Genomic DNA, 60,948 nt, shown 5'->3' with positions numbered 1-60,948 from the left:
TGGGGATTTTCTTTCTTTTTTGGGTCACCCTGCCTCGGTGGGAGACGGCCGACTTATTGAAAAAAAAAAAAAAAAACATGCAAACTCACCTGCTATATCCACTATTCACAAGCTGCAAATTTCCAATAGAGGAGTCTCTTCTGAGTACTTTACAGTAATGCTCCAAAGACACTGGAACTGCTAGCAACAGTATTGGTCTAAGTTAGAAGAGAAATTATTTTCCATCAAACTGCCATTGAGCTCATGGCCATCTTCCTATCACAATCAGTTGTAGGAAACTGCTCTATTTATGAATTGGCTAAATACAACTTGCACACACATACTGTATGGAAAATACCCAGCACCTATATACAAAGACTACCAATCACTGTATAACCCTTGTGGTTTAGCGCTTCTTTTTTATTATAATAAAGACTACCAAGTGGATTTAAGAACATAACATAAGAAAGAAGGAACACTGCAACAGGCCTACTGACCCCTGCAGAGCAGGTCCATGTCCCCCCCCCCCCCGATTAGCCCAATGACCCACCCCCATGATTATAATAATGCACCAACTATGACTATAGACTTCACTAACCCCTACCTGTACAGCTTAAATCACCTCTGTGCAAATATAAACACAAGCAGTAAAATGTGATCCTTTATTGACGTTGTTTCACCCACGCAGTGGGCTTTATCAAGTCACAAACAGATCTGTTTTTGACTTGATAAAGCCCACTGCGTGGGCAAAATGTTGTCAATAAAGGATTACATTTTATTGCTTAAATGTTTATATTTACATTGTGTCGGTATTTTATACCATTGTTCTCCAAATCACCTCTGTGCTGTATGGTCCATATGGGTCAGGTGCCTCTTTAAATATAATACTAATAATCCCATAACTCTTACGCTCCCCCTTCATGCTTCTACCTTATTATGAACAAAGATGGTAGTCAGGCCTGTAGCACCTGATCGTAACTAAGCAAACAAAGCAATCCGCAGGGCAAGGCAAACACAGCAGGGGTAGATTTCTTTACCCATGGGGGTCGTCCCTCAGTTACTAAAAACAACAGACATAGCCCCACTCCACAAAGGGGGCAGTAAAGCAACAGCAAAGAACTACAGACCAATAGCACTAACATCCCATATCATAAAAATCTTTGAAAGGGTCCTAAGAAGCAAGATCACCACCCATCTAGAAACCCATCAGTTACACAACCCAGGGCAACATGGGTTTAGAACAGGTCGCTCCTGTCTGTCTCAACTACTGGATCACTACGACAAGGTCCTAAATGCACTAGAAGACAAAAAGAATGCAGATGTAATATATACAGACTTTGCAAAAGCCTTCGACAAGTGTGACCATGGCGTAATAGCGCACAAAATGCGCGCTAAAGGAATAACAGGAAAAGTCGGTCGATGGATCTATAATTTCCTCACTAACAGAACACAGAGAGTAGTCGTCAACAGAGTAAAGTCCGAGGCAGCTACGGTGAAAAGCTCTGTTCCACAAGGCACAGTACTAGCTCCCATCTTGTTCCTCATCCTCATATCCGACATAGACAAGGATGTCAGCCACAGCACCGTGTCTTCCTTTGCAGATGACACCCGAATCTGCATGACAGTGTCTTCCATTGCAGACACTGCAAGGCTCCAGGCGGACATCAACCAAATCTTTCAGTGGGCTGCAGAAAACAATATGAAGTTCAACGATGAGAAATTTCAATTACTCAGATATGGTAAACATGAGGAAATTAAATCTTCATCAGAGTACAAAACAAATTCTGGCCACAAAATAGAGCGAAACACCAACGTCAAAGACCTGGGAGTGATTATGTCGGAGGATCTCACCTTCAAGGACCATAACATTGTATCAATCGCATCTGCTAGAAAAATGACAGGATGGATAATGAGAACCTTCAAAACTAGGGAGGCCAAGCCCATGATGACACTCTTCAGGTCACTTGTTCTATCTAGGCTGTAATATTGCTGCACTCTAACAGCACCTTTCAAGGCAGGTGAAATTGCCGACCTAGAAAATGTACAGAGAACTTTCACGGCGCCCATAACGGAGATAAAACACCTCAATTACTGGGAGCGCTTGAGGTTTCTAAACCTGTATTCCCTGGAACGCAGGAGGGAGAGATACATGATTATATACACCTGGAAAATCCTAGAGGGACTAGTACCGAACTTGCACACGAAAATCACTCACTATGAAAGCAAAAGACTTGGCAGACGATGCAGCATCCCCCCCAATGAAAAGCAGGGGTGTCACTAGCACGTTAAGAGACCATACAGTAAGTGTCAGGGGCCCGAGACTGTTCAACTGCCTCCCAGCACACATAAGGGGGATTACCAACAGACCCCTGGCAGTCTTCAAGCTGGCTCTGGACAAGCACCTAAAGTCAGTTCCTGATCAGCCGGGCTGTGGCTCGTACGTTGGTTTGCGTGCAGCCAGCAGCAACAGCCTGGTTGATCAGGTGCTGATCCACCAGGAGGCCTGGTCACAGACCGGGCCGCGGGGGCATTGACCCCCGAAACTCTCTCCAGGTAAACTCCAGGTATGTACAATGTTAATGATTAGAGAGGAAGTCAGAGCTACTCAAAGCATGAGTGGTCATGACCAGTGTCTGCAGAATTCTACTACGTGGCTAGGTTGGCTGAAGTGACATCACTTTGGCTGAAGTAGCTGACACCCACGTGATTGGCAACAGAACTGCTGCACTCTGAATTATTAGATCACTGGCCGAGAAGGCATGCCAAATGGTTGTGTGACGAACGTCGAATTTAACATGGAATGCACCACGTACCTTCTAAGATTAACACCCCTTTTGTCATTAGTGCTCAGTGATGAGCACAGGTTTAATGCTTTCTATGAATATCCCCTCAAGACAGGGGGGCTTCCTCAGTGGGGGTCTTGATCTAAGGAATTGGACCTGTGTTCCAATTCCTTGAATAGAGTCTAAATGCCTTAATTTTCCCAGGTGTTGTATGATCCCTATTGGCTTAGTGTTACCCCATGAATGTTGCACTTGAACAAAGCACAAGCAAAGGAATATCATTTTGTTAGTTAAGTTGCTCGAGGGCTACGGTTGCTTCCTGATATCCTTTAACAGGGGCACCTTGATCCAAGAAACTGAAACTACCTTGATAACATTAATTACAATAATTGATAATTAACAGCTATCGTTTAAGATCTCTCAGACATATTACAATGGAGCTTCCATCCCCTTCCTCGGATCAACCCTGGTTACCTCTCATATTCCAGGCACTACATCACCCTTCTTTGTTTATTACTTTCCAATTAAAATTAACCTTGAGGGATAGGATACTTTAATTAATGTTAGCGAATTGCTGTTGATGTAAGGAATATAGGAGCAAAGCCTCCGATTCCTCTTTTTAAACTTGATTTTCCCCCAAGTGCAGACAGGATATGTACTGAAAGGTATATTTCTCACAGCATATTTGCCGAGAGTTTACTTTAATCCCTTTAATAGGGATTAAAGTAGTATTTTTCTCTGGTGGTGAAAAGGTTACGTGCATCCTTAGTGACCCTAATGTAGCCACTAAGGTTTAAGTCCCATTAAACAGTAAATTCCCCAGGTGCAGTATGACCCCTCTATGGTTTAGCGCTCACCTCCAAATATAACAATAATTCCACACGAACATAATACATAATCCCATCCCTGGCAACACCCCCCCCCCCCCCACTCTTCATAGATCTAAACTTACTCTCTGTTCAGTACATCCACACTTACTACTGTGCAATCTACATCTACAGGACCTTAAATTCCAATATTAACCTTGACCTAAAACGCTTTCTTGATAGTTGTGACAGAACCCACAGGCACAACACCAGACACAAACATCTCTATGACATTCCCCGTGTCCGACTAAACCTTTACAAAAATTCAATGTATATCAAAGGCCCTAAAATCTGGAACACCCTACCTGAAAATTCCAAAACTGCAGACACATTCATCACCTTCAAAACTACCATCAGAAAACATCTTATCTCCCTGATACACCCTGTCAACTAATAATACGAATACCACCTGGTGGTTCACACTTACACTCACTCACCCATTTGACCATAAACAGAAATATCAATCTCAATCTCAAAATAATGAATCTTAACTAGTCATAAGTTGGCCTGTGATACTCCAATACTGAAACTATGTATAGTGCCAAAACAAAAGCATTCACATTGCTAAACTCACAACTAGTATTTAGTCACCTAGCCATAATACCAACTTACCTCATAATTTTGTAACATTTTAAACTTAAGATTTAATATAAGTCTGCCCAAAATGCCTAGCCATGCTAGGCGTTCTAGTGGTACACTCTGTAATTATTATTTTACTACATGTAAACCACACAATAACGAAATTCTGTAAACTCAGCATTGTAATCCTTATAGAGAATAAACTTTGAAATGAATTGAATTGAATAATAATAAGCAGACGCATCAGTCGAAAGGAGGGGCCTCACCAATCAGTTCAGCTTGCATGAGGGAAGGTGGAGGCTGTGACTGGTAGTGGTGGATGAGTGCGTCTACAGTGGTGGTGTGTGTTTGGCTGTTGATCCACTTGGTATTGACATACAGTCCCTCGCCACATGTGTGGACTGATGAGCCACTCGGGAGGGTGAAGATGTTGCTGGTGTGTTGGTTATCCCAGTACGCCGCAAGAACAAACCCTCGAGCTTCCAGTTTCACCAGCAATGCTGCACGGTGCTAGAAAAAAAAAGTTAAAATGTTTATATATATGGGATTAGCGCTTCCCATTCCCCATGAATATAATGATACCGATATACACATGGTATAGACATACACACATGGAAACAAACGAAGATAAGTGTTTATATATTTTATATATTTGGGTATATATGCAAAACAACCACGGGGGAGTAGAATGATAGCTCTAGGCCTTTCGTGTTGCAGCCAACACATCATCAGGAGCTTGCAAAATTGCAGAAAAGCGGAGGATATTCAAGCAAGTACGTTCCCATAGAACGTCTTCACATGGGGTGAAGACGTCCTATGGGAACGTTCTTGCTTGGACATCCTCGTCTTTTTCTCGGTAGTAGTACCAGTTCCTAGTAACCAGTTACCAGTAACCAGTGTACCAGTAGATGACTCACTACCAACCGTCTCTGCGTGAATCACTGACTGTATTCATATTGCTGCTGACCATAGCAGGATTTCAAACACCCCCTCGCCCATAAGCACTCATGGGTCAGTCTAGTCAGGGAGCCAGAGAGAGGCAGGTCGGCTGTTGGTGCTTCACACACATTCCGTTATATTATACGTACTACCAGCCTACGTGAGTATTTTTACCCTATCCACGTTTTCGAAACCCACATGACAAATGGTGGCAGCCCTCATCCACTTCACTGGATCAATCTGTTCCACCAGTTGAGAAGAAAGACTTAGCTCCCACTGACTTCCCAGATGAAGTCAAGCGTTTGTTGACTCTGTTGAACAAACGTCATAAAGCCATTGCCTTACCAGGTGAGAAGATGGGTATTACGACCTTATTGTCCCATCGTATTCCACTTGAACCTGGTACTAGACCCATCTATATACCTGCGTACAGAATGCCTCATTCACAAGCTGCTGTCCCAGAAGAATTGATCAATCAAATCCTTGATGATGGAGTTATTGCACCTAGCAATTCACCTTGGAATGCACCCTTGATCCTAGTACCTAAGAAGGATGGTACTTGGCGCCCAGTGATTGACTTTAGGAAGTTAAATGCAAAAACTATTCCAGATCGCTTCCCACTTCCTGTACTGGGTGATCTTTTACGTAACATCGGAGATAACAAAGTCTTTTCAACCCTGGATTTGTTACAAGGGTTTTGGCAAGTCCCTCTTCACGAGGACAGCCAAGAGCTAACTGCATTCTCCACTCCTACAGGTCATTATCACTTCCTCCGTATGGTGTTTGGATTACGATCCTCCCCTATCACGTTCTCAAGGCTCATGACTAATATCTTTAGAGGTCTCATAGGTAATGCACTTATGGTGTACTTAGATGACGTAATCGTCATGTCTAAAGACGTGGATACACACTTGAAAAGACTTGATGTAGTACTTGGTAAGCTTGAAGAAGCCAATTTAAAGATCAAACTGTCTAAATGTCAATTTTTCAGATCAGAAATCAAGTTTCTTGGTCACGTAGTCACTCCTAGAAGGGTTACGACTGACCAAAGTAAAGTAACTGCAGTACTAAATTTTCCAACTCCCAAAACTGCTGATGCCGTAAGATCCTTTGTGGGCTTAGCAGGTTTTTATAGATCTTTTATTGCCAATTTTTCTTCCATAGCTGCTCCTCTGAGTTGCTTAAGAAAGATGCTCCTTTTGTTTGGACCTTCCGTCAAGAAAGAGCATTCCAAACTCTAAAAGAAAAGCTAACATCTGCTCCAATTTTGAAATTTCCAGATTTTTCTAAGCCCTTCTATCTGACAACTGATGCTAGTTCAACTGGCATAGGCACCGTACTAGCTCAGAAGACCGATGGCAAGTACAACGCAGTTGCATTTGCTAGCCGAGTCCTTACAAAGGCTGAACGTAATTATACAGTAACTGAGCAAGAAGCTTTAGCAATAGTATGGTCTTTAAAGCACTTCCGAGACATTATTTATCAGTACTCTGTTCATGTCTTGACAGACCATGCTCCACTGATACCTTTATTCCAGAACAAACAACCTACTGGAAGGTTAGCCAGATGGACCTTGACTATCCAAGAGTTCAATCCCACCTTTGAACACTTACCTGGCAAGTCAAATGTAGTCGCCGATGCCTTATCACGACATGTTAGTATAGTAACTGCAGACCCTCCATTTAGTGCTGAGGATGTAAAGAATGCTCAACGAACAGATCCCATGTGGTCTGGTGTGATTCGATTCCTGCTCCAGGAAGATCTTATTCTGACTGTGAAGCCACCAGCACCCATCAGTGACTTTGTCATGAACCAAGAATTACTGTATCGAACAGCCGAGTTGGGTACTCCTAGCAGAAGAGTTTACCAGTTAGTAATTCCACAGTCACTAGTGAATGTAGCCTTACAGCTAGTTCACGATGTACCAGGTGTTGCGCACCCTGGTATGGATCGTTCAGTAAAACAAGCCAGATTGAAATACTTTTGGCCTCGTATGGCAACTGATATTTCTGAGTATGTTAAGAAATGTAGTGTCTGCATGCAACATAAAGGTAATGCTAATGGTCCTAATCCAATCCAAGTGTATCCAACCACTAGCGAACCTTGGGAAAGAGTTGCGCTAGACTTGTTAACTAATTTCCAATGTTCCCTCCAGGGCAACAAACATCTGTGTGTTATGGTAGACCATTTCACCAGATATTGTGAGTTAGTTCCTATTGCAGATAAGACTGCCGAGACAGTAGCTAAAGCGTTTAAAGAACGCATTATCTGCAGGCATACCACCCCTAAGTCCCTAGTAACAGATAATGGAGGTGAATTCTGTAATAAGATTCTTGAAAATTTGTGTACCTTGTACAAGATCTCTAAATCCACCATTGTTCCTCATTATCCTGCCAGCAATGGGTTAGCGGAAAGAACCAATAAAAAAGTACTTGATGTCTTGAGAGCCACTATCAATCCCAACAGTGAAACTTGGGATGAAGTTATACCTGATGTGCAGTGTGCTATAAATTCTGCTTACAATGTTTCTATAGGTGACACTCCACATTATGCATTGTATGGTGTAGATAAACATTTGCCTTATGAGTTGTTATATTCTAATCCGAAACCAAATTACAACCCTGATGATTTCATAGCAACTCGTACCAGCTTAGCTCAAAGTGTTTTTAGAAGAATCCGTGAAACACTTCATAAATCAACAGCAGAATTTACAAGAGTCGCAAACACTCGAGCAAAGCCATCCAAAATCAAAGTAGGTTCGAGAGTTATGCTGACTAACTTTAACAAAACGTCTGCAATGCCTAAGCTTGATCAAAAGTTTGTTGGTCCTTATCGAGTAGTTGGACATATCACTGGTAATAAGTATAAGGTTAGAGAAATTAGTACTGGTCAGTATAAAGAATCGCATTTAGATCATATGAAGTTAGTATGTGATGACAATGATGTTCCAACCCAGACTAATGTGACAGACTCTGAAAATCCTCCTGATCCTGTACTCTCTTCCTCTGATACTCAGTCAGACGATCAACCTGAATGTCGTTATTCCCTACGTACACGACAGGTATTGAGAAATCCTCAAGTATCATTTGTAACTACCAATTCAGATTTGCCTCAAATACAGCATGAGTTAGCCAGTGCAACAGAGTTTGATCCTCCCAGAGATGACACCCATTCTGCATATGTCAATCTCACCCTAGCAGAGTTGGGGTTAAATGTAACCTGTATAGATGAATAATTACAGTATCAACTTATCAGTATTCAAGAATTTTTTTTTGTGTTCACGTTCTCTCCGAATTCTGAGAGTTAACAGTCTAGATTTGAGTACACCGAATCTGCCTTTCTGTTAAACACTTCTTTCTTTGTATATATTCCTTCCTCAGAATCTGTAGATCACATGAATACAGATCGATCGATCAAATTTTTTTTTATCACTTCTATTGTGTAATCTCAACGTTGAGTTTCATTCGATGAGTTGTGCTATATTATACCTTGTATTGCATTACAGTTTCAGTTACGTAAGCTTCCATTCCAATATTCTACTTATGTATGTTATAATGTTCAATTGTTGTGTACTTTGACATTGTATAGAATCAGCCCAAGCCGTATACCTGCCATCTCTAGTTTGTATTAGTTGTATGTCGGGACGACATACGTTAGCGTCGCCGAGCTCTCAGTAGTAGTACCAGTTCCTAGCAACCAGTTACCAGTAACCAGTGTACCAGTAGATGACTCACTACCAACCGTCTCTGTGTGAATCACTGACTGTATTCATATTGCTGCTGACCATAGCAGGATTTCAAACACCCCCTCACCCATAAGCACTCATGGGTCAGTCTAGTCAGGGAGCCAGAGAGAGACAGGTCGGCTGTTGGCGCTTCACACACATTCCGTTATATTACACGTACTACCAGCCTACGTGAGTATTTTTACCCTATCCACGTTTTCGAAACCCACATGACATTTTCTGCAATTTTGCAAGCTCCTGATGATGTGTTGATTGCAACACGAAAGGCCTAGAGCTATCAGTCCACACTCCCCCGTAGTTGTTTTGCATCCTGTATCGCTTGGTTTGCGATATTTGCATAATTATATGTATATATATATATATATATATATATATATATATATATATATACATATATATATATATATATATATATATATATATATATATATATATATATATATATATATATATATATATGTATATATATATATATATATATATATATATATATATATATATATATATATATATATATATATATATATATATATATATATATATATATATATTACCTGGAGTTTACCTGGAGAGAGTTCCGGGGGTCAACGCCCCCGCGGCCCGGTCTGTGACCAGGCCTCCTGGTGGATCAGAGCCTGATCAACCAGGCTGTTGCTGCTGGCTGCACGCAAACCAACGTACGAGCCACAGCCCGGCTGGTCAGGAACCGACTTTAGGTGCTTGTCCAGTGCCACCTTGAAGACTGCAAGGGGTCTGTTGGTAATCCCCCTTATGTATGCTGGGAGGCAGTTGAACAGTCTCGGGCCCCTGACACTTATTGTATGGTCTCTTAACGTGCTAGTGACACCCCTGCTTTTCATTGGGGGGATGTTGCATCGTCTGCCAAGTCTTTTGCTTTGTAGTGAGTGATTTTCGTGTGCAAGTTCGGTACTAGTCCCTCTAGGATTTTCCAGGTGTATATAATCATGTATCTCTCCCGCCTGTGTTCCAGGGAATACAGGTTCAGGAACCTCAAGCGCTCCCAGTAATTGAGGTGATTTATCTCCGTTATGCGCGCCGTGAAGGTTCTCTGTACATTTTCTAGGTCAGCAATTTCACCTGCCTTGAAAGGTGCTGTTAGTGTGCAGCAATATTCCAGCCTAGATAGAACAGGTGACCTGAAGAGTGTCATCATGGGCTTGGCCTCCCTAGTTTTGAAGGTTCTCATTATCCATCCTGTCATTTTTCTAGCAGATGCGATTGATACAATGTTATGGTCCTTGAAGGTGAGATCCTCCGACATGATCACTCCCAGGTCTTTGACGTTGGTGTTTCGCTCTATTTTGTGGCCAGAATTTGTTTTGTACTCTGATGAAGATTTAATTTCCTCGTGTTTACCATATCTGAGTAATTGAAATTTCTCATCGTTGAACTTCATATTGTTTTCTGCAGCCCACTGAAAGATTCGGTTGATGTCTGCCTGGAGCCTTGCAGTGTCTGAAATGGAAGACACTGTCATGCAGATTCGGGTGTCATCTGCAAAGGAAGACACGGTGCTGTGGCTGACATCCTTGTCTATGTCGGATATGAGGATGAGGAACAAGATGGAAGCGAGTACTGTGCCTTGTGGAACAGAGCTTTTCACCGTAGCTGCCTCGGACTTTGTTGACGACTACTCTCTGTGTTCTGTTAGTGAGGAAATTATAGATCCATCGACCGACTTTTCCTGTTATTCCTTTAGCACGCATTTTGTGCGCTATTACGCCATGGTCACACTTGTCGAAGGCTTTTGCAAAGTCTGTATATATTACATCTGCATTCTTTTTATCTTCTAGTGCATTTAGGACCTTGTCGTAGTGATCCAATAGTTGAGACAGACAGGAGCGACCTGTTCTAAACCCATGTTGCCCTGGGTTGTGTAACTGATGGGTTTCTAGATGGGTGGTGATCTTGTTTCTTAGGACCCTTTCAAAGATTTTTATGATATGGGATGTTAGTGCTATCGGTCTGTAGTTCTTTGCTGTTGCTTTACTGCCCCCTTTGTGGAGTGGAGGTATGTCTGTTGTTTTTAGTAACTGTGGGACGACCCCCGTGTCCATGCTCCCTCTCCATAGGATGGAAAAGGCTCGTGATAGGGGCTTCTTGCAGTTCTTGATGAACACGGAGTTCCATGAGTCTGGCCCTGGGGCAGAGTGCATGGGCATGTCATTTATCGCCTGTTCGAAGTCATTTGGTGTCAGGATAACATCGGATAGGCTTGTGTTAACCAAATTTTGTGGCTCTCTCATAAAAAATTCATTTTGATCTTCGACTCTCAGTCTGGTTAGCGGCTTGCTAAAAACTGAGTCATATTGGGACTTGAGTAGCTCACTCATTTCCTTGCTGTCATCTGTGTAGGACCCATCTTGTTTAAGTAGGGGCCCAATACTGGATGTTGTTCTCGACTTTGATTTGGCATAGAAGAAGAAATACTTTGGGTTTCTTTCGATTTCATTTATGGCTTTTAGTTCTTCCCGCGATTCCTGACTCCTATAAGATTCCTTTAGCTTGAGTTCGATGCTTGCTATTTCTCTGACCAGTGTCTCCCTACGCATTTCAGATATATTGACCTCTTTTAGCCGCTCTGTTATTCTTTTCCGTCGCCTGTAAAGGGAGCGCCTGTCTCTTTCTATTTTACATCTACTCCTCCTTTTTCTTAGAGGAATAAGCCTTGTGCATACATCGAGTGCCACCAAGTTAATCTGTTCTAGGCATACGTTGGGGTCTGTGTTGCTTAGTATATCTTCCCAGCTTATATCGGTTAGGACTTGGTTTACTTGGTCCCACTTTATGTTTTTGTTATTGAAGTTGAATTTGGTGAATGCTTCCTCGTGACTAGTCTCATTATGTCGGTCTGGAGCTCCACGCATACATGTCTGAACCTCAATTATGTTGTGATCTGAGTATATTGTTTTTGATATGGTGACATTTCTTATCAGATCATCATTGTTAGTGAAGATGAGGTCTAGTGTATTCTCCAGTCTAGTAGGCTCTATTATTTGCTGGTTTAAATTGAATTTTGTGCAGAGATTTAAAAGCTCGTGTGAGTGTGAGTTTTCATCAGAGCTGCCTCCTGGTGTTATTACTGCAACAATATTATTTGCTATATTCCTCCATTTTAGGTGCCTTAAGTTGAAATCCCCCAGGAGCAAGATGTTGGGTGCAGGAGCTGGAAGATTTTCCAGACAGTGGTCAATTTTTAACAGCTGTTCCTGGAATTGCTGGGATGTTGCATCCGGAGACTTGTATATATATATATATATATATATATATATATATATATATATATATATATATATATATATATATATATATATATATATATATATATATATATATATATATATAATATACTCCTTTTATCTTCTTTAATATTGTCTTTATCTGAGTTCATTTGTGCCATTGACCATTGCTTGCTACACTTCTGTTTGAATACATACTGGTAGATTTACTTGTATGCATCGTGGAATGATACCACATGCATTTATTCTAAATTACAAGAGCGATGCTTCTATGAGTAAAGTAAGCTGTGCAAATTTATCCACTTCCTAACCTGCAGTAGATGTAGCGCCCGAGTGTGATCTAGATGTATAATTTCATCCAGGTGAAGCTCTATCACAATCTGTCCCACGTAGTCCAAGAGTGGAGATGTAACCAGTTCCTCCAGCACCTTCCACTCACCGCCCTCTATATCTATCTGAAACATATACAAACTGTGAAAAATTTTGATAGTTTTCCCGTGATTTGTGTGCTAATTGATAGGATAGTAATGTTTACGTAATAATGCAGATGTGTAGTGTTGATGCGACTTTTAAAAGGTGATAAGCCACAAGGGAACCAGCATTCCCTATATTTTCCTTATTTATGAAATAATAATAATAATAATAATAATAATAATAATAATAATAATAATAATAATAATAATAATAATAATAATCTTTATGTCTACAAGTACATGTTCAACGTATACAGGCCTAGCTGACATCAGTGACATACAAGGATCCAAATCTATGTCTAGAAGCATATTCCTTTAAGGAAAAGAAGGAGAAGATGTAAACTAAACAGAGAAAGGCGCTCCCTATACAGGCGAAGGTAAGGAATAACAAAGCGGCTAGAAGAGACCAATTTATCTGTAATACGTAGGGAGACACTGGTCAGAGAAATAGCAAACATCTAAAGTTAAAGGAATCTCACAGGAGCCAAGATAAGCGGGAAGAACTAAAAGCCATAAATGAAATTGAAAGAAACCCAAAATATTTCCTTTCTTATGCCAAATCAAAATCGAGAACAACATCCAGTATTGGACCCCTACTTAAACGAGATGGGTCCTACACAGATGATAGCAAGGAAATGAGTGAGCTACTCAAGTCCAAGTATGACTCAGTTTTTAGCAAACAGCTAACCAGACTCAGTCGATGACCTAAATTATTTTTTTTTTTTGTGAGAGAGACAGAATTTGGTAGATTCAAACCTATCTGATATCCTGACGCCAAATGACTTCGAAAAGGCGATAAATTACATGCCCATGCACTCTGCCCCAGGCCCAGACTCATGGAACTCCGTGTTCATCAAGAACTGCAAAAAGCCCCTATCAACTGCTTTTAACATCGTATGGAGAGGGAGCATAGAAACAAGGGTTGTCCCACAGCTGCTAAAAACAACAGACATAGCCCCACTCCACAAAGGAGGCAGTAAAGCAATAGCAAAGAACTACAGACCGATAGCGCTAACGTCCTATATCATAAAAAATCTTTGAAAGGGTTCTAAGAAGAAAGATCGCCACCCATCTAGATACCCATCAGTTACACAACCCAGGGCAACATGGGTTTAGAGCAGGTCGCTCCTGCCTGTCCCAACTACTGGACCACTATGACAAGGTCCTGGATGCTCTAGAAGACAAACAAAATGCAGATGTAATATACACAGACTTTGCAAAAGCCTTTGACAAGTGTGCCCATGGTGTAATAGCACACAAAATGCGTGATAAAGGAATAACAGGAAAAGTTGGTAGATGGATCTATAATTTCCTAACAAATAGAACACAACGAGTAGTAGTAAACAGTAAATTTAGTCTGAGGCGGCTACAGTGATAAGCTCTGTTCCACAAGGCACAGTACTCGCCCCCATCCTGTTCTTCATCCTCATATCTGACACAGACAGGGATGTAAGCCACAGCACCATGTCTTCCTTTGCATCACAGTGTCCTCCATTGAAGACACCGCAAGACTCCAAGGGGACATCAACCAAATCTTTAAATGGGCCGCAGAAAACAGTATGAAGTTCAATGACGAGAAATTTCAATTACTCCGATATGGAAAACGTGAGAAAATTAAAACTATATCGGATTATAAAACAAATTCCAACCACACAATAGAGCAAAAAACTAATGTAAAAGACTTGGGAGTGATCATGTCGAAGGATCTCACCTTCAAAGATCATAACTGTATCAACCCCATCTACCTGGAGTTTACCTGGAGAGAGTTCCGGGGGTCAACGCCCCCGCGGCCCGGTCTGTGACCAGGCCTCCTGGTGGATCAGAGCCTGATCAACCAGGCTGTTGCTGCTGGCTGCACGCAAACCAACGTACGAGCCACAGCCCGGCTGGTCAGGAACCGACTTCAGGTGCTTGTCCAGTGCCAGCTTGAAGACTGCCAGGGGTCTGTTGGTAATCCCCCTTATGTATGCTGGGAGGCAGTTGAACAGTCTCGGGCCCCTGACACTTATTGTATGGTCTCTTAACGTGATAGTGACACCCCTGCTTTTCATTGGGGGGATGGTGCATCGTCTGCCAAGTCTTTTGCTTTCGTAGTGAGTGATTTTCGTGTGCAAGTTCGGTACTAGTCCCTCTAGGATTTTCCAGGTGTATATAATCATGTATCTCTTCCGCCTGCATTCCAGGGAATACAGGTTTAGGAACCTCAAGCGCTCCCAGTAATTGAGGTGTTTTATCTCTGTTATGCGCGCCGTGAAGGTTCTCTGTACATTTTCTAGGTCAGCAATTTCACCTGCCTTGAAAGGTGCTGTTAGTGTGCAGCAATATTCCAGCCTAGATAGAACAAGTGACCTGAAGAGTGTCATCATGGGCTTGGCCTCCCTAGTTTTGAAGGTTCTCATTATCCATCCTGTCATTTTTCTAGCAGATGCGATTGATACAATGTTATGGTCCTTGAAGGTGAGATCCTCCGACATGATCACTCCCAGGTCTTTGACGTTGGTGTTTCACTCTATTTTGTGGCCAGAATTTGTTTTGTACTCTGATGAAGATTTAATTTCCTCATGTTTACCATATCTGAGTAATTGAAATTTCTCATCGTTGAACTTCATATTGTTTTCTGCAGCCCACTGAAAGATTTGGTTGATGTCCACCTGGAGCCTTGCAGTGTCTGCAATGGAAGACACTGTCATGCAGATTCGGGTGTCATCTGCAAAGGAAGACACGGTGCTGTGGCTGACATCCTTGTCTATGTCGGATATGAGGATGAGGAACAAGATGGGAGCGAGTACTGTGCCTTGTGGAACAGAGCTTTTCACCGTAGCTGCCTCAGACTTTACTCTGTTGACGACTACTCTCTGTGTTCTGTTAGTGAGGAAATTATAGATCCATCGACCGACTTTTCCTGTTATTCCTTTAGCACGCATTTTGTGCGCTATTACGCCATGGTCACACTTGTCGAAGGCTTTTGCAAAGTCTGTATATATTACATCTGCATTCTTTTTGTCTTCTAATGCATTTAGGACCTTGTCGTAGTGATCCAATAGTTGAGACAGACAGGAGCGACCTGTTCTAAACCCATGTTGCCCTGGGTTGTGTAACTGATGGGTTTCTAGATGGGTGGTGATCTTGCTTCTTAGGACCCTTTCAAAGATTTTTATGATATGGGATGTTAGTGCTATTGGTCTGTAGTTCTTTGCTGTTGCTTTACTGCCCCCTTTGTGGAGTGGGGCTATGTCTGTTGTTTTTAGTAACTGTGGGACGACCCCCGTGTCCATGCTCCCTCTCCATAGGATGGAAAAGGCTCGTGATAGGGGCTTCTTGCAGTTCTTGATGAACACGGAGTTCCATGAGTCTGGCCCTGGGGCAGAGTGCATGGGCATGTCATTTATCGCCTGTTCGAAGTCATTTGGCGTCAGGATAACATCGGATAGGCTTGTGTTAATCAAATTTTGTGGCTCTCTCATAAAAAATTCATTTTGATCTTCGACTCTCAGTCTGGTTAGCAGCTTGCTAAAAACTGAGTCATATTGGGACTTGAGTAGCTCACTCATTTCCTTGCTGTCATCTGTGTAGGACCCATCTTGTTTAAGTAGGGGCCCAATACTGGACGTTGTTCTCGACTTTGATTTGGCATAGGAGAAGAAATACTTTGGGTTTCTTTCGATTTCATTTATGGCTTTTAGTTCTTCCCGCGATTCCTGACTCCTATAAGATTCCTTTAGCTTAAGTTCGATGCTTGCTATTTCTCTGACCAGTGTCTCCCTACGCATTTCAGATATATTGACCTCTTTTAGCTGCTCTGTTATTCTTTTCCGTCGCCTGTAAAGGGAGCGCCTGTCTCTTTCTATTTTACATCTACTCCTCCTTTTTCTTAGAGGAATAAGCCTTGTGCATGCATCGAGTGCCACCAAGTTGATCTGTTCTAGGCATAAGTTGGGGTCTGTGTTGCTTAGTATATCTTCTCAGCTTATGTCGGTTAGGACTTGGTTTACTTGGTCCCACTTTATGTTTTTGTTATTGAAGTTGAATTTGGTGAATGCTCCCTCGTGACTAGTCTCACTATGTCGGTCTGGGGCTCCACGCATACATGTCTGAACCTCAATTATGTTGTGATCTGAGTATATTGTTTTTGATATGGTGACATTTCTTATCAGATCATCATTGTTAGTGAAGATGAGGTCTAGTGTATTCTCCAGTCTAGTAGGCTCTATTATTTGCTGGTTTAAATTGAATTTTGTGCAGAGATTTAAAAGCTCGTGTGAGTGTAAGTTTTCATCAGAGCTGCCTCCTGGTGTTATTACTGCAACAATATTATTTGCTATATTCCTCCATTTTAGGTGCCTTAAGTTGAAATCCCCCAGGAGCAAGATGTTGGGTGCAGGAGCTGGAAGATTTTCCAGACAGTGGTCAATTTTTAACAGCTGTTCCTGGAATTGCTGGGATGTTGCATCCGGAGGCTTGTAGACTACCACAATGACTAGGTTTTGGTTCTCAACCTTTACTGCTAAAACTTCCACTACATCATGTGAGGCATTAAGCAGTTCTGTGCAAGCAAGTGACTCTGCAATGTACAGGCCAACCCCCCCCCCTTTTGCCTCTTCACTCTGTCACATCTGTATAGGTTGTAACCTGGGATCCATATTTCGTTGTCCAAGTGATCCTTTATGTGGGTCTCAGTGAAAGCCGTGAACATTGCCTTTGCCTCTGCAAGCAGTCCACGGATGAAAGGTATTTTGTTGTTTGTTGCTGGCTTTAGACCCTGTATATTTGCAAAGAAGAATGTCATCGGACTGGTGGTATTGTTGGTACTGGGGGGGGATTTTTTTCCGGCATTAGTATCTGTATCTGTTGGTCTGGAGTGAAGGCCATCGACTGTGGTTCCACTCCAGGAATGACTGGATTTGGTGTACGATTTCTGCCATTTCCTGCCAGTTTTTTTTCCTTCCTGGCACTAAAAAACCTCTCCCTGTTGAGTGGCTGTGGCTACCCAGGTTTTCCCATGGCCTGGATGTTTTGTATCTTTTTGTCCCCTTTAGATGGTGTGCCTGGCAATTTAAGTTATAGCACAGTCTTTCCTGTACTGAAGAGGTACACAGTTCAGGGTGAAAAAGCTTACAGGAAGGGAGTTTGCATTTTCCTGTTGTCATATGGGCATGGCATTTTCTAGGGTGGTCATAGTTGCACGTCCCGTCTGTTTTTCCAGATTTCCCATGCCTGCAGATACCAAGTGCATAGTATGTGCACAAGCTTGGTTTCCGTTTGCCTTGGGTTTCTGTGACTGTATTCCCTGTTGGTGCATGTTTCCCTGTCTTACTCCTATCCTCCCTAGCACCAACAATGGAGCTCCCACCAGTTGTTTTTGGTAATATATCCTCACTATTGCTAGTGGAGTCCTCTTGTTTGCTATTTCCTGCGGTATTTCTAGTTTGCAATATTGGTTTTATCTTATCTTTGACTACACTTGTTTCCCTACTATGGCTCCTGTCCCCTATGAGGTCATTTATATGTATTCCTTCCTGCGTATAATTCCCGACTACCTGGACAAAATCTCCAGCTTCACCATTACTGTCTCCCAGGACAGCACTATCAGCCCCACATTTACTGACTACCAGGACTTCACCTCCAGCCTTACAGTTTCTGACTACATGGCCAGTATCAAGGGCAGTACCATTCAGCCCAGACTTTTTATGTTCCCATCTGTTGTAGAAAGCTTCCAGGTTGTCTATGAAAGCAGCTTTGATGTTGTCCTCTTTTAATACCCTTGTGATTCTAGTCCACAGATTTATCTCATTTGGGCATACCCAAAAACACTTTCCTGTTTTAATACTGCTTGTAGCTAGTTCTTGGATATCTGCACAAGGGGCGTGACACCAATTTCCACAAAAATGACAATTTATCCATGTGGAAGCCCGTTTGTTTGATTGACCGCAGACTACACAGAGCTTCATAATGATTTGAATGGTTGATTTACTGTAATTCTACTAGCAACCTCTTGAATATTCTATTAATAACCTCCTTAAATGAAGCTCTAGCTATTTGTATTTCTATTTCTAACTGTACTTGTATATTGGACAGCTTACCGTGCACGTTCCTGATTTATATTTATTGTTTGTGTTTGATAAGGGTGCCTACAACCCCATCCGTTTACAGTCTGCTTTATTGTCCAACGAATCTGTTTGAAACCAGTCAAGGGTTCGGACGACAAGACGGATAATGAGAACCTTCAGAACTAGGGATGCCAAGCCCATGATGACACTCTTCAGGTCGCTTGAATATTGCTGCACACTAACAGCACCTTTCAAGGCAGGTTAAATTGTTGACCTAGAAAATGTACAGAGAACCTTCACGGCACACATAACGGAGATAAAACACTTAAATTACTGGGAACGCTTGAAGTTCCTGAACCTGTACTCCCTAGAACGCAGGCGGGGTATACATGATTATATACACTTGGAAAATCCTAAAGGGATTAGTACCAAACCTGCAGGTGAAAATCACTCCCTATGAAAGCAAAAGACTCGGCAGATGATGCAACATCCCGGCAATGAAAAACAGGGGTGCCACTAGCACGATAAGAGACAACACAGTAAGTGTCAGGGGCCCAAGATTGTTCAACTGCCTTCCAACATACATAAGGAGAATTACCAATAGACCCCTTGCTGTCTTCAAAAAGGCGCTGGACAGGCACCTAAAGTCAGTACCTGACCAGCCGGGCTGTGGTTCATACTGTGGTTCGGCCCGGTCTGAGACCAGGCCTCGTGATGGATCAGGGCCTGATCAATTAGGCTGTTACTGCTGGCCGCACGTATGCTTCCCACTTTTAAAATAATGTCATTTTTATAGCATGAACCTGCATTTATGCAAATTACCTGCAAATAAAACCATGGTCTGCAGTGCCAGGGGTATTCCATTTAGTCTGTTAACCATATTACATATTCCTACACTAATTTTATACTGAAGCTAAATATTGTGATTTTTGAGATTCTTACCTTCAGGATATGGAGGTCCTGGCCCAGATGTCCCAACTGCAACATATGTCCTCCAACCGTATTCATGCTGAGTGTTACATTGAGCTTGCGGAAGAGGAGGTGGGCGGGGCGGCTGTACACTCCCATCCTGTGGAAGGTGAGACGAGGCCAGGCAGAGTGACCGAACCAGGAGATGTCGAACATGTGCACCCAGCAACCCAACACTCCAGCTGCCCTGCACACCCACCAAACTTACTACACTATTATTATTATTATTATTATTATTATTATTATTATTATTATTATTATTATTATTATTATTATTATTATTATTATTATGGATAATGAGAACCTTCAAAACTAGGGAGGCCAAGCCCATGATGACACTCTTCAGGTCACTTGTTCTATCTAGGCTGGAATATTGCTGCACACTAACAGCACCTTTCAAGGCAGGTGAAATTGCTGACCTAGAAAATGTACAGAGAACCTTCACGGCGCGCATAACGGAGATAAAACACCTCAATTACTGGGAGCGCTTGAGGTTCCTAAACCTGTATTACCTGGAACGCATGCGGGAGAGATACATGATTATATACACCTGGAAAATCCTAGAGGGACTAGTACCGAACTTGCACACGAAAATCACTCACTACGAAAGCAAAAGACTTGGCAGACGATGCAACATCCCCCCAATGAAAAGCAGGGGTGTCACTAGCACGTTAAGAAACCATACAATAAGTGTCAGGGGCCCGAGACTGTTCAACTGCCTCCCAGCATACATACCTGGAGTTTACCTGGAGAGAGTTCCGGGGGTCAACGCCCCCGCGGCCCGGTCTGTGACCAGGCCTGGTGGATCAGAGCCTGATCAACCAGGCTGTTACTGCTGGCTGCACGCAAACCAACGTACGAGCCACAGCCCGGCTGATCAGGAACCGACTTTAGGTGCTTGTCCAGTGCCAGCTTGAAGACTGCCAGGGGTCTGTTGGTAATCCCCCTTATGTATGCTGGGAGGCAGTTGAACAGTCTTGGGCCCCTGACACTTATTGTATGGTCTCTTAACGTGCTAGTGACACCCCTGCTTTACATTGGGGGATGTTGCATCGTCTGCCAAGTCTTTTGCTTTCGTAGTGAGTGATTTTCGTGTGCAAGTTCGGTACTAGTCCCTCTAGGATTTTCCAGGTGTATATAATCATGTATCTCTCCTGCCTGCGTTCCAGGGAATACAGGTTCAGGAACTTCAAGCGCTCCCAGTAATTGAGGTGTTTTATCTCCGTTATGCGTGCCGTGAAGGTTCTCTGTACATTTTCTAGCTCAGCAATTTCACCTGCCTTGAAAGGTGCTGTTAGTGTGCAGCAATATTCCAGCCTAGATAGAACAAGTGACCTGAAGAGTGTCATCATGGGCTTGGCATCCCTCGTTTTGAAGGTTCTCATTATCCATCCTGTCATTTTTCTAGCAGATGCGATTGATACAATGTTATGGTCCTTGAAGGTGAGATCCTCCGACATGATCACTCCCAGGTCTTTGACGTTGGTGTTTCGCTCTATTTTGTGGCCAGAATTTGTTTTGTACTCTGATGAAGATTTAATTTCCTCGTGTTTACCATATCTGAGTAATTGAAATTTCTCATCGTTGAACTTCATATTGTTTTCTGCAGCCCACTGAAAGATTTGGTTGATGTCCGCCTGGAGCCTTGCAGTGTCTGCAATGGAAGACACTGTCATGCAGATTCGGGTGTCATCTGCAAAGGAAGACACGGTGCTGTGGCTGACATCCTTGTCTATGTCAGATATGAGGATGAGGAACAAGATGGGAGCGAGTACTGTGCCTTGTGGTTAGTTAGTTTAATATGTTTATTATGCACCCCATACCCATCCTGTGGGCGGTAGTCAAAAGATTACAGAGGTACATAATTGGTCCAGGGACTGGACTCCAAAGTTTTGATAGCTGAGCAAGTTACAGAGGCAATGAACTCACAATTTACAAAGGTAATGAACTCACAATTTACAAAGGTAATGAACTCACAATTTACAAAGGTAATGAACTCCAGGTAAGTCTGGTCACAATCATGACAAGTTACAAAGGTATTTACAGATTACAGAGGTACGTAATGGGTCCAGGGACTGGGCCCCCAAAGTTTTGATAGCTGAACTAGGTACAAAGGCAATGAGCTCACAAGTTACAAAGGTAATGAATTCTGTAGAATGGTTACTTACGTTTATACTTTGGCTACAATCATGAACAAATTATAGAGTAATGAGCAATTCACACTTCCACACCAACAGAGCTTTTCACATAAGGGGGATTACCAACAGACCCCTGGCAGTCTTCAAGCTGGCACTGGACAAGCACCTAAAGTCGGTTCCTGACCAGCCGGGCAGTGGCTCGTACGTTGGTTTGCGTGCAGCCAGCAGTAACAGCCTGGTTGATCAGGCTCTGATCCACCAGGAGGCCTGGTCACAGACCGGGCCGCGGGGGCGTTGACCCCCGGAACTCTCTCCAGGTAAACTCCAGGTATTATTATTATTATTATTATTATTATTATTATTATTATTATTATTATTATTATTATTATTATTATTATTGAGCTTTATTGTTAGTGCACTCAGCTCACACTCTGAGGTCCGGGAGTCAATCCCCGGTACGGGTAGAAATATTAGGACATGTTTCCTTAAGACACCTGCTGTCCATGTTCACTTATCAGTAAAATAGGTACCTGGGTGTTATTCGACTGGTGTTGGTCGTATCCTGGGGACAAAATTTACCTAATTTGCCATAAATTCTCTGATAGGCCTGAATACCTTGTACATGTAAAAATAAAGATTATTATTATTATTATTATTATTAGTAGTAGTAGTAGTAGTAGTAGTAGTAGTAGTAGTAGTAGTAGTATTAGTATTAGTAGTAGTAGTAATAATAGTATTAGGGGCCCAAGACTGTTTAACTGCCTCTTACCATACTTTTTTGGGTTATCCTAGGTTCTCTACACATATGCTGCTATGTATGATAATTCTATGTAACTGTATTTGTGTATACCTGAATAAACTTACTTACTTACTTACTTACCAATAGACCCCTGGCTGTCTTCAAGAAGGCACTGGACAGGCACCTAAAGTCAGTGCCTGACTAGCCTGGCTGTGGCTTGTACGTCGGTTTACGTGTGGTCAGTAATAACAGCCTGGTTGATGAGACCGTGATCCACCACAAGGCCTGGTCTCAGACCGAGCCGCGGGGGCGTTGACCCCCAAAACCCTCTCCAGGTATTTGAAAAGCTAAACACACGTCTCAACACAGTTTAATGTAAAGTGCTTAGATTGCCCAGTCCATGACCAGGCTTCCCAATGTGGATCAGAGCCTGATCAACCAGGCTGTTACTGCTGGCCACACGCAAGCCGATATACGAACCACAGCCTAGCTGATCTGAAACCGACTTTAGGTCCCTTTTGAGGGGAGGACGGCCCTTTGGCGTGAGGGACCCTTCTGTGTAGAGGACCCTTTTGTGTGGGGGACCTTTTGTACAGGAGCCACCCGTTAATCCACTAACTGTGAGGCAAGACATAAGTATGGGCCAGTCTCTTATAACCCCTGCTGTTCCTGTGACCTAGCAGTTCATAATACCTGGCAATTAAGCGACTGTTGTGGATCGCATACCAGGAGAACCCAAAGGTTGACCTCAACGAAAATAAACCACAGAGCTTTCCAAAACAGTCATGTAATGAATCTTAGATACAAAATAAAAACCTAACGAAAATTTGTTATCAAGAAAGTCCCTGAATCCCTCCTATTAATATATTAATCACTTGATGACGGTTTCAAACTAGACAGAAAAGTCTGTGCTTTTCTTGCTTTCTACTGTGATTCATTCTAACAAAGCATGAAGATGATTAGTTTGATAAGGGAATTTAATGCCTACCTGTCGAAGGAGATGTCGTAGTGCACACCGTAGCTGTATACAAGACAAGTGGAGTGAACGCCAGGCAGGAGATCCAGACACACCAGCTTGTGACCATCTTCAGTGCCGTTACACCACTGCAGCAGTCACACCATGCACGAGAAAGGTCCAGGATGAGTGACATTATGACCAGAATGCAAAGGTCAGGTATGACCTGGGCGTGGGAGAGGTGCACTATGTTGAAAAGAGAGACAGACAGATTGATAAGCTTTTTAGAATTCAATATTTCTTCCGGATAACCTTGTAGCATAGAGTTTTTGTTGTTTTTAAGGGCTATGCTTCCTGCAGTATGGTATCTAGGTTAGTTCTCCAATTTGTTTTAAAGCCCGTTTAAGGCTTCATATAACGTGTTTACCACCAATCGAGGATATTTTAATAACTAAAATGAGGACTGACTAAACTCTCAATGTATAGATATCGGGATACATGCACCTCTCAGTATATGTATCCTTGTGAGTGTCTAAACGTTCACTTAGAAACTGATTTAGATTTTGCCACCGAAGTGGCTAGTTTATTGTGCACCCCATTGGAAAGGAACAAGTAGCACGTATAATACAGACGCGAGAGTCTGAGTCAACGCCAGAGTCGTTAAGGACTGGAACTGTAGGATGTCCTATCCCTTTTTGAGCTAGATCCCTGCTAAGTCCGATACGAGCAGAGTAAAAAGTGTTCAACTGCATCATCCGTAAGGCAAAGAGGGCAGCTGGGACTATCCACCAGGTGTAACAGAAATAAATGTGTCGCCAGGCTGTTATGTTCAATACATACACGCACCTTGACAACATCCAGGAGACGAGCTCAGGAACAGGATACATTAGAAATCGCAAAAAGAGACCCAGTTTGAATTTGTGAGGACTGAAGCCGAGTCTGGCAGCCAGACCTGATGACAGGACCACCCTAATACTGGAGCCAATGTTTGCAGTCCTATCAATGATTTCATTCCCTCGGTTACCAACATGAGAAGGTAGTCATTATAGAATATCGAGCCAGCCCAGTGTCAAAATGAAAAGTAATAAGAGTTGGAGCATATCTTCCACCAGGGCACAATGGAATTCAAGACTTTTAGTAAACAGAAGAGCAAAGGAGGAGTGAGTCTGAAAATAACAAAATGTAGCAACGCAAAGTATACTTACACAATTAAGAGTGACATGCATGACAAATAAGTTAGACTGCAAGGATAGCACATGTTTAACCTCCAGAACTGGCACAGAAAAAAAATACTAGTAAAAGTATATAATAGAGGCAGTAGATTGGGGCGACTCATTTCGTGATCCATCTGTAAGTTTATTTAGGCACATATACACATAAGTACAATTATCATACATAGTGTATATTGCCCAGATTGCGAAAAAAAGGATATATAGTTTTGCTGTCTAAAATATTAAAAAATAATAGGAACAGTAATTGGGGACAATGAAACCTTAATAAGAAATGAAATGGTTAGTGGAATGGAATCAGAAATATATACCCAGTTAAAAAATAGATAGCACAGTTGCAGCAAATAAAACGTGTGCCTAGGCAAAAAAAAAAAAGGCATGCAGCAGAACCTCTACATCTCGACCACTGCAACCACAATTAGGTGAATTATCGCTGAAGAGTGCTGCATGTCTGTCAGTGCGCCCTGCATGGGGTGGGTAGTATGAAGTGTTTGTAATTCATCCGTAGTCGGGCATAGCAGTGGTTCAAGTTCCAGGGTAACGACTGGGGAGGAAGGAAATGCTCATGGTGCTTTAGGTAGAACCGAGCTTTGAATAGGCTCAAGTCGATTTAAAATTACCTGGAGTTTACCTGGAGAGAGTTCCGGGGGTCAACGCCCCGCGGCCCGGTCTGTGACCAGGCCTCCTGGTGGATCAGAGCCTGATCAACCAGGCTGTTACTGCTGGCTGCACGCAAACCAGCGTACGAGCCACAGCCCGGCTGGTCAGGAACCGACTTTAGGTGCTTGTCCAGTGCCAGCTTGAAGACTGCCAGGGGTCTGTTGGTAATCCACCTTATGTATGCTGGGAGGCAGTTGAACAGTCTCGGGCCCCTGACACTTATTGTATGATCTCTTAACGTGCTAGTGACACCCCTGCTTTTCATTGGGGGGATGGTGCATCGTCTGCCAAGTCTTTTGCTTTCGTAGTGAGTGATTTTCGTGTGCAAGTTCGGTACTAGTCCCTCTAGGATTTTCCAGGTGTATATAATCATGTATCTCTCCCGCCTGCGTTCCAGGGAATACAGGTTTAGGAACCTCAAGCGCTCCCAGTAATTGAGGTGTTTTATCTCCGTTATGGGCGCCGTGAAGGTTCTCTGTACATTTTCTAGGTCAGCACTTTCACCTGCCTTGAAAGGTGCTGTTAGTGTGCAGCAATATTCCAGCCTAGATAGAACAAGTGACCTGAAGAGTGTCATCATGGGCTTGGCATCCCTCGTTTTGAAGGTTCTCATTATCCATCCTGTCATTTTTCTAGCAGATGCGATTGATACAATGTTATGGTCCTTGAAGGTGAGATCCTCCGACATGATCACTCCCAGGTCTTTGACGTTGGTGTTTCGCTCTATTTTGTGGCCAGAATTTGTTTTGTACTCTGATGAAGATTTAATTTCCTCGTGTTTACCATATCTGAGTAATTGAAATTTCTCATCGTTGAACTTCATATTGTTTTCTGCAGCCCACTGAAAGATTTGGTTGATGTCCACCTGGAGCCTTGCAGTGTCTGCAATGGAAGACACTGTCATGCAGATTCGGGTGTCATCTGCAAAGGAGGGCATCGTAAATGCTACACTTCCATATTCACGTTTGCTCCGTAGGTAGCAATCCACACTTTTTTTTTTTTATTCGCCGGTATTCTCCCGGCCCGGGTCTTTTCCAAGTAGTGGTGACCCGGCCTTGGCTCCCTATCTGGGGAGTGTCTCGAGGCCTAAGTCTCCCATGGGAGGAGGTACAAGTATCCCCTCATCTTTGGGACTAACTGTCCCCAGGCCTAGCCACATTCCCCGCCCTCACGGGGCTCGTAGGGAGAAGCTAGGCCTCTGGTCTGCCATCTGCCCCACCCCAAAGGGGCTCGTGGGGATGGCAGTCTTATGAGCTGCAGATGGTAGCAAGCTCAGGCCTTCTCTCTCCCCAATCCACACTCTCCTCATCTCACTCTTAAACTGTCCGAACGTAGATCTACGTTCACGCACGTAGCCCTCCGATCATAGCTGTATATTTTTATTTCACACGCTGTCAACTGTTTAAAAAATATAGATCTGTTTGGATGGATAATGAGAACCTTCAAAACTAGGGATGCCAAGCCCATGATGACACTCTTCAGGTCGCTTGTTTTATCTAGGCTGGAATATTGTTGCACACTAACAGCACCTTTCAAGGCAGGTGAAATTGCTGACCTAGAAAATGTAGAGAACCTTCACGGTGCGCATAACGGAAATAAAACACCTCAATTACAGGGAGCGCTTGAAGTTCCTGAACCTGTACTCCCTGGAATGCAGGCGGGAGAGATACATGATTATATACACCTGGAAAATCCTAGAGGGACTAGTACCGAACTTGCACACGAAAATCACTCACAACGAAAACAAAAGACTCGACAGACGATGCAACATCCCCCCAATGAAAAGCAGGGGTGTCACTAGCACCTTAAGAGACAATACAATAAGTGTCAGGGGCCCGAGATTGTTCAACTGCCTCCCAGCATACATAAAGGGGATTACCAATAGACCCCTGGCTGTCTCCAAGCTGGCACTGGACAAACACCTAAAGTCGGTACCTGACCAGCCGGGCTGTGGCTCGTACGTTGGATTGCGTGCAGCCAGCAGTAACAGCCTGGTTGATCAGGCTCTGATCCACCAGGAGGCCTGGTCACAGACCGGGCCGCGGGGGAGTTGACCCCCGGAACTCTCTTCAGGTAAACTCCAGGCTACGCGTGTGAACGTAGATCTACGTTTGGACAGTTTATGAGACTTAAAGAGAAATGAATTTGATTCAACCCGCCAACGAAATCTAAAAGCGGCGACCAGGAGCTGTAGAGAGTTTTCCTATCATGGTGAAAGATAAACGTGGCAGTATGCTGCTGGGAGGGAGGCAGCCTTGTCGAAGACAGTTTTGGTGAGTGAAGGAATGCACAGAGGCACCCTGTGTAAATATAATAGTTGGAGAGTGGATGTGAAAATTGTTTTAAATTAATATGATATGATGGAGCATGGTGTGATAATACCATTTCGGTGTACATGATTTATTTATCTTAAATAATATCATAAAACAGTAAGCAAACATAGATGTATCTCATAAATGTTAACCTGTGACCCAATCAAACTTTATTTTTTAAATACATTACCTAACAGAATACTCCATTCTACTGAATGCTCAGCAACACAGTAAATGACCATATGACCTGTCTTTGTAATACTCATTTGTGCTAAATTGTTATCTGTTTACAATAATGTTTTTACCACTGAATATATCACTGCTTAGTTAATCTTAAGTTAATTTTAAGCCTGCCCATAATGCTCTGCATACAAGGGGCTTTGGCATGTTGCACTGTAATAACTTTGTACTTCACTGTATGATGTTCAAATTAATAAATAAATACGTATACACACACTCACACACACACACACACACACACACATACACACACACACACACACACACACACACACACACACACACACACACACACACACACACACATATATATATATATATATATATATATATATATATATATATATATGTATATATATATATATATATATATATATGTATATATATATATATATATATATATATATATATATATATATATATATATATATATATATATATATATATGTATATATATATATATATATATATATATATATATATATATATATATATATATATATATATATATAATTTACATTACCTGTCCGCCAAGCCTGAGAAGTTTCTTGCACACAGTTCGGGTCATTTTGAAATATGCGAAAAAGTCTTCAGGTGAGGTGACGTTTGGCCACGACTGAGGTTTTGCGAGAGCTTCAGGTGAAGTTTTTGACATCACCTGTACGTAGGTACTGGCGTAGACCACTTTTTTAGGCAGGCCTACATACTTCAAAGCATCATCTTCGGCTGTGTCTGAGAATTCATTGTATAAAACGTTCAGTGTCACGTTGGCCCTCGTGTCATTATTGAAGCTGGGTTCATTGTTTGTTTTACTGATCCGGAATATTTCGTGAGGCCAAAATGTGACCTTGTATATACTTCTAGTTACGCAGTATATAGCTCCAACAATGACTAACAAGGCAGTCACCCTGCCATTTCGTGTATATGTTACTTGAGGCGGCTCAGTACCAAACATTTTCTTCACATATATTGCCTGGTGGAATGATTTTATTCTTTTTATTTTTCGTACTGCATAACTTTTTATTTATGTTGATTTAACTGTAAATTTTACACTCTTGATATCGTCTGTTTTACTCTATTATGACTCACGAAATCTTATGACACGATTTCGTGACTGATCGCGGGTTCTAACCCCACCCGTGGTATGGTTTTTTACTCTATTATCTTCGAAAAATTAAATATACTTTAACCTGGAGATATATAATATAAAATTTATGTTCACTTTTCAAAATAAAAATATTTTATTTGCTATTATTTTGCTACGCTTTCCAAGTTTTCCGCTATAAATGCATTTTCTGTCAGCAACGATTAAATCCACCTACACATCACTTACAAAACGGGAATTTTACTTTGATGTTAATAAAAAAAAACACGTTTTAAGTTTTTTCTACACCTTTCGTATGCTGAAAACAGTATAAAATACCGACAAGCTGATGAGTAAGACATGTGTGCAACAGTTCGGTATCTTAATTGTTGAAACGTTTCGCCTACCCGGTAGTCTTCTTCAGTCAGATGTAGAAAAGAATGTATAGTTGGTAGCAGGAGTAGTGGCTCCGTGGAGCTGAACTCATCTCCAGGCTGAGGGACTCACCACCTCAAACTATTACATCATCTTTACCTCGCCAGTACTGCTGTTTACATTCTCCTCTATATCTGACTGAAGAAGCCTACTGGGTAGGCGAAACGTTTCAACAATAAAGATACCCAACACCTGTGTCTTACCCTTCTTTAATTTGCCTACTAAAAGTAAGTCATTTCCTTCAACATATTCCTTATGTTTCACTTCTAACAACATTAATTACAACTGATTTTGGTTGCTGAGCCTAGTTAACTACTTCTGTTTTTGTTTCGGTATAAAGATAATATAAATCCGGCGAGCAACAACACTAGGGACTCCTCACTGTCGCCAACTCACAAGGAAAATCCACTGGTAAATATATCTAATTATCTCTGGAGGGGCGAGGTACTCTCATTCTTCCTTCATATTGTTTCTTCCCGTGTTGCTCGTTTTCCTCCTTAGATTACTTATTTTCGTATTTATTTCCCCCTCCCCCCATATATTGCTCATTTTCCTCTGTTGCTCACTTTTCCCTTTATATTGTTCATTCCTTATTTTCCTCGCTATACTGCTCATCCTCGCTATATTACTCTGTTTCCTCTTTATATGCTCATACTTCCTTCTCGTATTGCTTGTTTTACTCATATTGCTTATTTTCCACCAATATGACCTGCTTTCTACCCTGGACCACTGATAATGGTCCATGGTGAACCGAAACGCCGCCTAACGTTTCTTCTCCCCAGTGTGGGTTATTAAAGGAATTGATCCAGCAGCTTTAAGAGGGAGCTGGAGAGGTACCTTATGTCACTACCTGACAGCCGGGTTGCGGTTCGTACGTCGGTTTGCGTGCGGCCGGGAGTAACAGCCTAGTTGATCAGGCCCTGATCCAACGCGAGACTTGGTCATGGACCGGGCCACAGGGGGCGCTGACCCCCGGAACACCCTCCAGGTAATAGATATTCAAGTGATGACACTTACAAGAGTTTTATAAATATCAATAACATCAATTCGAATCTTAATAAAAATTAACAACTCTTTATTAATGTTAATTATATAAATAAAAACTAGCAGGATAATAAAACATTTAAACTGTATTTCCTCGGTCTATAGAATTAAGGTTAAATTAACTATGTAATTTTTTTTCCAGTTCGTTGGCTCGTTGTGACAAGAAAAACAGAATAATGGAGTAACAGTCTACCATTAAATAAAATCAGCTCATCAGACGCGAGTACAGAACTAACCAAAGTCGAATAAGAATTTATAATCAAAAAAGCCTTTGTTGGGACTGTTAACCCCCAGAGAGTTACATTATATTAGAGATATTAAGCTGAGGAAGGTCAGTGTTTCAGGCCAAAATATACAGACAATAAGAACTCTTGTGTTTTACTTGGCTTTAGTGGTAAATAAATCGACAGGTTCAACCCTCTACCACTTAGGCTACGGGACTTTTGACAGGGAAGGATCAAAAACAGTACTTCTGTACATGTTTGAGTCAGAGGCAACGATTGTAACCCAGCTGAACACCTTCCTCACACTCCAGCAGCATTAGCAGTAATATATATATATATATATATATATATATATATATATATATATATATATATATATATATATATATATATATATATATATATCGTGCCCAATAGGTAAAACTGATCAATTAGCAAGAACTCATGTAAAATTAAGGCCTTTCTAAAATTTTCTCTTATACGTTTAAATATATATACTTTTTCCATTTACGTTAATGCAAAAAATAATAATTTTGTACCAAAAGAACCTTAGAAAACTTATCTAACCTTATTATAACAAACTCAATTTAATTTAGCCTAATACAATTAAATGTTTTAGACAAGTTTACAATAATTTAATAATAAACAAACAATGAAATATTGTTTTTCGTTAGGTTCAGGATGATTTTTGCGAAATTATTGTATACACAAATTTTCGCTTGCCTTATTCGGCAAGAAGAGCATTAATATTTAAGGCAAAATCGCAAGTTTTACCTGTTCGGCACGACACACACACACACACGACACTGGAGGACAGGACGGTCAGGGGAGACATGATAACGACATATAAAATACTGCGCGGAATAGACAAGGTGGACAAAGACGGGATGTTCCAGAGATGGGACACAGACGCGACAAGACAAATAGAGAAGCAGCCCAGCCACCGTGGAGAGAAGACGTCGTCGTTCCTGCTCTTCAGCTGAGCAACTCTGAACACTGTTGCTCGAGATTTTTCTTGGGTTATCCTGAGTAGTTCTTCACCAGAGCTGAGAGGAAACTTGCTTGCAGTCACTTCGAGCCCCATCCCATCAAGAGGGTAAGGCGGTGAATTGCTTGCTTGTTCACCCCTCTCATCCCCATCCCCCCCTCACCCAAACATCAACACTGGCCCACACACTAACACACTACATACATTGCTATCCTTCTGACTTTCCTATCTTCTTCTTTTTCGGCAACTTCGCTTTGGCGAGTTAACACAAGGCATTTTGACTATCCGGTAGCCCGTGTGGTTTTTTAAAATCCGGCCGATCTTTGCCTTGGGCCCTTTCCCCTCACCACTCGAGGGTAGGCTATCTTAGGGGCTGACCTTCATAAGTCAGCTGAAATAGGATGTTAGATTAACATTAAGGAAAGATCCCTTTTTGTTAAGAAACTCCTCTGCCAGATGTTCCTTCCTAGACATCATGGCGAGGATACGAGTAAGATTACGTATTGATGGAAATCAAATATCGATGAAAGAAATTCTAGCATGTATTTGCTCGAACTCAACTGTTGCTCCAGTGGATGTTTTTCAAACCCACGCTGGAGCAGTACTTCTCCTCTCTTCGGAAGAAGAGTTACTTCAACTGCTGAAGCATGATGTCCTTGAGAAACTGAAGACTTCTGGTGTTACCCCAGTTGCACCTGAGAGCTATCAAGCTCAGAGGACTGTGTTTGTTGCAAGAATTAACAGTTTCATGAGACACAGCACAGTGAATGAAATTGTTGAGGACTTTAATACAGAGAATTCTGAATTTAGGGCTGTCGAAGCACATAAATTCTCAAAACCTAACAACAACAAGGTAACCTTAAAGTTAATACTTGAGACACCTGATGAGGCCAAACTAGTGTGTCAAAATGGCTTCAAATGTTTTGGCACCAGATGTACACCTGACCAAATCTCTCTTGAACGATTTGTCAGTGTGACACAATGTTTTAAATGTTATGCCTTTGGTCATAACACCAACAAATGCAGTACTCAAGGGCAGATTTGTAGCATTTGCTCTGGCCAACATTCTTATCGAGATTGTAATAATAAAAATACACCCAAATGTGTCCTCTGCAACGGCAAACATCATGCTGTTTCTGCTATTTGTCCTGAAAGGAAAAAGGAAATGCAGCAAATTATTGAAGCCAAGAAATTGTCCACTTCTAAGAAGACCACTCCCCAGGCACCGCCAACGATGTCCCAAACTTCCTTCCCAGCTCTGCCTGGATCAAGTGGGACTCCTCAGGTCTCTACCAATGGTTCCAATGTTTGGAATTCTGCCCCTCTTGGAGCGCCCCAATCTAACCCTCACCTACAACATACACAAACGCAACAACAAGGTTCAGTCTCATCTCCTATGTCTCAGGTATCCACAGCCGGGGATATGACGAGAGCACAACTAATGTATATGATGGACAAAGACATAGCAGGTGGTGACATTCAACTCTGCTCTCAGGTTTTAAATGATCTGTTAATGGCTAATGGGATCACTCCCATCACTATCCAGGAAAATGTGAAGGCTATTATGACCCAGCCTTCTCATAACAAGAAGTAAGTACCCTACTCGACATCTAAAAATAAGCCTAAGTCATCCCTGGCCCAGGGATCGCCCACCTCACATACCCAGGTTGTCAACTCCCCTCAACCCGATAAGTCAAGGCATTTTCTAGGGGATGATAATTCATTGGAAAAACTACCTTCCACTGCCCAAATTTATGATGCAATCAGGTCCTGCATAATCGAAAAATTTAAACTTTCTAAATGCAACGTCAATTTAAAAACCCAAAAATAAAACCCAATATAAACCTACAGGAAATTTGAGACAATTTAAAAAAATTTTCAAGCGGAATTGAAGGCATCTTCAAACGCCCACAACCACCAGTACTTTTCACTTTCAAGGTTGGCAAAATTAATTCCCGTTAGTCATCACAAACGGGGCTTATGGGAAAATTTTGGCTTAACTAACCCCTTTAAACGTGCCGGGAAAGAAATTTAAAGGTTTGATAACCGACAACTTTTTTTGGGGGGAAAAAAAAAAGGCTCCAAATTCCCCCAAATTCATCCCTTTTAAAGAGGGTGTTGAAAAATTTAAAATTGACGATCCCCGGACCTCCTGGGTTTCCTGGAGAAAGTTTCGGGGGTCCCAAAGCCCCCCGGGGGATCGTGACCCGGCCTCCTGGGGGAAACAGCCCCCTACCCGGTGTTGCTCTTGGGTGCACCCAAACCCCCAAGGGGAGCCACAGCCCGGCTGATCGGAACTGACTTTAGGTGCTTGTCAGGGGCCAGCTTGAAGACTGCCAGGGGGCTGTTTGGGAAACCCCCTTATGTGCTGGGGGGCAGTTAGACAGTCTGGGCCCCCGGCACTTATTGTATGGTCTCTTAACGTGCTGTGGCACCCCTGCTTTTCATTGGGGGGGTGGTGCATCATCTTAAGTCTTTTTCTTTCTAATGAGTGATTTTTATTTGCAAAATTGGTACTGCCCTAAGTTTTCCAGGTGTATATAATCATGTTCTCTCCCCCCCCGTTCCAGGAATACAGGTTTTTTGAAAACCCCAAACCTCCCCCGTAATTGGGGTGTTTTATCTCCGTTATCCCCGCTGTGAAATTTTGTACATTTTCCCGGGGCGGGAATTTCCCCGCCTTGAAAGGTGCCGTTTGAGGTGCAGCAATTTTCCAACCCAGATAGAACAAGTGACCAAAGGGGAAATGTCCTGGGCCCGCCTCCCCCAGTTTAAAAAGGGTTCTCATTATCCATTCCCCTTTATTTTCTAGCAGATGCAGTTGATTTTGTTATGGTCCTTGAAAGGGGAGATCCTCCCCACATAAATCCCCGGGCTTTGGCGTTGGTGTTTCCCCCTCTATTTTTTGGCCAAATTTGTTTGTAATCTGATGAAGATTTAATTTTTCCCCATCTTTCCATATCCAAAATTAATTTAAATTTCTCATCGTTAAACTTCATTTGTTTTTTGCAGCCCACTGAAAGATTTGGTTGATGTCCGCCGGGCCGCAGTGTCTGCAATGGAAGACACTGTCATCCCCCAAATTCCAATTTTCATCTGCAAAGGGGAAAAACAGTGCTGTTGACATCCCCTTTTCTTTTGGAAAGAGGATGAGGAACAAGATGGGAGCTAATTTGCCTTGTGGAAAGAAGGGGTTTTTTACCGTGTCCCCGGACTTTCCCCTGTTGACGACTTCTCTGTGTTTTTGTTAGTGGGAAAATTTAGATCCATCGAAAGGCTTTTCCCTTTTTTTTCCTTTCGCGCATTTTTTTGCTTTTTTCCTCCCTGGGCCCCACTTGTCAAAAAGGGTTTTTAAAGTCTGGATAAACATCCATTCTTTTTTTCTTCCCAGTGCATTTGGGGTTGTCGGGGATCCCGTAGTTGGGGGACAGGGGAAGGGGGACCTGTTCAAAACCCTTTTGCCCGGGTTTGTAATGGATGGGGTTTTTAGGTGGGGGGTGATCTTTTCTTCTTTAGGACCCCTTTTAAAAAATTTTTTATGATATGGGATGTTGGGGCTATTGGTCTGGGTTTTTTTGCTGTTTTTTCCCTTCCCTTTGTGGAGGGGGGTTTATGTCTTTTTTTTTGTTTTGGGGAGCCCCCCCTTGTCCCCCTTCCCTCCCCATAGGAGGGAAAAAGGCTCGTGATGGGGGCCCTTGCTTTCTTGATGAACACGGGTTTCCCAGGAGCCCTGGCCCTGGGGCGGGGTGCATGGGCATGTCATTTATCGCCTGTTCAAAAGTTTTGGCGTCAGGAAAACACCCGGATGGGCTTGTGTTGGGGTAAATTTTGTGGCTCTCTCAAAAAAATTTTTTTTGATTTTCCCGACTCTCAGTCTGGGGCACTTGCAAAAAACTGAGTCATATTGGGCCCGGTAGCCCCTTTTCCTTTTCCCTTTTCTGTCACCCTTGTGGGGACCATCTTTTTTAAAGTGGGGGAATGCGGGAACGTTGTTCTCGTTTTGATTTGGGGAAAAAGGAAAATTTTTGGGTTTTTTTCCCATTTCATTTTTTTTAGTTCTTCCCGCGATTCCTGCTCCAAAAGGATTCTTTTACCCAAGTTCGATGTTTTGCTTTTCTCTGACCAGTGTCTCCTGCCATTTCAGATATATTAAATTTTTGCCCTCTGTTATTTTTTTTCCCTCGCCTGTAAAGGGACGCCCTGTCTCTTTTTTTTCATCTACTCCTTTTTCTTGGGAATTAAGCCTTTTTGAAACATCGTGCCACCAAGTTAATCTGTTCTAGGCATACGTTGGGGTCTGTGTTGCTTAGTATATCTTCCCAGCTTATATCGGTTAGGACTTGGTTTACTTGGTCCCACTTTATGTTTTTGTTATTGAAGTTGAATTTGGTGAATGCTTCCTCGTGACTAGTCTCATTATGTCGGTCTGGAGCTCCACGCATACATGTCTGAACCTCAATTATGTTGTGATCTGAGTATATTGTTTTTGATATGGTGACATTTCTTATCAGATCATCATTGTTAGTGAAGATGAGGTCTAGTGTATTCTCCAGTCTAGTAGGCTCTATTATTTGCTGGTTTAAATTGAATTTTGTGCAGAGATTTAAAAGCTCGTGTGAGTGTGAGTTTTCATCAGAGCTGCCTCCTGGTGTTATTACTGCAACAATATTATTTGCTATATTCCTCCATTTTAGGTGCCTTAAGTTGAAATCCCCCAGGAGCAAGATGTTGGGTGCAGGAGCTGGAAGATTTTCCAGACAGTGGTCAATTTTTAACAGCTGTTCCTGGAATTGCTGGGATGTTGCATCCGGAGGCTTGTAGACTACCACAATGACTAGGTTTTGGTTCTCGACCTTTACTGCTAAAACTTCCACTACGTCATTTGAGGCATTAAGCAGTTCTGTGCAAACAAGTGACTGTGCAATGTACAGGCCAACCCCCCCCTTTTGCCTGTTCACTCTGTCACATCTGTATAGGTTGTAACCTGGCTAATATGATGGGTGATGTATGGGAGAAAATTCTCTCCCACAATAACAGTCGTCAATTTAACAATAATCATTATCAGTTGGTAAATGAATGGAGAGATGAGGACTTGGATGATCTACAACCACTACCTTCCATCGATACTTCAACTCTTGAAGATACCCACCCGCTTACTAGACCTATTACATTACTAGAGATGAGTCAGGTTATTGGAAGAATGCGAAATAGAGCCCCTGGCCTCTCTGGAATAACAATGAAACAAATAAAGTTCCTACCCAGAAATTGTAAACAGTCTTTGGTAAATATCTTTAATGCCATCTTGGCCTCAGGACATTTTCCAATGGTTTTTAAGACTGCTAGGATGATCTTTCTTGGTAAGCCCAATAAAGACATCCACCAACCTGGGAACTATAGACCTATATCTTTACTTGAAGTCACTGGAAAAGTTCTTGAGAAGGTCATTTCCAACAGATTGAACTACTATATGGAGTTTAATCACTTTTTTACTGAAAAACAATTTGGCTTTAGAACACATAGAGGTACCAATCATGCAATAAATGTTATTTTCGATACTGTAGCAAGTCTAAAACATCAGGGCAATCTTGCCTTAATTGCCACCAGAGATGTTCATAAAGCTTTTGATAGCTTATGGCATGATGGCCTTATATACAAACTCATTGACCTACCAGACCATAACTGGACTTTTCTCAGAGTAATATATAATTTCTTAACTCAAAGAAAAATCATTCCCACCTTTCATGGCAGGTCGACAGAGCCTTTTATACCGACAGCTGGTGTCCCACAAGGTTCTTGTCTCAGTCCACTTCTGTTCAACATTTATGTGAATGACCTTCCTCAACCAGAGTTTAATGATACAATTGTGACACAGTTTGCAGATGATGTTATTCATGTCGTCTCATCAACTCCGGTAACAGGAAAATACAAGTATGAGAGAGTCATAGAAAAAATGAATATTGAACTTCGTCGAACATCTAATTGGGAAAAGAAATGGAGAATTACGACTAATCCTGACAAGGTCCTTGTTAGCACGATAGGATGTTTTGCATCAACAATTGAAGATAAAGGGGGTATCTCCATCAGAGGTACACCTGTAGCCATTAGAAACCCTAACAAGATTTTGGGATATGAAATAGACAGGTTGCTCCACTCAACATCTCATGTAACTAAAAAGATCAACATAGCCAAAGCCGGTCTTAGCAGTCTCTTTCGATTCAATCAAGCCCCCTCAACATGTCAAAAAACATCTGTATAAAATGTTAATACGACCTATACTCGAATACCCGTGTGTCCCAATGTCATTAACAACAAAGACCAATATGCTACGGTTACAAAGGGTCCAGAATAGAGCTCTTCGCTTCATTACCGATACCAGGAGGAGAGACAGAGTTAAAATGGCAGATTTACACATTCAACAAGATATTACTGCCATAAATGTACGCCTTGACACCCTAAAAAAGAAACAACTCTATACAATGCAAGAACTATACATGCCAGATAGAGAACATCCTATACAAGTGGTAAATACCACGGATTATATCATCAATACTCCTCCTCACAGGACTCAAAGAATGACTCTCCCACAGAGGGTCCGTCGTTTTATACATAAAGATGATTACCATCGACCCATGATATTGAGCAACCTCCCTGATGAAGAAGATTGGGTAACACCAGAACCCTTCTATATCTACTGAGAACATCATCGACCCCAATTAGGGAGACATCTTATATAACAATCTAATGTAAAAATTATGCTATTTACTATGGCTGGACACCACCTGTAAGAAGCCATTGTCACGTAATTCTATAAACTGGCCAGAAAATTATTGCCTTCATTGTCGCATAAATATCCGTTGTGCAATCGAAAAAAAAGCAATTGCAACTTGTATAATTACTACCAATTCAGAGTCATGTACTTATATATCTGTTATATCTATGTGACTCTGATGGGTTAGTCTTATGCCCCTTAAAGAATATCTTATCATTTCACGTACACTTTTTAAATTACACCAAAGTGGTTGGGTCACTTACCTTTTATATCCTACCTCTCTCCCCCCTCCCACCCTTTTCCAAAATTTCTATCCTTACCCATCCTTCTTCCTTACCCATCTCACCAAAGCTCTGGTCTGGACAAGAACAAGAACAAGACACAGACACAAGAGGTCACAGTTGGAAGTTGAAGACTCAGATGAATCAAAGGGATGTTAGGAAGTATTTCTTCAGTCATAGAGTAGTCAGGCTGTGGAATAGCCTAGAAAGTGACGTAGTGGAGGCGGGAACCATACATAGTTTTAAGGCGAGGTATGATAAAGCTCATGGGGCAGGGAGAGAGAGGACCTAGTAGCAATCAGTGAAGAGGCGGGGCCAGGAGCTATGAATCGACCCCTGCAACCACAAATAGGTGAGTACACACACACTGTGTATATATATATATCATATATATATATATATATATATATATATATATATATATATATATATATATATATATATATATATATATATATACATATATATATATACATATATATATATATATATATATATATATATATATATATATATATATATATATATATATATATATATATATATATATATATATATATATATATATATATATATTTCAACAAGTCGGCCGTCTCCCACCGAGGCAGGGTGACCCCAAAAAAGAAAGAAAATCCCAAAAAAGAAAATACTTTCATCATCATTCAACACTTTCACCACACTCACACATTATCACTGTTTTTGCAGAGGTGCTCAGAATACAACAGTTTAGAAGCATATACGTATAAAGATACACAACATATCCCTCCAAACTGCCAATATCCCAAACCCCTCCTTTAAAGTGCAGGCATTGTACTTCCCATTTCCAGGACTCAAGTCCGACTATATGAAAATAACCGGTTTCCCTGAATCCCTTCACTAAATATTACCCTGCTCACACTCCAACAGATCGTCAGGTCCCAAGTACCATTCGTCTCCATTCACTCCTATCTAACACGCTCACGCACGCTTGCTGGAAGTCCAAGCCCCTCGCCCACAAAACCTCCTTTACCCCCTCTCTCCAACCCTTTCGAGGACGACCCCTACCCCGCCTTCCTTCCCCTACAGATTTACATGCTTTCTATGTCATTCTACTTTGATCCATTCTCTCTAAATGGCCAAACCACCTCAACAACCCCTCTTCTGCCCTCTGACTAATACTTTTATTAACTCCACACCTTTTCCTAATTTCCACACTCCGAATTTTCTGCATAATATTTACACCACACATTGCCCTTAGACAGGACATCTCCACTGCCTCCAACCGTCTCTTCGCTGCTGCATTTACCACCCAAGCTTCACATCCATATAATAGTGTTGGTACTACTATACTTTCATACATTCCCTTCTTTGCCTCCATAGATAACGTTTTTTGACTCCACATATACCTCAACGCACCACTCACCTTTTTTCCCGCATCAATTCTATGATTAACCTCATCCTTCATAAATCCATCCGCCGACACGTCAACTCCCAAGTATCTGAAAGCATTCACTTCTTCCATACTCCCCCTCCCCAATTTGATATCCAATTTTTCTTTATCTAAATCATTTGATACCCTCATCACCTTACTCTTTTCTATGTTCACTTTCAACTTTCTACCTTTACACACATTCCCAAACTCATCCACTAACCTTTGCAATTTTTCTTTAAAAAAGAACAGCACAGTATCATCAGCAACAAGTAACTGTGTCAATTCCCATTTGGAATTTGATTCCTCATAATTTAATCCCACCCCTCTCCCGAACACCCTAGCATTTACTTCTTTTACAACCCCATCTATAAATATATTAAACAACCATGGTGACATTACACATCCCTGTCTAAGACCTACTTTTACCAGGAAGTAGTCTCCCTCTCTTCTACACACCCTAACCTGAGCCTCACTATCCTCATAAAAACTCTTTACAGCATTTAGTAACTTACCACCTATTCCATATACTTGCAACATCTGCCACATTGCTCCTCTATCCACTCTATCATATGCCTTTTCTAAATCCATAAATGCAATAAAAACTTCCCTACCTTTATCTAAATACTGTTCACATATATGCTTCAATGTAAACACTTGATCTACACATCCCCCACCCACTCTGAAGCCTCCTTGCTCATCCGCAACCTTACATTCTGTCTTACCTCTAATTCTTTCAATTATATTTTTTATAATTCTTTCAATTATATTTTTTCTTATTTTCATTAAAATTTCTTGACAGTGCCTCTCCCACTCTATCATCTGCTCTCCTTTTGCACTCTCTCACCACTCTCTTCACCTTTCTTTTACTCTCCATATACTCTGCTCTTCTTATAACACTTCTGGTTTGTAAAAACCTCTCATAAGCTACCTTTTTCTCTTTTATCACACCCTTTACTTCATCATTCCACCAATCACTCCTCTTTCCTCCTGCCCCCACCCTCCTATAACCACAAACTTCTGCCCCACATTCTAATACCGCATTTTTAAAACTATTCCAACCCTCTTCAACCCCCCCCCCCTACTCATCTTTGTACTAGCCCACCTTTCTGCCAATAGTCGCTTATATCTCACCCGAACTTCCTCCTCCCTTAGTTTATACACTTTCACCTCCCTCTTACTTGTTGTTGCCACCTTCCTCTTTTCCCATCTACCTCTTACTCTAACTGTAGCTACAACTAAATAATGATCCGATATATCAGTTGCCCCTCTATAAACATGTACATCCTGGAGCCTACCAATCAACCTTTTATCCACCAATACATAATCTAACAAACTACTTTCATTACGTGCTACATCATACCTTGTATATTTATTTATCCTCTTTTTCATAAAACATGTATTACTTATTACCAAATATCTTTCTACACATAGCTCAATTAAAGGCTCCCCATTTACATTTACCCCTGGCACCCCAAATTTACCTACTACTCCCTCCATAACATTTTTACCCACTTTAGCATTGAAATCCCCAACCACCACTACTCTCACACTTGATTCAAAACTCCCCACGCATTCACTCAACATTTCCCAAAATCTCTCTCTCTCTCCTCTACACTTCTCTCTTCTCCAGGTGCATACACGCTTACTATAACCCACTTTTCACATCCAATCTTTATTTTACTCCACATAATCCTTGAATTAATACAATTATATTCCCTCTTTTCCTGCCATAGCTTATCCTTCAACATTATTGCTACTCCTTTAGCTCTAACTCTATTTGAAACCCCTGACCTAATCCCATTTATTCCTCTCCATTGAAACTCTCCCACCCCCTTCAGCTTTGTTTCACTTAAAGCCAGGACATCTAGCTTCTTCTCATTCATAACATCCACAATCATCTCTTTCTTATCATTTGCACAAATATATATATATATATATATATATATATATATATATATATATATATATATATATATATATATATATATATATATATATATATATATATATATATATACATATATATATATATATATATATATATATATATATATATATATATATATATATATATATATATATATATATATACTCAAATGTCTATAGATATACAATGTTTCTGTTATATAGCTGTGTCCTACTACAGTGTATCACCTCTGCACTTTATTAAGCACATTCCAATGTACTCTCTTGTTCACCTTGTGCATTTAGGAGTTGACATTTTATAAGCATCCATCATGGACTTATTATTTATCTTATATTGATAATAACATAAAACAGAGGAGAATCGACTAATAATCAATTTAAAGCTGTTTTAAAAATATAGTTTGACAGAAGTATTTGTTTTTGCAATAAGCCGGAGGTGGCACCACTATCCCGACCCACATGAGCTGACCTTGCTGGCTGCGTTCTTGTCTAGTGTTGCTGGAGGTAGTTCCTGGTTGGTATATACTATTGGGTTTAAAAGTCTGTCGACTACAAGAGGGTCATTAAGGATGCATGTCACTTGTACACCAATCAAGGATACGCCAATGTCTAATATTTGAATTACAGTAAACTCTCACTTCTTGGTGTATGTACATTGAGATATACACATTTTGGTGTATATACAAAGGTAGATATGCCTTTGAGTCCCTTCTCCAGCCTTTTAAAGTGACATTAAAATTTAGCACCTCAACGCGTTAGTGCCTAAATTTATTAAATATTTTTTGTTTCTTAGTGGGAACACTCCCTTCTATTATGCATCAACAAATGTCTAATAAACATATGGGACCTAATAACCGAATCCATTATGTATGGAGTGATTATCACACACGGGATGGGTATGGGATGACTACCCACAAGATAAATTTAGGGTGACATTCGCCTTCAGGATTATGGGGTGATTACTGCTCACGGGACGGGTATCAGTGACTATCACCCACAGGATTATGGAGCGATTACTCTCCATAGGATGGGTATGGGGGTACTAATACCACCCACAAGATGGGTATGCAAATACAGTTGTTAAACTAACAACAGTAAGATGCATATATAACGTGGAAATTCGGGACATTAATTGAATTTATTAAGAACAAACACATATAGTTATTAGATTTATGAAATTAATAATTATTTTGGTATATAAATTAAAAGTTAGTGAAGTTTTATGAAAAATAAATTATTTTTGCCTATTGCTACAGCTGTATGAAATGATTCGATATCAAACAATGCCAGGATTTAATTTTCTATAAAACACTGACCACAATTTGAGATTAAAGAAATTATGCTTCATATTAACTTTTTTTTTTTAAACAGCTCATTTCAGTTCATTTCAAAGCAGTCCTATTATATGGTATAACAACCAGGTACCTAGTGCTGGGGATCGATCCCGGACACTCTGAGTGTGAGCTGAGTGCGCTACCTTCAGGAGGATTTGTTCAGTATTCGCAGGAAATGTCACATTGTTTTCAATTAGCATGTGTAACTAAAATCTGGCTTCATTTATAAATAAGAGCGCAGGAAGTTATAGTTACCAAGGTAATGAGAGATTATTTCTCTCAGTGAATATACACTGAGAGTTTACTTTTGTTTATTGTAAGGATTTAAGTATTACTGACTGGTGGTGAACAACTTACACGTAGTCAAAAAAATTATTTTGGGAGATAATATGTAATACATTTATTTTAGCACGAGATGCACGTTAGAGCCAATCAACGGCTAGTATTGAGTCGTATAACGCTCCTGGCCAATCACAGCAGCGTAAACAAAGACGCACCAGTCCCACATCTACTGCTGGAGGAGTAAGGTAGTTATTCTAGGGCTCTAGGTTATTGTAGGTGGTTACGTTAGGTGTTCTGAGGTTAGGGTATATTTCTTATCATTTATACAAAATGAACCTACATAACCCAGCTAATATTGGACATTTTAAGCAAATAAATTATCGATCAACTCAGATCATGACCCGAACTCAATATTATTATTATTTTATATAATACAATATATGTGTAGCTTAAAATAAGTGGATATCTGTCAATGAAATTCTTTTGGTATCCTGAGCTATGATAATATATATTATATATTAAAATTCTTTGAAAGACAACTAGAGTTCTCATCATTACTAGTGTCTACCTGGAGGGTATTCTGGGGATCAACGCCCCCGCGGCCGGTCCACGACCGGGCCTCCCGGTGGACCAAGGCCTGATCAACCAGGCTGTTACTGCTGATCGCACATATATACAGGGTATATGCAGTGTATATAGAGTATAGGCAGTGTATATACAGGCTGTAGGCAGTATATATACAGGGTGTTGGATGTGTATATGCAGGGTGGAGGCAGTGTATATAGTGTAAGGCACCTAAAATGGAGGAATATAGCAAATAATATTGTTGCAGTAATAACACCAGGAGGCAGCTCTGATGAAAACTCACACTCACACGAGCTTTTAAATCTCTGCACAAAATTCAATTTAAACCAGCAAATAATAGAGCCTACTAGACTGGAGAATACACTAGACCTCATCTTCACTAACAATGATGATCTGATAAGAAATGTCACCATATCAAAAACAATATACTCAGATCACAACATAATTGAGGTTCAGACATGTATGCGTGGAGCCCCAGACCGACATAATGAGACTAGTCACGAGGGAGCATTCACCAAATTCAAATTCAATAACAAAAACATAAAGTGGGACCAAGTAAACCAAGTCCTAACCGATATAAGCTGGGAAGATATACTAAGCAACACAGACCCCAACTTATGCCTAGAACAGATTAACTTGGTGGCACTCGATGTATGCACAAGGCTTATTCCTCTAAGAAAAAGGAGGAGTAGATGTAAAATAGAAAGAGACAGGCGCTCCCTTTACAGGCGACGGAAAAGAATAACAGAGCGGCTAAAAGAGGTCAATATATCTGAAATGCGTAGGGAGACACTGGTCAGAGAAATAGCAAGCATCGAACTTAAGCTAAAAGAATCCTTTAGGAGTCAGGAATCGCGGGAAGAACTAAAAGCCATAAATGAAATTGAAAGAAACCCAAAGTATTTCTTCTATGCCAAATCAAAGTCGAGAACAACGTCCAGTATTGGGCCCCTACTTAAACAAGATGGGTCCTACACAGATGACAGCAAGGAAATGAGTGAGCTACTCAAGTCCCAATATGACTCAGTTTTTAGCAAGCCGCTAACCAGACTGAGAGTCGAAGATCAAAATGAATTTTTTATGAGAGAGCCACAAAATTTGGTTAACACAAGCCTATCCGATGTTATCCTGACGCCAAATGACTTCGAACAGGCGATAAATGACATGCCCATGCACTCTGCCCCAGGGCTAGACTCATGGAACTCCGTGTTCATCAAGAACTGCAAGAAGCCCCTATCACGACCCTTTTCCATCCTATGGAGAGGGAGCATGGACACGGGGGTCGTCCCACAGTTACTAAAAACAATAGACATAGCCCCACTCCACAAAGGGGGCAGTAAAGCAACAGCAAAGAACTACAGACAGATAGCACTAACATCCCATATCATAAAAATCTTTGATAGGGTCCTAAGAAGCAAGATCACCACCCATCTAGAAACCCATCAGTTACACAACCCAGGGCAACATGGGTTTAGAACAGGTCGCTCCTGACTGTCTCAACTATTGGATCACTACGACAAGGTCCTAGATGCACTAGAAGACAAAAAGAATGCAGATGTAATATATACAGACTTTGCAAAAGCCTTCGACAAGTGTGACCATGGCATAATAGCGCACAAAATGCGTGTTAAAGGAATAACAGGAAAAGTCGGTCGATGGATCTATAATTTCCTCACTAACAGAACACAGAGAGTAGTCGTCAACAGAGTAAAGTCCGAGGCAGCTACGGTGAAAAGCTCTGTTCCACAAGGCACAGTACTCGCTCCCATCTTGTTCCTCATCCTCATATCCGACATAGACAAGGATGTCAGCCACATCACCGTGTCTTCCTTTGCAGATGACACCCGAATCTGCATGACAGTGTCTTCCATTGCAGACACTGCAAGGCTCCAGGCGGACATCAACCAAATCTTTCAGTGGGCTGCAGAAAACAATATAAAGTTCAACGATGAGAAATTTCAATTACTCAGATATGGTAAACACGAGGAAATTAAATCTTTATCAGAGTACAAAACAAATTCTGGCCACAAAATAGAGCGAAACACCAACGTCAAAGACCTGGGAGTGATCATGTCGGAGGATCTCACCTTCAAGGACCATAACATTGTATCAATCGCATCTGCTAGAAAAATGACAGGATGGATAATGAGAACCTTCAAAACTAGGGAGGCCAAGCCCATGATGACACTCTTCAGGTCACTTGTTCTATCTAGGCTGGAATATTGCTGCACACTAACAGCACCTTTCAAGGCAGGTGAAATTGCTGACCTAGAAAATGTACAGAGAACCTTCATGGCGCGCATAACGGAGATAAAATACCTCAATTACTGGGAGCGCTTGAGGTTCCTAAACCTGTATTCCCTGGAATGCAGGCAGGAGAGATACATGATTATATACACCTGGAAAATCCTAGAGGGACTAGTACCGAACTTGCACACGAAAATCACTCACTACGAAAGCAAAAGACTTGGCAGACGATGCAACATCCCCCCAATGAAAAGCAGGGGTGTCACTAGCACGTTAAGAGACCATACAATAAGTGTCAGGGGCCCGAGACTGTTCAACTGCCTCCCAGCATACATAAGGGGGATTACCAACAGACCCCTGGCAGTCTTCAAGCTGGCACTGGACAAGCACCTAAAGTCGGTTCCTGACCAGCCGGGCTGTGGCTCGTACGTTGGTTTGCGTGCAGCCAGCAGCAACAGCCTGGTTGATCAGGCTCTGATCCACCAGGAGACCTAGTCACAGACCGGGCCGCTGGGGCGTTGACCCCCGGAACTCTCTCCAGGTAAACAGGGTGTATGCAGTGTATATACAGAGTACATATATATATATATATATATATATATATATATATATATATATATATATATATATATATATATATATATATATATATATATATATATATATATATATATATATATATATATATATATAAGATAAGATAAGATTTCGTTCGGATTTTAACCCCGGAGGGTTAGCCACCCAGGATAACCCAAGAAAGTCAGTGCGTCATCGAGGACTGTCTAACTTATTTCCATTGGGGTCCTTAATCTAGTCCCCCAGGATGCGACCCACACCAGTCGACTAACACCCAGGTACCTATTTGCTGCTAGGTGAACAGGACAACAGGTGTAAGGAACGTGTCGAAATGTTTCCACCCGCCGGTATGCAATGTATATACGTATAGAGAAATGTATGTATCTCACTGAATATACACTTAGTCTAATTCCTGTTTATAGTATTCTTCATGTCTTCATGTTAATGTTTAGGCTAATTTTAGCCTTAATGATCTACTTGAAGAAATAAGTTACTTGCTATACATAGAAAAAAGCGCTAAACCAGAATATGTCATATAGCGCGAGAGAAGTCCTATTGCTTGACTTTCATAGAGCCATCCTAGGTCAAATATACATCGTAAACCAATGTATTCTGTGTATACAGAACTTAAATAAAAATTTTGCTTACTTCAAGGTAGCGAAGTTGGCCATGGTGGGGGATTTCAATGAGGCCCAGAGCGAGACGTGAAACAATCTCACATTCCATAGCTTTCATTTGACACCCTCAGGCTATTATAACCTGCCACATCTTCTCAGGTCTCTCCTCGCTCATACCGCCACCAAAAAAAAAAAAAGTTACAAATGCGTGTTTATACCACGAAGTGAAGACCCATAGTGTTCCTAGAGGGAGCCACTAGATATCTAGGCTTGTACTCGGGTAAATATTTCCCTGAAAGCTTCTGAGGTTTGGCAACTGAGGATTAGTGGCCATGTTGAATGTTTGTGTTCACAGGTGAATTACAGGGCTATCCTAGATTTCAGTGGATTACCGAGGTAATCATGTGACAGATCCTTCAGTTTGGGCCATTACACTTCCTTTTACGAGTGTGGATTAATAAGGAAAGAAGAGAATCTGTGCAAGCGTATTTGCGGCGTTAAATATTTTAAATAGCACCTTCCATCAGTGGGCTCAGCCACTGCTATGTGTGTCAAGTGAAAATGCTTATGTTCTCAAGTGCGTAGCCGCTTCTTTTAATATTCCCGGGCCTTCAGGGCATCTGTTGTTACTCTATAACATGTGGGCTACTGAAGATAAGGTTTGTATGAGTATTTTTTTCAGCAGAAAAATGGTTGAAGTTCAAGAATGAATGGCGTTCGGGGGGGAAGGTGGGTTGAGCACTACGCTAGTTATATGGTTTAGGAGTTAAATGATCTTATAAATCATCCTAATATTAAGACGTATCGACTGCACGATGATTCTTAGAATAGTTATTGTACTTTTACAATAGGAAATGAGTGGCTAAGAGCCAGTGACCGAATGTGAGTGCGTTGACATGTGGAGTCCCTCACGGAAATATCTTAGGTCCCTTAAAATTTTTTGCCATGTAAATATTCTCATTATATACGGACGACAGGTCATCCTCTTAGTGGCATAGAAGGTATAGTCATGTTATCTAATCTGGTGTGAAGTTATGAAGAGGTTTCCTTTCAAAACCGTAAGGACCTGGATTCAATCTCGGGCTGGACGAAACATGTGGGCAAATCTTCTAACATTGCTGTTTCTGTTCACCTGCCCCCCTCAAGGAAGGTTCCTTGATGTTGGTGAGGGGCTCTTGATTTAGAGAATTGGATCTGTGCTCCAGTTCCCCGAATTAAGCCAGAATGCCTTCCACATCCCCCCCCCAGGCGCTGTATAATCCTCCGGGTTTAGCGCTTCCCCCTGATTTTAATAATAATAATAATAATGTTCACCTGCCAATAAATAGATAAATAAAGAGTTAGTCGACTTGGTGGTCACATCCTAGGGAAAGACCTAAGGGCCCCAGCTGAATAAGTCACACTGCTTTGCTTTTTTTTTGGTTATCTTAGGTTATTACAATTCTGGAGTTAGCAGTCCATAGGACTTTTGAGGAAAGTGCCTGGATGCTGTTGAAGGGCTTTTTATCTAAAGAATTGGAGCTACCCTCCCTTACCTTAGAATGACTCTGCCTTCCATTCCCTGGTGTAACTAAGTATATTTAGGCACAGGTACACATAAGTACAATTATACATAGTGTAAATTACTTACATAACCCCAAAAAAGTCAAAGTGACATGTATAATTCCTGTGAATTTTGCGCTTCCCAATGAATGCAATAATAATAATAATGTAGAGCTTATAATTTAAAATTTTAGTTTTATTAATCTAGTATTAATGTGTGTTTAACATAAATATGACATTCATGTATTATAAAGATAAACAATTGAGGACCACAGTAACAGAAGAAGCAGAAGAAAATAAAAATAAGAATTTATCACAATTTCCTAGTTCTTGCATTTGGATGTAGCAGTATAGTGTTCCTGACACCTCTAGTTTGATACTATTACAGTGTAGTATTTCCCTTTTGAAATGTCATACAGTTGGTGCTTGCTTATCCACCTGAATGATTTTTTTAGGAATCACCATCTAATTGCTTATTTGGCATGTAAGAGAATGAACAAATCCTCAAAAAATGTACAAATTTGGAATTGTGGCCATTAAGTTTGCTTCCCTTCAAGACTGGCTATTCTCATGTTCTTCTTTCCCCAGTTTTATATTACGGTATCTAAATCATTTGTTCAACTTTTTTTTTTCAGTTGCTTTGTCAAATATTTGCATTTGTCTCTTGTTGTATGCATGTTTGGTGTTTGTGTATTTTGTGCAGTTTTGTCAAGAAATATGGGTTTTTATATTACATTTTTCAAAAGCTGTTTGATATTTCTGCAATTGCTACTTTATTAACTTTAATACATATTTCCTTATTGTTGTCGTTGCATTTGTGGTTTGGTATGCAAGCTGTTGTGAATTTTTTGAAATAACAGGCACTCCAGAATAGTAAATTCCTAAATTATTATTACTGAAATACTGTATCAATAAATACTGTTCATTAATCTTTTGTATATGGTCGTTTGGTGTTGTGTGGGGAGTTTTTATTTGTTTGATAGTCTACAGTTTTGTCAAGAAATATGAAGTTTCACATTTCTTAACCCTTAAATTGCCAGTCTAAAATAAACATGCCCTTAGTGCTAGCAGTTTTGAAAAAAAAAAAAAATTACCAAAATGTTCTCTGATTTTAGAAGTGTAATACGGCAAGAATGAGAGATCTGATTATTACTTAGAGATATGAAGGTTTGATGGTGACATTGGTGAACATTTTATGGTAATATGAATGCTTGCTGCATAAAAGAAGCTGCTGTATTTAAAAAAAAAAAATATGACTTATTCCATAGTTTCAAATTTTTTATGGATCCTTTATGTATGTTTTCATGTCATATTTAACTTGTATATATTTGTTTAGTTACACTGAACATATTCAAACAGTAAAAAATTAGTGGCATTTACTTGCTCCCACAATGCCCTGCACAAAACATGATTTTTTTTTATTATATTGCACACATTATGGTGAAGACTTTCCTCTGATGTAATCCTAACCAGGTCAGTTGGAACCATTTTGGAGGCCCTAGCATTTTGGCATAAATTTACATCAACCATATTTTCCCAGCTTGCTTAAATTTATGTCAAAGACAGTTTAAGGATTACAAGCTTTTCAGATTTTTTCTTAGTAGCTTTCATCATTACACAGTATTTAACTGGCAGTATGTTGTCTGGGTAATATTATTTATGTTCATATTTTGTTAAAATAAGAAATGCATTTATTTAATTACTGTACATTTTTTCCTAGCTGGATGACGCTGATCTTAAAGTGTGAGGCAAGTGCCAACAACCTGAGCTGATGCCTGCTGCCGACACTCAGAAGCATCTTGAGCATCTTATGGCCTACCCCCAACACCAGGGCAAGTCTGGCCCGCCAAGGCCTGGGCCGCACCATGGTCCCCCGCACCATATTCCTCATCCTCCACCTAGTTCTTATGGACCTCCAGTGCCACATGGCCCCCATTCTGGGTATGGTCATGGACCTCCTAATCAGCTTGGACCATCCAGTCAACGAGGAGTGTCAGGCCCACATGGCATACCCATACAAAATGGGCCACAGGGCTCTGGACCACCAGTTATCTCTGGTCAGCATCGACCTCAAGTGGGAGCGGGACAACACGGACAACCAGGCCAGCACGGGCATCCGGGAACTCATGGAGTACCAAATCAGCGTGGGTCATCTGGTTCCATAGGTCCCCCAGCACCACATAAACCGCCTGGACCTCATGGACAATATGTACAACATCTGCCACATCCAAATAATATGAATGGTCAACGAGGCCCACCTGATGGCCCCCCAGGTGAAGTAAGACAGCCGCCTGCATACCCAGAGCCTCCACGTTACCCAGGGCCTCATACATTACATGAGGATGTGGACAAACATCTTTCCCAAGTTGCAACGCACAGTGGACCTCAAGTGCAATCAACTAAACATTATCCAGGACCTCTTGGACAGGGTGGAGGGGGAGGAGGGATTGGTGGTAGTAATAGTGGCAGTGCAGGCACAAATAATGGTAGTGACTTAGGAAGATTAGAGGAAGAACTTAGTGCACTAAACAGAAATGAATTATTAAGTAGGACAGCACGTGCTGAAAGTGAAATAAGAGACCTTCAACATAGTTTCCATGCACAGACTGCTGAGCTACGACACCTACGTGATACCCACCAACGGCTCACTGATGACAATCAGGTAATTAACCCTTTGACTGTTTCAGGCCCCTTTCTGAAACTGTCATTCTATGTCGCTCAATTTTTGAAAAAAAAAAATTATTTTTTCTTATGAAATGATAGAGGATCTTTTCCCGATGGTAATGACACCAAAAGTTCTAAATTTGGTCGAAAACTCGTGGAATTATGCTCCCGCGAAGTTAGCGGACTCGGCGACATATGCGTATTGGCGATTTCGCCGACTTTGAGCCCTATTTTCAGCCAATTCCATTGTTCCAGTTGACCAAACTCATAGCTATTTCTTTAGAATTCCATTTTATCTATCAGCTGAGTACAAGAAACCTCCCATTTACTAATTTGGACTACCCAATATGGTGGTCAGAAATTGGCAATTTGGCCAATTTCACGCAAACTAAAAAAGATGCCAATTTCAAAATAGGGTCCAGAATAAACAAGGTAGACATTCGTGGCACTAAAATAACATATGCTCTGTTCATTAGTCACATCTCTAGGCCCCTCTTATATTATTATTGCTTTCTATTTTGATTTTTTATTCATACAAAAAAATACAAAATTTACTGTTATGCAGACTACTGCATTATTGTAAAAATGGTATAAATAATATCAGTGCACTAGTGAAAGAATATTAGAATCCCCAGTTGACGTATATTGGACGTTTGGTGTGATTTATTTACTCCTGAACATTGGTAAAAATCGAACATTTCCGCTACTTTGAGCTCAGTTTCAAGGTCGTTTTCATTGTCAAAGTAATGAAAATCATCTCTATTTCTGTAATATGTTTTCCATTTTATCACCTAAGACCATGAAAATGCGAATACAACGATAAATACTATACGAAAATACACCTCAAATTCGGCGTTTTATTCCAAAAAAGATCGTTCTTTTTTTCTCATTACGCAATGTGTGCTGCAAGATTTTTTTTATGTGGTGCACACTGACCACACAGACCCATTCTCTCACATGTGGGCCTACCAGCTTTCTCCCGCTTGATTTGAAGCCACTAGAATTATTGAGTATACATGTATATACGTCAGAAACATTGGCTCGTAAGACGTATTTATACGTCGAAAACAGTCAGAGGGTTAAATGACTATACAGTGGTACCTTGAGTTACGAACTCAATTTGTTCCAGGAGGCTGTTCGAGCGCCAATACCAAACAAATTTGTTCCCATAAAGAGTAATGTAAATTAGAATAGTCCATTTCAAACCCTCAAAAATACTCTTAAAAAAGCACTTACAAAAATACCCTTACATAATTGTTCGAGTTTGGAGCTGTTTGAAACTCAAAGTACCACTGTACTACTGTACTTTATTTAATTAAATTGTTTTTACCCGAGTTCCTAAAATACATGTAAAGTATTAGCATAGCTGGTCTATTATACTTATATTGGAAGTTATCTAAATTATTGAATGTTGCCATTGCAACCAGAATCAAGTAGTAAAAGGACTTTATTTATCATCCCTAATATACTGTATATATATACATACATACCTACTGTATTGGTTATATGTACTACTGTTTGTTTTTAACTATCCGTTTTTTATGGTTTAACCCTTAAACTGTCCAAATGTAGATCTACGTTTTTTCAACATTTGAAAGTACAGTGGAACCTCAAAATTCGAACGTATCGCTTATCGAACTCTTCGAAAATAGAACCCTTTTTTCGAAGCAACTTTGTCCCTATTGTCGAACTCACCCCTATTTTCGAACTGCCGGATACTGGACCTGTCCGGCAGCCTGCTCTGTCCGCGTCCCCACGCAGGCGCCGTGAGCCAGTTTGGTTTTGTTGATGCTTGAGTGAACACTAACCTGTGCTCTCATTCAAATTTTTTACGATTATTTCATTGTGTTTAGTGCTTGTGGGACTGTGAAATAAGCTACAATGGGCCCAAAGAAACTTGCTAGTGGTACCCCTGTAGTAAAGAAAGTGAGAAACACCATAGATATGAAGAAGGAAATAATACAGTAGTGGAATGATGTCCAAATGTTTGTGGAGAAGTACCACCCTGAGCAAGCTGAAACAAGCCATCTTTGCAACAAGTTAAGTGACAGAACCATATCTCATTTTAGGGAAATCTTAAAGAGGCACCAGAAACAGAGGACTGTGGACAGTTATTTTGTGAGACAGGGGTCCAGTGACTCTCAAGTTGGTCCTAGTGGCATTAAAAGACAGAGAAGGTAAGTAACCCCAGGGAGAGCCTTGATACCTGAAGTCCTCATGGAGGGGGATTCTCCTTCCAAACACTAACCCCAACTCCCTCTCTCCTCCTCTCTATCTTCCAGATGCCATCACCAATCTTCAATAAAGGTAAGTAAAATGTTATTTTATATGTTTATTTAAATTTATTAATACATAATTGAACACTATATTTGTTGTGTGTATGTAAAACTATAATTAATCTCTATAAAATGTATTTTTTTGTGAATATTTTTGGGTTTCTGGAACGGATTAATTGTGTTTCCATTATTTCTTATGGGAAATATTGCTTCGCTTTTCAGATTTTTTGAATTTAGAACTAGCTCCTGGAACGGATTAAGTTCGATATTTGAGGTTCCACTGTATGTAAAAAAAAGTAGATCTTTTTTTTTTTACATTTGAGAACGTGTAAAAATACTTTGATCTACTTTTTTTTTTTTTATGTTTGAAAATACGTAAAAAAATGTAGATCTACTTTTGGAGCACTACGCATGTGAATGTAGATCTGCTTGGACAGTTTAAGGGTTAATATTGAGCTACACTCACTGGCATAACTATGGGGAAGCTGTCACCCCCTGACCACACTTTGCACCTTGTTTTGCCCATGCCTTTTTCAGGTGGCTTCCTGGCCTAGAACTTGCGCAGATTACCTCAGGTGTAGAAAATTAAAACTAAACACTTTTGGATATGCAATTAAATTTTTATCCATGAATGGTATATAATACCGACAAGTTGAAAAATTTAGGTATGGGCAGCATCTGGGTATCTTTATTGTAATAAAAGTACAATAAAGATACCTAGATGTTGCACATGTGTCTAAATTTTTCAATTAAATATTTGCATGACATGTAGAGTATATACGTATATAGTAAAATTACAAATTGTGAAGGAGAGGCAGTGTGGAATTTGATCCTGTTGCATTTGGCAAAGTCCACAAACCCTCGTTGGAAGGGTTTGTTTGTCCTTGCTGCTCTGAAGTTTTTTTTTTTTTTCTCTCCTTTTCTTTTAGGCCTCGAGAATTAATAAAGAAGTCTGATTTTTTCTTTCTAATTGATATGTTATCTATATACTATATCATTAAGGTTCAGTACCTATTTTAAATTAGTGATTTAAATTATTCATCATTTTTAATGAAGTTTCCCCTCCAATAATTTTTAATATTATATTCAGAGGATAGCAAAAAAATTAGGTAATGGAAGATTGGATATCAGATTGGAGGGAGTATAAAGGAAGTGAATGTATTCAGTGGAGTGGACTTGTTAGCAGATGGGTCTGTGAAAGATGAGGCAAATCATAGAATTGATGAAGGGGGGAAAAAGATGAGTAAAGCACTGAGAAGTCTTTAGAGACAAAGAATGTTATCCATGGAAGCAAAGAGGGGAATGTATGAGAGTATAGTGGTGCCAACACTCTTATATGGGTGTGAAGCATGGGTGATGAATGTTGCAACAAGAAGGCTGGAGGCAGTTTAGATGTTGTCTGAGGTCAATGTGCGGTGTGAATGTAATGCAGAAAATCCATAGCTTGGAGATAAGGTGTGGGGTTTCCAAAAGTATTATCCAGAGGGCAGAGGAAGGGTTGTTGAGGTGGTTTAGACATTGAGAGAATGGAACAAAATAGAATGACTTGGAGGGTATATAAATCTATGGTTGAAGGAAGGTGGGGTAGTGGTCATCCTAGGAAGGGTTGGAGGGAAGGGGTAAAGGAGGTTTTGTGTGCAAGGGCCGTGGACTTACAGCAAGCGTGCATGAGCGTGTGAGATGGGAGCGAGTGTTCACGAATGGTTTTTATAACTTGACATGCTGTTGGAGTGTGAGCAAAGTAACATTTATGAAGGATTCAGGGAAACTGGTTAGCCAGACTTGAGTCTTGGTGATGTGGGAAGTATAGTGCCTGCACTCTGAAGGAGGGGAATTGATATGTGACAGCTTTTTAACTGTAGTGTAGGCATGCCTCTGGCAAGACAGTGATGGTGTGAATGATGATGAAAGTGTTTCCAATGTTTAATAAAAAAAAATAAAAATAAAATCAATTTTTTATAATGCCTTGTTTTGGCTTGGCACATGTTCCTAAATTGAAAAAATACCCAATAGTTTGTCAGAATTGATATTAAAAATTCTTTATTTCAGCATGATACAATAATTGTATAGAGGTGGGTGACATTTAGGTGTACATACAGAAAGCCCCTTAGTATACAGAGCATTTCAGGCAAACTTAGACCTATCTTAAGACTAATAAGGCAATAATTAATTGATTACTTGTATATATGGTCTCTAAGTGGTTATAACAATAAATGTAGGAATTACAACATTTGAATACTTTAATAATTGTTTTAAGAATTACAGGTTGGCTTATGATTATAGGTAATGAGGATTCTAGCTTATGAGCATATTTTGAACACATTCTGGCTCTGGAGATATCTGACAAGGAGTTCCAGAATTTGGGTCCGTTTTTGCACATTGGATTTTTACAAAGATTAAGCCAGATATGGGATATGTCATAGAGATTTTTGTATCTGGTATTATGTCTGTGGGCTCTGTTGCAACTATCAAGGAAGTTCTTCAGATCAGGATTAATATTAGAATTTATTGTTCTGTATATGTAGGATGGGAGATTCTAAAGAAAAATTGCAAAGGTTAGTGGATGAGTTTGGGAGAGTGTGTAAAGGTAGAAAGGTGAAAATGAACATAGAAAAGAATAAGGTGATGAGGGTATCAAATGATTTAGATACAGAAAAATTGGATAACAAATTGGAGAGGAGGAGTGTGGAAGAAATGAATTGAATGTTTTAGGCATTTGGGAGTTGACGTGTCAGCGGATGGATTTATGAAGCATGAGGTTAATCATAGAATTGATGAAGGAAAAAAGGTGAGTGGTGTGTTGAGGTATATGTGGAGACAAAAAAAACTTTATCCATGGAGGCAAAGAAGGGAATGTATGAAAGTATAGTGGTACCAACACTCTTATATGGGTGTGAAGCTTGGGTTGTAAATGCTGTAGTGAAGAGACGGTTGGAGGCAGTGGAGATGTCCTGTCTAAGAGCAATGTGTGGTGTAAATATTATGCAGAAAATTCAGTGTGTGGAAATTAGGAGAAGTTGTGGAGTTAATAAAAGTATTAGTCAGAGGGCAGAAGAGGGGTTGTTGAGGTGGTTTGGTCATTTAGAGAGAATGGATGTTGGGTGATGAATTTCAAGTTGCTGTCAAGGTGCAGACCCAGAAATTTTCCCTCATTATGTTTAGCAATAAGAGTATTTTTAATCATAATGTTTAGTTGGACATTACTTGCTTTCCTTCCAAGAATAATGTTGAAGGCTTTGTCAGTGTTTAGTGTGAGTTTATTGGTAGTCATCTAGGTTGATGACTACCAATAAACTCACTCAACAGTGTTGTTGAGTGATGCAAAACCTGGGTGGGAGATGACAAAAGTTGTGTAGTTGGCAAAGAAATTAGGTCTAAGTTGCTGTGAAACATTTGGAAGGTCATTGATGTATAAGAGAAAAAGCAGAGGGCAAGGATGTTTTCCTGTAGAATGCCAATGTCCAGAGGTCTTGTTGAAGAGGCTGTCCTTAATAGAGACATATTGCTGTCTGTAAGTAAGACTTGATATATGTAAGTGCATGACCTCTTGATACTGTAATGATCAAGTCTGTGATGTAGGATGTTGTGGTTTACTGTATCAAAAGCTTTCCGTAGGTCAGCAAAGAGTCCTGGTGATATTCATTATTTTCAAGTGCTGTATAAAGTAGGTCTAGCATTTTTATAATTGCATTGTTTGTGCTTTTGTTTTGCCTGAAGCTAAACTGGCAGGGGTTGAGAATACTTTGCTATTTTATAAAGGAGTATAATCTCTTGTGTATGATTTCCCACTCCTGTATCACACTTTCTTTTTGCACATTCTTATGAATGTTAATATTTGTGAGGTTACAAGTAATACTAAAAGATAAGTCCATATTTGAAACAAAATTAATTATACAGACAGCTTTTAATGGTATTCAGGTGTAATAGATTCACTGCAGTCTCCAGGAACATATTTCTCACATATTTGTAGGAACCACTGAGCACCTGCAGGACTCTAACATTCTTCCTAATCTTTGATTAATCATCTTTCCTTGTTGAATCTTTATTTTTTCTAAGACAAGACAGAACAGGGCAGGGCAGGGTGGAAGTACATACTATATGTATTGGTGTATAAGTCAACCCATAAGAGTATGAGGAGTTAATTCAGTTTTAGGCCTACATTCCTTCGGTAATGTGCCATAATCTTATTTTTGCCTCTGCCATATATCAACAAGTTTTATACTGGGCATAGTAGTCAACCCTTAGTTGTAGAGATTTTTTTCTTTTTTAAAAGTTGACTTATATGGTGGCATATGTAGTAATTCAAATTCATATACTGTGTGTATCATTAGATCACATTCATGAAGCAAAATAGATATGTACAGTACACAAAATTGGATGTCGTGCTTTAACCTTTGGACATACATGTATTAATTAACTAACTCTTTCACTGTCCGTCATATAGATCTATGTCATTGATGTCAGGGTCCCTCGCATTGAACCACATTTTGAGCTCTTCCCACTCAGATAAGCTGTGAGCAGTAAATTTTGGTCTAGATGTGAGAGACTGGGTCTGTGCAGTGTGTGCACAGCATAAATAATCCTGCCTCATGCAGTGCATGATGGAAAAAGCAAAATTCTGACCTTATGTTTGGTTTAAAAAAATCAAAATTTGAGGTGTTTTAGGATAGTTTTATTGGCTGTTCCTTGGTATCATTTGATAGAATGGGAGGTATACTACTGAAATAGAGATGATTTTGGCTTGTTGCAGGACCAGAAGTACTGTTGCTCAAAATTGGGCTCAAAGTAGCAAAAGTATTCAATTTTTGCAAGTTTTCCTGAGGATGGGTAAGGACCCTCTACATCTCCCCTATCTGTTTTATGAGGTTTTACTAGGTCTTGTTCAATTATTGGGCTGCCATAAACCACGACCAAACATTCTTGGTTATATTATGTTATTTGAGTAATAGTGTAAATTTTTTATTTTTTGTGTGATGAATTCAAAATGGAATTGAGCAGTGGGATTGGATTAAAATAAGACTTAATGAGTGAAATCACTGATGTGTAAATTTCACCCAGACTTTCAACTTTGAGCCTGCAGAATTCTTTAAGTTTTTCTATCCAGTTTCATATTTTTGATGTCATTACATTAAGAAAAAGATTCTTTACCATTTTTTTTTTAATGTGGACACTGAGAGCAATTTTAATTTTGAGGGTCATGACAGTAAAGGGATTAACACCTCATGTAATTATATGCTTGTTATTTGCATGATTGTCACTGATGCAAGCTGAAAATGGTGGGTAACTACTGACTATTGAGTGGAAACAAGAATTTGAAGTACTGCAGCTAAGACTGTATTTGTGAGTGGGATGTCAAGTGCATTCTTGGTGGTTGTTGAATTCCATGAAGCATGGTAATTTATTTTATATATATATTTTTTTTCATTTGTGCAGGAATTGCGTGATCTGTGTTGTTTCCTTGACGATGATCGACAGAAGGGAAGAAAGTTAGCACGCGAGTGGCAACGTTTTGGTCGCTATACTGCTTCTGTTATGCGGCAAGAAGTCACAGCCTACCAGAACAAACTACGGGAACTAGATGCTAAACAACAAGAACTTATTAAGGATAACTTAGAATTAAAGGTACAGTACTTACAAAATTATTGCTATATTGAAAGTATAAACTATTTTACAGTTTTGTACTATTCCTAGAAGATACCAAAGCAAGGGAAGTTAATTACAGTATTTTACAAATACAGTGGACCCCTGCATAACGATTACCTCCGAATGCGACCAATTATGTAAGTGTATTTATGTAAGTGCGTTTGTACGTGTATGTTTGGGGGTCTGAAATGGACTAATCTACTTCACAATATTTCTTATGGGAATAAATTCGGTCAGTACTGGCACCTGAACATACTTCTGGAGTGAAAAAATATCGTTAACCGGGGGTCCACTGTATAGCATACAGCACACTAATTTGCTGATGTTACTTTAGACTTTTGAGACCAGATAAGTAATTTACTTCACTCATTTGTTTAGACATACAGCTATAGCTGTTGTACAATTTTTTGTTTTCTTAAAGGTTGGTCTGTGTAGATCTATACATCATGAAAAATGCAAACATCTCTCCTTATCATGTTCATATACATTCCTTTATTGTGTTCATAAGCATTTTCTTTAACATTACATTTGTACACAATCTTTTAATGCCATGTTCACACACATTTTCTTAAGACAGTATTCACACACATTCCGTTTCTCTTCTTTCAGTAACCCTCAGACTATATTCATGTCATGGACTTTTATTCATCTTAAAAGTTAGTATTATTATTTCATTTAAAAGTTCATTGATTTATTTTTGTCTTAAATCTAGTACAAAACATGCTTGTATGCAGGAATTGTGTTTGTATTTGGATGAAGAGCGTAATAATGCTGCATGCAGTCACTGTGGACATCCCCTCATTACCCGAGATGATGGGGATGGCTCTTCCTCATCAACTAATGCAGATGAACCCTCTGGACCTCCACAACCCCCTACTCAGCTTCCGCCTCAGCCTTCTGCTCCTTTACCTACTGATATTCCTTTAACTCGATCATCTTCGAGAGAGAGACTGTTGGAGAACACACTTAACCACCAGAGATCTCCTATGAATGGTAAATATTTTTTGTAAAAAAATTCTTGATTTAATGTATCTGGTATAGTCTTGTAATAATTAGTATTATGGTAGTACATATAATAAAATGTTGGCTTAAAATTTTAAAACAAAA

The 60,948-nt window shown here is 40.5% G+C and overlaps 2 protein-coding genes across 6 annotated transcripts in view; one reads left to right on the top strand and one right to left on the bottom strand.

The window, feature by feature from the left end:
• Nucleotides 1-553: 553 nt before the first annotated feature.
• On the bottom strand, nucleotides 554-19,826 carry LOC138854289 (probable methyltransferase-like protein 24). Its single transcript, XM_070096517.1, has 3 exons — nucleotides 19,614-19,826; nucleotides 12,463-12,606; nucleotides 554-4,717 (listed from the first exon to the last, which is right to left on the bottom strand). Exons 1-3 carry the CDS (start codon nucleotides 19,794-19,796, stop codon nucleotides 4,451-4,453), a joined length of 594 nt encoding a protein of 197 aa, XP_069952618.1. The 5' UTR covers nucleotides 19,797-19,826; the 3' UTR covers nucleotides 554-4,450.
• Nucleotides 19,827-47,846: 28,020 nt separating this feature from the next.
• The window catches only part of LOC128700303 (coiled-coil domain-containing protein 85), a 32,231-nt gene continuing 19,129 nt past the window's right edge, over nucleotides 47,847-60,948 (top strand). Inside the window, exons 1-4 of one of the 5 annotated variants that reach the window (XM_053793396.2) lie at nucleotides 47,847-47,996; nucleotides 50,979-51,920; nucleotides 59,632-59,820; nucleotides 60,576-60,834. In XM_053793396.2, the coding sequence (XP_053649371.2) occupies nucleotides 51,030-51,920; nucleotides 59,632-59,820; nucleotides 60,576-60,834 (1,339 nt within the window). In that variant the 5' untranslated portion in view covers nucleotides 47,847-47,996; nucleotides 50,979-51,029. The other 4 variants (XM_053793394.2, XM_053793398.2, XM_053793395.2 and 1 more) reach the window with 4 other exon arrangements.

The sequence above is a fragment of the Cherax quadricarinatus genome, chromosome 54 (assembly GCF_038502225.1).
Source record: "Cherax quadricarinatus isolate ZL_2023a chromosome 54, ASM3850222v1, whole genome shotgun sequence".
Lineage (NCBI taxonomy): Eukaryota > Metazoa > Arthropoda > Malacostraca > Decapoda > Parastacidae > Cherax > Cherax quadricarinatus.
The sequence above is the reverse complement of the archived record's forward strand: the minus strand, read 5'-3'. Positions and strand labels throughout refer to the sequence as shown.

Coding starts and splice junctions, on each gene's coding strand:
- LOC138854289 (XM_070096517.1), bottom strand. CDS start 19,796: ATGTTCGACATCTCCTGGTTCGGTCACTCTGCCTGGCCTCGTCTCACC. Junction 12,607..19,613: donor AGGACCTCCATATCCTGAAG/GTAAGAATCTCA, acceptor TATATGTTTCAG/ATAGATATAGAGGGCGGTGA. Junction 4,718..12,462: donor GGGCGCTACATCTACTGCAG/GTTAGGAAGTGG, acceptor TTTTTTTTCTAG/CACCGTGCAGCATTGCTGGT.